The sequence below is a fragment of the Drosophila serrata genome, unplaced genomic scaffold (assembly GCF_035046125.1).
Source record: "Drosophila serrata isolate PLE 108 unplaced genomic scaffold, ASM3504612v1 contig_302, whole genome shotgun sequence".
Classification (NCBI taxonomy): domain Eukaryota; kingdom Metazoa; phylum Arthropoda; class Insecta; order Diptera; family Drosophilidae; genus Drosophila; species Drosophila serrata.
The window spans coordinates 89,785-161,873 of record NW_028257200.1 but is presented as its reverse complement, the minus strand read 5'-3'; the positions used below and the strand labels follow the sequence as shown (position 1 = coordinate 161,873).

Genomic DNA, 72,089 nt, shown 5'->3' with positions numbered 1-72,089 from the left:
GCACAGAAAATATAGACACACACTTACACTCGTGGAGATTATGACAACTTAATAGCCGCAAAATGAAAAAAAAAATCGAAATAACAAATAGAGCAAACACACGCACAAGTACTTAACGAAAATATTAACTCCAAAGGCAACAAAGGCATCTCTCGCCTCTCGACCGCCAAACACAAACTAAAAACTACAAACTTCAAATGATAGACGTCGCTGGTAAACAAAGTGAAACAATTGAAGTTCAAATCACAATGATCATCTTCATCGATCGGGCGATCTTCATCTGGATGCTGCTACTCCTGGATGTTGTTGTTGGATGCTGCTGCTGCTTTGATGATGATGACGTCTCGGTTGCGTTGCGTTGATGACTGGAGAGATCTAAAGAACTCAAACACCTTTCAACCGCACAAGTCGCCACCACCACCAAAACACACACACACACCACGAAAAAGGAGAAAAAAAAACACATTGAGAAGATTTTTGTTAAGCGGAAAATAGACGCACAGAGAGTGGAGCAACCGATCGTTCGACACTTTTTGGTTTTTGAAGTTGAACTGAAGTTTACTTGGCAGCGAACTCGGCAGCAGCGAAGTTGTCGGCAAACATGAAAAGGAGCCAGGCACAACTTCAGGTCTCTCAGGTCCCACTACCCATCCCCCATCTCCATTCCCCATTCCCAAGTCTTTCGCATCCCATGGCAAGCACTGAGAGAAAATTTATGGGTAATATATAAAACTGGAAAAAAGTAAAGAAAGATCTTTTACAACTAAATGAGTAAGGGTTATGAACCGAACATTTTCAGAGCGTGAGAGATACTTAAATTTGTATAGCATTATATGTAAGTTATCTACTTAATTAAATAGCAAATAAAGGTAAGAATAATAATAATAAATATTATATCAAATAATAATATTTATCTATATAATATTATTCTATTATTCCTTATTTATATTTCAAGTCAATATCTTAAAAAACAAAACAAATGTAAATGCATTTTCAGAAACCTCACTGATTTAAGTTAATTGTCATATAAAATAGGTAAGATCGATCCTTAAAATCAATCCTTATTATGATGAAATTGTTCCCCTTTTTTCATCTTTATATATTCTTTATAATTTTCTTTCTGTGTAGCATATACCGACCAGTCTAAAACAACACTTGGCAACGTATCTTTATTTTGCTTTTCAGTATCTGTGTGCGCCTGCCTTGCCCTGGTATGGGTGTCGTTATAGGCCTCAATGGACTTTCAGTGACTCCTTTTCCTCTCTCTTTGCCTTTTTCCCAGACTCTTTGACATTGATCAAAGTGCCTGGTTTTTTGGGTTTTTGGTAGCTCCTAAACGGACAAGTGGTTAAAAATTCCAATACTATGCCCCGCTTAATAGCTGGTAAATATGGAAAATTGGGCGAACAATTTTGGAGAACGATTAAGCGATGCAGGAAAACATATAAGATTAATTCAAGATGTGGTCTTTGGCAACTAAATTTAAGTAAATATGTATATAGGGGATTTGAAGATATATACTCTTTTAAAATATTATTTTTAACGACCTCGAATTCTCCTCTTTTTATAGCCTCCACCCAGAGCATTTCCTCTTCGTTGCCGTCAGTCCTTTTCCGCGATATCTCTAAAAGTAAATATGTAGAATCGTTTGATTGACTCATTTTGGTGAGTTCCTTGTCCACGTTGCAACAATCTCCTCTCGGATACCCCCGTGATGGTCGGTGTAAACAAATCAACGACTTAAACCACTTGTCAACATGCGAGTGGCAAAGTATTTAAACAAAGCGTTGACAAGTGAATGAATGGCCATTGGATTGGTCGACCGGCTGCTGCCTTTTCTGCTTGCTTTTATTTTTATTTATTTTTTATATACGACGGACTCCTCTGGACTGCCTGGTTTTTTGAGCCAGAGTCAAGTCGAGTGCTGTTGCGGCTGGTCAGTTTCATTTACGCGCTCAAATATTTGTCTACGGAATGCCTCGGCGCAAGTGCTGATCTCTTGTGCATACGAGAGTTTCATGGGGAAAGAGAAGCGTTTGATGTGGGCGGCAGCATTGACAATCGATTACCATAGCTACTGGCAAAAAAAAACACAAAAAAATAAACTTAAGAAAAACAAAAATAAATAAATAATAAACACCGAAAAGGTGTTGACATGACGGGGAGTTGGGAACCAATCTCAGTGAGATCTTTTAGGTGTGGCTTCGTGTGTGGGCGTCGCATGCTGTTTTTTGGCACCTTTTTTTGTTACTGAAATGTTTGTGATTTAGCCAATTAGCATATTAGGCGCCGTCACTGGGGAATCGAGTATATATATCCTACAATTCAAAGCACTGAAAGTCTTCTCTTTGACACCATAAGCTTTAGACAAAGTTCCTCCCTTGATATCATAGTGGTCCAAAGTCTTGCTTTTCCATAAACCCTTCCTGCTCCTAATTGAATAAAATTCCTTTATAAATATTTATTTTTTAGAAAACCATTTCCCCTCCTTAGTGCTGGAATTTAAAACATTAGTTTCCCTGCCCGCTGTTTCCCAGGCATGTCCATGTCCAATTGGCGCAACAAAAACGCTGGCTAATAATTCAGGCATATTTACTATAAGTATTTTCTGAGCTCCGGCTTTGTCATTCCTTTAACAAGCCTCCGTCCTTTCTTCCATTTTGCCAGTGCCAGTGGGCAGGGCACGACTTCAACTTTAGCCTTAAGTGCCTTTAACTTGGCTTAACTCTTAGCTCTTGGCCAACAAAGGCGACATCAATCTCGGGGCCTTGGTGACTTTGAGGTGCGCAAATTGCGACAACGTTTAACTTAATTATGGCTCAAATAGGCGTAGCTGGGCTTAAAGGGAATGATCGTTGTTTGGCGCACATGGACATGGTCATGTTCATGTCAAGGATGCCTAAACTGTACTTAATCACAGTGATTGAGCTTGTGAGAAAAGGGAATTGGTTAGGGATCTTAGCTTAGTTTGAAGTTAGGGGTAAATAGTTTGATGTGAGGTAATAGGATCTTGTTAAAAACTTCACTTGAACTTTATGGAAGTTATAAAAAATCCCCAGCTCTTATTAATCAGCTTCCGTACTTTCCCAAAAATTAATCTAGTACACCCATTCTCTTGTTTCTTCTAAATTGATGATGACAAGAACATATTCTGGTGGCACTCTCGTCAGAATTTGTTTGACAGACATCATGGCCTGGCTCTGTCCCTGGCCCTGCTCCTCGTCCTCCTCCTCATCCTCGTCATCTACCTGTTCACTGTCCTCCAACTTGACCCATGTCTGGTCTGGTTCTTTTGTTTCGTCATCCAATTTAATTATGATGCAGTCGACAGACAGAGCGAAGACAGACACATTCGTCAATGTGTCAAGTGAAGTGAGAGGGGAAAGCGACAAATTAACAGAATAAACAAATGGCATGGCATTTAATTAAAAGATTTGCAGCATCCAATGTAGTGTAGTGTTGGATTTGGTAACTAGCTACTTTTCGGGGTTGAGGTTGCGGAAAGAAACTTGAACGTGAAACTTTCTCTAGAGACCAGACATCGAGATGAGACTCTCGTTGATGTCGAGCGAATTGTGTCAGAGACTGTTATTTTATTTATTTTGTGTTGCTCATTTGGCGCTGCTCATAATCAACTCATCTGCATTGGCTTTTTGGCAATTGGCCGAGTTTTGTCTGCTCGTTAGTTGAACATAATTATTGGGTTGTTTTCTAGCCATTTGTTGGGGGTGTGTTTGTTGCTGCTGGCTCATAAAGTGTGCCAATTTCGTATGAGACGATGATGATCATCGTGGTGGTTGCACGGGGCGTATGAGCAATGCTTGTTGATGCAACCACCGACTGTGGAGCCAGCACAGCTTGAGACTAAGTGGCCCAGCCCAGGCACACATCGTCCCTCCCTCGCCCCACAACCCCTATTCGCCTTAACCCATTAATGCCCCGCATGGCATTAATTACCATTTCACATGCTGTGAGTGCCAAAAAAAAAGAAGAGAGATCGAAAGAAAATGGGAAAAGATCAGGAGATCTGTGGGCCACTGAATGAAAACGATTTTCAATGAATGAAATTGTGTAAAAAGCAGGAAGTCGCCAGCAAATGTCAAATGATTTTTCCAACGGAAATGAGCTCATTTAGGGCTTTCAGACGGAAAATACATATATCTGCAGCTGATTGCATTAATTGCAATACGAAAGAGAGATCTTCATCATCACTCGCTGGTTTTAATTAAATTCCAGACACATCAGCACTAAATTTTTGCCTCGATCAACGCATCGGCAATTTGTTGTAAGTTTCTCTGTAATTGGTTGCGCCTCCCTCCCCCCCCGCCCTGCTCGATCTTCTGGAATTTCCATTCATTTAACGGAACATCTTCCCACAAGTGTGGGTACTCTTCATCCATCTCCATCCTCTGGCCCCCATCGATTATGATCTCAATCGCTCACACAATGAGCATTTGATTTAGTGCAATTCGCCTGCAAAATGCACACAAAAATACACACAAACAAAATGAGGGGAGGCTGTGAACCCCCCAAAAATCCCCACAAATCTATCTAATTCCGGAATCATTGTAAAATGCAAATTGCGCAGATCCGCATTTGAGTGCTAATAGTTGGCCCATCCGATGGATTTTGTGCTTTTTGGCAACTGAGAGATTTATGGGGTTTTAATTATGTTAATATTTAGTTGGCGAAATATTGTTTAAATTTTGTTTTGGTATAAGATTGGAGTATGGGATTGTTAAGCATATTTTTTTCATTTTTTCGATTTATGTTTAAACTAAACTTTAATTTAATACAGGGAATACTGTGACATATTTGAGAAAATATAATTTGTAAGCGTAGGAAATGGTATAAAATGCCAAAAAAAAATTCTCTAACTAAAAACATAAATATTTTAGTCTAAATATTTCTACACCTAAACAGAAAATTCTTATTTGCCGAACCAAGGGTGAGTGGAATCACTGAAATAAATGGGTTCAATGAGGTTCCTATTTAATATATGCTTAATTTAAAAGCTATTGGATTGATTTTCTTCCATTAAATATAAGACTGTACAAATTATTACTTTAAAGAATTCGAAGTTAGGTTTCATTAAATTGTGAAATAAATAATACAAAGTCTTTCAAAAGTATATTATAATATCAACACCTCAATCATGTTTATCTTCAAGCGAATATAAGTCTTTAAAAAATATATTTAGATCGATTTGAATTTAGAATTCATTAAATCGTGATATTAAAAAAGACCACAAAGACTTCTCATACAAGATTAGAGAATCCTTAACCCACTTTCTTCCCATATCTTTCATAGATCTTAAGTTATCCTCAGTATCTTAACACCTTTTCCATATACACCTTGTTCGTCAGTCAGTCGGTGTGTCACTCTTCATGGCCTGCTGGTTGTCATCAGTTTGGTTTTCATTTCTTTTATTTTGTTTCATAATTTTTCTTGGTTACATCTCTCTGGCAAATCCCATCGCCCTTGGTCGGCACAGATGAAGCGCAGAAAGTGGCACAGCCAAAGGCAGTATTTTCATTTTATTTTCTTTTTCTCCCTGTGCATCTTTTTGGGTGGTGGCGACATCGTCGTCCGTTGCAGCGTTCGACATCAAAAGGCGGCGGAAAAAAGAACTGACAGCTCTGAACTTGAGTTTTAATTATTTAATTAATTTATTGTGCAAAAAAAAAGAAAAGTGGCAATTGAATTCGATGCAGCATGGAAACACCCAGCCACTCTGCCCCTTTTTATACGATTATTTTTTGTTTTCTGTGCAGGTGTCAACCTTCATTTGCTGATGCGCCCAGTTGCACACAGCTCAGATTAAATTAATGTAGGGGCAGAAAATAAAATATATATGATATGGAAAATGTTAGCCAAGACATCGTCATGCAGTCTACGCCACGCGACGCCCACGCCTCCTCGGCCGCCCTGCAAAATTTCACCTTTCGCTGCCGTTGACAGCCACAATATTTCTACCTTTTGGCAAATCGTATAAAATAGAAATAATAAAAATAAAATGCCAAAGCAGAGAATATTCATTGATGCCACTTTGCTGGCAAATAATTTTGGCAAAGTGCATAGTGAGATAGAGGGAGCACGATTTTTCTTTCTATTTGATGTTTGTCCTCCTCGGTTTGTTTATTTATTTATTCATCTCGTTGGACGCCTTTTCGCCTGTAATTTCGCGCATAAATTGCTCCAAGTGTCATTTGGGCATTTTTTTGGCCACGTTATTTATTTTGGCCACAAAAAAAAGAAAGAAAGGCCCGGGGGAGAGATGGCAAAATTGCCATGTAATTAAATCTAAGCCAAACGTCACATTTTGAAGGTCCATCCGCCGATTCGGTCGCCACGCTCGATTGGCTCTGATTTGGTTTTGCATTTGCATTTTTACCATTTAGATCACTCAGCAGCGTCAGCAGTCTATAGTTATATATATATTTTTTGTAATTTATTTTGGGGCATGCACTTTTTTATTTTCTGTCAGCCTGCCCGCCTCTACCGGAAGCTGTTACGCCAATCTCTCGTAAATTGATGCGATTTGACATGGGCACAGATGGTCTAGTTGGGTCTAGTCTGGTCTAAACCAAAACTGACAAAGACCTCAAAGGCGGGTGGTAATGGGTTTTTTGGCATTGAAATAGAACATAAATTGCATGTTAAGGGGGCCAAATCGAAGCAACTTTGTTGGCCAAGATTGCTACTAGAACAAACTAGAGTATTTAAAATAAGGTATCTTATTTATTTGCTTATGTTAAGTAGCACTACAACATTAAAAGGTTTAAAGATCATGTGATTATCTTTGCAGAAAGCATTGTGAAATTAATAAAATTGCTCTTTAAAGATTAATACAATGAATATAAAATAAAAGGAATCAATTAATTAAATAGCATCTCAATTTTTAGTCTAAGAGATCATCCGATTATCTTTAAAGAAACCTCATTGAAATATAAATATATCTCGAAAATTCAAATTCAAATTTTATATATTAAATAGTAAATAGTAGTTTAAATATGAACTTAATGGAATCAATTAAATAATTACATATTTTTCATTATAGATTGTGACTACGAAGTCTGAATAGGAATTCCAGGAGTTCCAAAAACAGAACTGAAATACTATTTTCAATGATTCTTTTAAGGTATAAACAAATACTAGTCTGTATGTAGCTAATTCAAAAATTATAAACACAAAATAAGTATTTAAAATATGTGTAAAAATAGAAAAATTACTTTTAAAAATCATAAAGTATATCCTAAAATAAATTCAAGCAGTATAACAGCACATAAATAAGCAACACATAAAATTTAGAATAAACATTAGAATTAATTCAATTGATAGATTTCTATCTACATAGATAGAAACATAAATAAATTGTTTGAAAATATTGGTATCAAATCATTTAAACACTTAATAAAAATATCATCTGATTAATATGTATTATTGTTTTGATTATCTTAATAAGATAGCACAATTGCTGAATTACCCCAATACTGCCCTACTTTCGTCTTTCCTTAATCTCTAACTAATTAATATTATATTATAATTATCTCATCATTACTTACCAGCCGAATCCAGTCATTGGCATTGCGAATATTAAAATTGCAATTACCATAAACAAACGCATATCGATTGAAGCCGCCAAATGCAGCGGCAACAAACCAAATTTTGGCCCGTTGAGCTGCTCGAATGTGGTTGTGCGTGGTTGTTTTATATATTTTCCGGAGAGTGAGTGTTGTATATATATATATAAATATATTATTTTTGTAGATGGTTTTTTGTTTTGTTTTGCTTGTTCTTTTTTTGGCAGGTAGTTAAAGTTAAAGCCTTTTTTATTGCGGCCACGATGAGTACACGAGATGCTTATTTGAATATCGTTGACGTGTGTGCGAATTAATCAAGCGGCTCGAGTTGAGTGGATTTTTTGTTGTGATATATGTGATATATATTTCGTCAGCGGGGAAGTTGGCAGAATCCCCGGCGACATGGTCACCAAGCCGATCTCTGAGGTGATCTTCCAGATCTCTCGTGATGGTTATGCCCTTTTTTCTTGCACCTTTTTGTTATTATTATTTTTTTTTTTGCACAGAGTAGTAGGATGCTGCGTGGTGTTCGTACGCACGCGGAGAAAGCTGCCGGCGTACTGAGCCGGGCTTAAAGGGAATGTGGCCCAGGAGTTGCCGCCGTTGTTGTCTCGGCCAGGTATCGAGCGAAGCAAACAAAAAAAAGAAAAGAGTTCCAGGCCAAAAAGTTGAACAGCGAATCAAAAGCCTGGCCAAGGGTGGAGTCCAACTTGGGAATTGTTTTTGTCTGCTTTTTTTTTCCTTGCGTAGAGGGGAGGATATATATTTATAAATATATATGTATATATATATGTGTTGGAGGATATCCAGGGAGTAGCGTAAAAAATGAAATTAAACGCGCGCTTTAATCAGAATCCCAGGACCGAAAGACCCGAAGAAGCGCGCGACTCTGCTTTTTGTCCGCACTTTTTATTTAGGTTTCTTTTGTATTTTTTGTTTCGAGTTTTATTTTACTCCTTTTGCTCTGTTTTTATATGTTTGTTAATTTTGTTCTTTCTTGAGGCTGTGGCTGTGGCTGTGGCGCATCCTTTGCGCCCGTTTTTCCCATGTTCCCAACATTATCCAAAAGAATTCTTCTCGCGTTCGAAACACACACTCGCGCTCTGACTGACCGTTCGTATGGATCTGAGGGATCGCCAACTGATCGCCACGAGAACGTAAACTCGGTGAGCACTAATATATAAAGCGTTGGCTATAACAAAACCGTGGGATTTTCCACCTCCCCCAGCACACTGGCTCACTCGCGAAAAACTCACTCGCGAAAAATGTATTGCGAACGGGCGATCGGGCGGACTCTGGCTCTTGACTGATTTTTTTCTTTTTGGGATCGAAATCGCGAACGGGAACGGAACGGATCGGATCGGATCGGGGAGAGATCTCTCCGCCGATCCCAACGAAATGTATATATATAAAAACAAAACACACACTATGAATGGACGTCGGTTGTCGGTCGGTAGTCGGATCGTTTCTGATTGTGATACGTCGCCGTCGAAAAGTCTCTCCGTGTTGGAAGCGTGAAAATTTATTTCACTCATGCGCGTTCCAACCGCTCAAAAAAAAAAAAAGAAAGATATATACATATATATCTGTGGGGTTCGGGTCGGTTCTGCTCTGCTCTGGTCTGCCCTGCTCTGCCGGGTTCTGATCTTCTTCTAACGCCTCCGTCGCCGTCGCCGTCGCAGTCACAGTCTCAGTCGCAGTCGACGTTGACTTCTCAGCTGGTAGTTTTTGTGTTGATTTTTGAGATATTTTCTAATGTATCTGTAAGATTGTGTTGGATGTGTGTGCCTGTGCCTTACTTTTCAATGGGGTCTGGGAGGGGAGAGGAGGCTATGGGATGGCATAGTGACCGCCATTTGTATGTGAACTGAGTAAAAATTAGTGGGATAAAGTGGTTTTTCTTAAAGAAATAAGGCACTCAACTTAGTTTTCTTATTCTTTTTATCATTTTAGAAGTGATTTAAAAAATATCGATTAAAAATATTTAGTATTTTTAGATAATTTTAAGGTAAATGAAAGAAAAACGCAGACTCTATTTGTAAATTGATTAATTTATTAAAATTTATGGTATATTTATTAATAATTTTTTGTTTGGATTCGTAAAAAATTTAGCTAGGAATCAGTAAAAAACAAAGGCTTAAATATTTAGAACAATCTTTGCAAAAATTGACTAGGATCTTCAAAATCCATATAAAGGCGTTGAAAAGTATGCAATGAAATTTGTGAGGTACTGAATTTAGTGCCATTTCCGGTTTCTTATGACATACAAATTTCATTAGATTGCCACTAGGTAAGGTAACAGCACTCTTATCAAATAATAATTACTTTATTTACATAATAAAATATTTAAAAGTGTAATATAATATAAATAATAGGAAATATCAATTTTTAAAAAGATGTTTGGGTTCCTAAAAATTCTACAGTTATGTGAAACTATTAATATTTTATATTATATGAAATGTTTAACTATTATTATTATTATATACATTATGATCACCTACTTTTCACTCTCACTGTTGACTCCATCACTCTGTTACGGTTCCCTACTCCGCTCGACATCACTCCTCCGGGTTTCCGTTTCGGTGACATTGCTCCTCTCTTATCCAACACCGCCGCACCCCTGGATCTCCGGTCACCCCTGCTCCATAAGTCCCGCCCTGAAATTTCACTCCTCTGCCCCCGCTCTCTGTGTTTTTGGCCGCCGCGAATTGTTTACACGCGACAAACTTGTCATCGTTTTTTTCGTGTACATCTCGGATGATAAAAAAAAGGTTAGCGACTTTGTCTTTGGCATGTTGTGGCCCCTTGTTGGGCTAGGCCACGAGCTCAGGTAACAACAAATATGGGAAATATATATATATTTCATATATGAAAGATGGTCAAAAAAAGAGAAAGAAATCAAGTCGCATGATCATTAAAAATTGTGCCACTTTTGTGCTCGCACGGAACTCGGGTTCTTCAGCTCCACTGTCCAGGCGTCAGAGTTTGCATATCATCTGCAGCTTCAGCTCCGTCTCCAAACACGTAATAACGCTTTGGCTTCGTATCTGGGCGGCTAATCATTTCTCAAATACCGTAAAAACCACATCTCAGCTGATGGCCAAGAGGCTGGAAAAAGCAGCTAAAACCGAAACGGGAGCAGCTACCAAAAGCTTAGTCAAGAGTCAGCACAAATCTTGGCTAATGGCGTGCTAATCTCGTGCTGCTGTTTCTAAAAACCTAATCAGTTGTTCTACTTAAATAATAAAATATAAATCTAAGTAATATGTTTGCCATAAATAATACTGTATAGAAAACTAATTTTAGAAGTAATTACCACACAACAAAATAGTTCATATATTCCCTCTAAATTAATATAATTTACCATTAACTAACAGGGTATGATTTATATGAATTTTCCTTCCTATTTTTTTTAAAGCTCCATTAGCAATAATTTATTTTTAAGCTTGTTTATTTAGAAGATTAATCATCTTCTCGGTGGTTTTTATATATTTTTTTTAAATGTTTGTTAGACTGTCCCGATTAAATCCACTAAGTTTACTTTGAAACTTTCCACGTATTTCACTTCCTCTTTTTATTTTAGTCAGTTAGTGGGTTTGTTCCGGCTAATCTATTTATTTAACAAAAATGCTTGTTAACTATTTTGACAAGTGTTATAAAAACAAGAAATTATGTTGTCTTTTTTTTGAGAAATTTATGATCATCTCAGATTATTTATAAGAGGTTTAATTTAATAGAATTTGCAGGTATAAAAGGAAAAGTAAAGGGAACTAAATTACTTACTTAATAATACTCAAAGGTAAATATCCTACATATAATTTTAATTTATAATTTTGGTGACATATATTATAAAATTTGATATATTATTATTTCAATAATGCGTTGACCTATTTATTTTATGAATTTATTATAACTCCGACTATTTTAAACATTTTTATTCCTTATTCATTATTTCCCCTTGAAACTCTTCAATCCACCCTCCCAAGTTAAGTCGTCAACTTTCAGCTCGATGGTCTCGATTTGTCTGGACAGATGTACAACTCTGCTCAAATATGGGCTAATCGGTGTAGATGCCCCTCAAGATGATGCTTCTGGCTGCTTGGCGCTTTTTTTTGTTTGTTTATACTTCTGAAAGTTATTTTTCTTTTTTGGGCAACTCAAAGATTTCGGCAGCATTTTTTGTGATTGTTCCTTCACTTAATTGCTGCTGGAATCTTGTGGTTTTATGGTTTATGATACAATTGCGCTATAACCACTGTGCAGGAGACTGGGGGCCGTGGCGGGTTGTCAGTCTAAAGTTCACAAGTTGTCAAAATGTTTGCTCTGAAGTCTCAGACCCGGAGCATTTTGTGGCCGGGAGTTATCTGACTCTGTGTTAACACATAACCAACACTGATGGACCAGCTCGAGATCTATTTTCTTTTGAGTTTGACGGAGGCTGATTCAACAAATAAACAAAAGGTGTTCATCACACAAGGAGAAAAGTCCTAAGGAAAAGGTGATTGAAGTAAAAACAAGGAAGAAAACTAACTTTGGAAAATAAAAGTTTATATACATTTGCTATTTGCAATTGAATAATGGGAACCAATCAGAAATCGATCATAACTAAGCTTAAAATATATATGAATTATGTGAATATATATTTATTAAAATTTTTATATAATAATATTTACCAAAAATCAAAATTTAAAATATTCTTTAACAAAATAAACATGATTAAACATTTTTTCCCCTGTGCAGTTGTGGGCAAAATATGTCTATTAAATGAAAATAGACACTGACGAAGCTGCTGAAAAGCTACCCCACACAATATCCCTATACACTTGCTTAAAAAACAATAAAAACAAATTCAGAATGAGAGGAAAAATCAGACGTTCTTCCAAAGCAATGATTAATGGATGCCAAACGATTGTGAAATCTTATAAACAAATTCGAGCCAGAGACAAAGGCTTTAGTAAAGAAAGACCTGCCCCCAAGAAGTAAAGTGCATTTGGCTTCGATCACCTTTTTGAATCAACTGTCAAATCTCTGTGATGTTCACCTGAACTCAGAAATCTCTTTCGAGAAATAGAGATATATAAAGAGAGAGAGAGATGAAAAGGCGCTTCTCTCGCACTATCAATGGGGAATCATAAAAACTTTATGGTTCCCCCTGCAAAGAAAATATAAAGCTGCCTCAGCAGCAGATACAATTCTTTTAAGTGCCCTCCAATAGTAATTACTCTTTAAGCCCAAAGTCAGCTGAAAAATATGCCACTACAGATCCACAAACATCGCTTTTGTATACATATATAGTTCTTTTTTGCCCGATAACCAAACACTTTTGTGGGGGAGGGCGCTACACGGACTGTTTGTGGTATTGTTCAACCGAATGACCGATTCGGAGAACCGATTCTGCCACAAAAAAAATACAAAAAAAAAAAAGATGAACAAAAAGCTCACTCAAAACTGCTTTAAAGACTCCGAAGCAAAGAACAACAAACAAAAACGTCGTGTTATGAGCTATTAACGTAATTGGAAAATGGCATTGGGGAAGGAATTAGAGCGCTCTTTGATGCACTACAATGAAAAACTCGGGCTACTTTGGATTAAAGAAAATAAACAAGACAGGCAGAAATCAAAAACTTGAATTTTATGGAAAAATCACTAATTAAGCTCAACGGAAAAGGGAGGGAGAAATTGAGTCATACTTTGGATAAATAGGAATAGAGGTACTTTAAGGAAGAGAAGAGTATATAGTTTCAAGGAAGATTATTTTTAAACAGTAATTTCAATGACAATTTATTGATACCACTATAAAATATTAAATTTGTGGAGTTTACTATTTTTCTGTATATTTATTTGCTTTATGGCTAATTAAATTATAAATTCATCTTTTCAACCTAAAAATATGCAACATAATTTACTTATTCCCCAAAAAATCTGATCAATTTTGGAAGACAGAACTCTTCTATATATTACCTAATATTTAGTAAAAAATTAATCTCAAACCACTCTCTCTTTCCTTAATTTTATTGATCCGTTTTTTCCTCGCAATTCCGCTCATTTTGAGGTATCTGTGTCTGAGTGTTTTTATTTTTTTTGTTGCCTTGTAATTAAAAACGCATAAAATCGAAACAACAAAGTAGCCCCGCAACAACACCGGCAGCAACAACCAACAAAAACAAAAGCACAAACAGTGAAAAATGTTAATACTCTGGCTGGCATTCATTTTTACGCAATGTTCTCTTCATAATTCAATTGTTTTTATTGTGTGCGCCGACACACACGGCGGTCATAAAATTTTATTAATTTAATTGGTTTTTTTTTTGCTGTTGTACTTCTACCTTCGTCGTAATTAACGTAGAAAGTGCTGAGTGGCCACAGGAAATGCTTCTTCCCTCTTTAAAAAAAAATGATTTAAAAAACAAAAGCAAAACCGCAACAGAAAACAGATTTAGTTTATAAATTATTTTGAGATTTTATTATTATTTATTTACCACTTTTACCACCCATTGTTGCTTAAACAATTAAAAAATACACACACAAAAAGCCCGAAATGAGCCACAAAAATAAAAAATAAGAAAAATAATATATTTCGAGTCAACTGCTTGGCTTTTTTACGAGCGATTCAGTTGATTTACTAGCCAGCCCCCGAAGAAGTATCCAAGTATCCGAGTATCTACGTATCTGTGAGATATTTGAGTATCTGTGCGAGACGGGCGTGTTGAAATGGACAGTCAGCATCAGAAGCGGCCGAGTACTAAAAGAGATTTATGCCCATTTTGTCAGCTGCTCACTCACTGTAGACATTCCGCGCCACTCCGCTTCCCCCAAGTTCAAAACTCTATGAAAATGGATTTCAACATGATCTTTACTGGCCAACATAAATAAGCCCCCCACTATTTATTTTTTGGCCATTTCCATTCGTGGCCATTCCTGGTCACCTACCGAAAAATAAGTGCCAAGACTTAATTAAGCCACATCCCCAGAGGTTCGAACTGGAAGGGGTTTTTCGGGGCTCATCATAAATTGGTCTTAGTGTGGCCGGGATGATGCCAAGCGGTCGGATCAAAAACAAAGAGCAGCCTTGCCAAAGGACCACCGGAGGTCTCTCTCTGGGACCTTAACCCTGCATAATTTTCAGAAAACAGGTTTCCGGCTCCTCGCGATCCGTTGCGGATTAAGCGATTAAGCAAATTAAAACAAATTACGTTTTTGCACCCACCACAGCGACGATGAGCATAAAATTAATAAAAATTTACCTGTCACGGAAAGCGGTTGGCTTAAAAAATTTACCGATCGGTGCGGAATATTAAAGGGTTTTTTAAAATGAGCCACTTACAGGGTGTTACTTAAATGGAAGAGGAATTATTTTGGATACTCTGACGAATTCAAAATTTATTCTTTCAAAATACAGGAGGAATTTGTGGTAAAATTAAAAAGATAAGTTTGCTACACTTCTTAGAATGATTACTTTACAAAATATATCATTAGATTTATTTACTTTATTAACTTCTGTGCAATTTGTTCTTTAATAAATCGAATTTTTCTCTTAAATTCCCTTAATTTAAAATGATTTCTTCTACTGGGTGTTGTGATTCAAAATTCTATTTCCTGATTGTTTTATTCGGCGCCAAATTGTTGCAGTTCGGTTTTGTGTTTTGCCAGTCCATTAATTTTCTTTTGGTCTCGAACCAGAGCTTTTCCTGCCCCCAAACGCACCCACAAATTATGATCGACAAAATGGGCAATTATAATTATTGTTAACGATTTGTTTAGGCAGCATTAGTTTGCCTGTTTAGTTAGTTTGGGTGTGTTAGGCCAATGCCGAAATTTATTTTAATATTTATGCCGTGCCGTAGCTCATTAAAATGCAAATTTATTGGCCCTTGTGGTCTCAGCCTTCTTGGCCAATTGGCCAATTGGATTTCAATTGAAATACACACAAACACAACCCAGCGGAAAAAACTTTGTAGAAATTTATAGCAACTTTGGCGCTTGGCAATTGTTAACCAATCTATTGTATATACATATATACATATCTGCATATAATTAAGTGCGTTTGTATGTATGTTTTTTTCCATTTTTCAAATGATATTGCGTATACGCCATGTGAGTTTATGGCGGACGCGTGTGTTTCGCGTAAGTGAAATACATACGAAAATATTGCTTATACGCAGCGTTGAACGCATGAAATGAGTGTCCAAAGTGATTCAGCCATACACTAATTGAGAATTCCCAAGAAATATGCTCATTCCAGGAGAAAGTCAGGGTTAACAGAAGGTTTCTTTATGATTTACCGGAATTTATTGTTTGGTTTATCTTTTATTCTTCTGGATAAACTTCATCTGACAGTTCTTTTCTCTTTGATTACTTCTCACTAATTTAGCTTGTGAAATTGTGTACTTTTCTTTATTTCGGACTAATTGAGATTGTTAAGGAAGGAATTTTATAGGTATATACAATGAAAACTAATATAATTTCTTTCTTAATTTATATTGAAGAATAAATGGTGTTAAATACTATATATTATAGGTAAATTTAAAAGTAACTATAAACTATTAAAGATTGAAAGATTAACTTTATTTAAGTTATGTGCACAGTATTTATTTCCTTTTCTAAAAATAATTAAACCTGCAATTTTCTCGATGCTTCCATTAAAGTAATGACTTTAAGGCCTAATCTCAGCTTACTTGCCTATTAAAAAAAATTGTTTTCAAGGATCGCGTTTCACATGTCAACCCTTCGTTTACTATGTTTTAGAGATTTTGTTACATCGGTAATTACTCAACAATTTTTAACCTGATTAAGCAGAAGCAGCAGAAGAAAATGCCTCACCTGGTACAAAGGTACAAAAACAAACTGCCTTGGGGCAGCGACATTAACTTGTCGCCGTTCTTGTCTTTTTTATTTTTTATTTATTTATTTTCTCTTATATTGTTGTTTTTGCTTTTTGTTGGCTGTCAATGGCACTCAGTGCTGAATGCAGGGCATGTGCTGCATGCATTTAACTTTAACATGACAAACCGCAAACTCATAATACACAACATCGGCGACAACAAGTTTCCACAACAACCACAAGATAAAAGGGGGTTCAAGTACCTCCGACTCCGACTCCGACTCCAACTCCGACTCCAGCTCCCACTCCTTGAAACCTCAACCTCAACTGGACGATGGACTGCGTCTAGAGAAAAGAAAAAAAACTGTCCCAACTGTCTGAGCGGGCGATTCATAATATCATATTTCACTTCCTTCAGGATATCATAAAACTTGGCGCATTGCGTTGTGGCTCGCTGTGTTGTCAACATTTATTGAAAAGTCGTGCCGATTTTATAGCCATTTTCACTGTACACTGGACACAGGAATATCCCAATCCCAATCCCATCCCAATCCCAATTCCAATCCCGAGACCCGAAGCCAACCCGAAACCCATCCCAAAACGCTGCACAGCACTATGGCGCTCCATCGCACTGACTTAGTTTATTTTGCAGCTATTTATCTCGCTTAGTTGGTACTTTTGGCGTAGATTAAGTGCACTAAATACCACAAAAAAAAAAGAAAGAAACCCGGCTAGAAGAGCCAGAAACGATTTGACTCCCGCCGATCGCCAGACGCGATGCCCAGACGGAGCTGCAGACAAACCAACTCAACGGCGAGGACAAGGAGTTTTGGGCTCGAGATTGGGCCCCAGTTCGCTTTGAACTGTGGCATGAAGTTGCATTCGCTTATTTATGAGTTAATATACATGAATTATGACATCAAAGGCCCCACAGCCAGGCAAAGTTGCTCTCTAGCCAGTCTCCCCAACAGAAATCGAAAATGAAAATGGAAATGAAAATGGACGCCGCCTCATAGGCAAAAGATCATACACCAGGAACAATAACTGTGGGAAGTTGTTATAATTGTGGTAATATTTAAATTTATCTATATATCTACAATTATTTATTTCAGGTTTTGGGGTCATTTCTAATTTTAGATTAAAATGAATCAAAACGCTTCAGATATCATTTGACTGAGCTTTTCCTTATTACTTCGTTGTATTCATTGTACTTCCTTTTAAATTCATAAATTATAAGTATCAAGAATGGAAACTATCTTCAGGAAGCCGAAGTTTTCATACCCCTGCAGTTTGTAATCAAGTTATAGAATCGAATTGCAAATCAATCAGATCAATCAATCATCTTTTAAATCAATATTTATTGCGTTTTTTCTATGACAAATGTTTTCGACAAATCAAAATTAACAAAAAGAACAAACAAAATACCAATTTTGTAAAGAGAAATCTATCATTTAGCATTTACTTGACTTTAAAAGAATACATGTTTATAGGACTTAATAATATATATGTTAAATAGCTCTAAAAACTGAGTCTTGCTTGTTTAATATATATAATATCTAAAGTACTTGCAAAGTTAGGGTTTATTATTTATAATACAAAATATTTTTCCAAGTGCACCTCTCGGCTGGGTTATCTCAGGCAAAAGGTTGGCTCTCTGAAATAAATATATAAAAACAAAAAAAGAAAAAACGTTTGTTTTGACACGCGGCGTTTTGTCTAACGGAGGCGGCTTAATTGAGTTTCATTTGATTCACCGATTCGGCTCTCGGGACTCAATCGCCGGGGCAACGCGGCAAATTAAGAGACCACACGCAAGGTGGTGCTCCGGAAACAAAATATCCATGCTCAAGCTCTCGGCAAATTGAAGGTTGTGTGAAAAATTGTTCCACATACAACAAGACAACACAACACAAAAAAGATACAAGATACGAAATAAAATGGAATATTTTATGACTAAACGTCAGCCAGCAGAGAGACCCGGCAACAATAGCAGAAACCCCTGCGAATAAAAACAACCAACTATTACCAAAAAAGATAAATAAATATATATATATTTGTTTGAGCTTCTGTTGCGGCTTTGCGGTCTGAGTTCGGTTCATCGTTTGTCGGTCTTTTGCCTTTTTTGGCATCGCTCCTCCAACCTCTCCGAGATCTGGAGATGTCGAGATCCCCTCCAGATCCTCATTCCAAGTCCAACTTCATCGCTTGGTGCGTGTGGCATGTTGCCATTTGAGTTTTACATGTGTTTGGCGGCCTTTTTGAATTCCGCTTTGGAAGCGTGCTCAGTCCGCTCTATATTACCTGAACAAAATATTCCCAATTTGGGTGATCCCCCGCCTCCCTGGACACCAATTAGTTACAGCTGAAGCTCAGCTCCCTGGCGATGTGCGGCGGAAGGAAGTATTAGTCAGAGACTCTGAGAGATTCAAGGGCATGTGGAGGGAGAAGGGCTTGTGGGGAGAAACTATAATTCGAAATTCATGAATTCTTGCAAGGGAATCGAGATGAGTCATCTCGCAGTCTGATTTCTGTGACGCATCAGATGAAAAATCATTGGGGGAAGAGATGTTCATTTGTATCTGTAAAATCGATAGTAATTAGGAAACATCAATACAGATAGTATCTTTAGTTCTTTGACATGTTGACATAAATTTAGATCGAAACGGAAACTAGATAAATATCTTGTAGAATTTGAATTGAAATTAGTCACATTTCCCTTTCGACAAATTGTATACTATTTAAGGTACAAAATCTTTATTTTTAGAAGACGTTTTATCAAGAGCTTTTGTTAGACATTTCTTTATCAATCTCTTTCAGTAAGGTACTGTTTCTAAGAGCCTTTAAAAGCCCTTACACTTTACTAGTTGGTTTCCTTCTTCTACAAAGGAAAAGGTTATTAAACCTTTGGAATATCTTGAAATATCAAGTATTGAAGCATTTAAATGGGTACATTGAATCGAAATCTGCGATCTCTCCCAAGAAAACTCCTTTCCTGTCCGAATAATACCTTCCTCTCCGATCGCCATGCCCAATGCATTTGTCAGTGCCAATTTGGTTTGATGGAAGCAACCGCAAGATGTCAACGTTAGGACAAAATGCAATGCGAGGTTTCTGTGGTGCGTCCAGACCAGATTGGGTTACAATAATTTCCCCATAAAAATTTCGAAAACTGTGCGCACGCCGGAACCCTACGTTTTTTTTCTCTCTTTTTATATAATTTTTGAACAAAGATTAGATCTGCCATGCGCAAAAATATTATGATGCGGCCAAACCAAAATCAAAAACCAAAAACCGCAAACAAAACTAAAAAATAAAATGCCAGACAAAAAGCAGAAATCGCTGCGATAAAAGGGGATGGCCGAAAATAAAGCACAACTGAATGCTTGAATGGCTGCCGGGATGGATGGACGGATGGCTACCAATCTGGCTGCTGAATCATAGAAACATAAGCGCGATCATAAGCGATCGCACAGAGATAGCCCATCAAAGTTTCCAAAAAAATATAAACAATAAAAAACAAGTCAGGAAGTTAAACAATAATAGGTCGAAGTGGGAGATACTCTAGAAGGACAGGATTATTATAAAACTCCATATAGTTTTTATTTTAAAGAGAAGAGGTATATGTAGAAGTACTTGTAGAACTTATGTTTATAATTATTTTATACAATATCCTATAGTACTACTACTACTAAAATAATAGGTAATTAAAATATAGAAGTTACATTTTAGAACCTACATTTTTAATTCGAAAATAGTCTTTAATTTCCAATGAAAGCTTCTATTGGTTAGATGATCCTTTAAACATTTTAAACTATAGTTAATATACCATCTATCTTGCCAGTCTTTAAATACATTTTTAAACTTAAACTCCTAACTGTTTCCCAAACAATTAATACCCTTTTCATAAGGGTATAAAGCAAAAGTTCAAGCCAAACCGGCAGTTCGACATTTTTGCTAATTTGTTCAGGGCGACTGCCAGGATGTATTAATGTCGCTCAGCTGTCTGCGGCAGTGTGAGCGACAGAAAATTAAGGGTCTGGTCTTGGTCCTGGTCCTGGACCCAAGCCCTGGCTGGGTAGATCGGCATCGAGGAACCCTAAAAACTGGGTTTCTGCAGCTAGGGCGATCCACTGTCAGCTTAGGCCTCGAACTACACGCGAAATCGGTTGACAAAGCGACTTTTTGGCGAGATGACTTCATTCGCGTTTTGTGTGCGTTTTGTCTGCGACTCGAGGAGGATCGAGCTCCAATCTGTGCCAATTTATCGATCAACACGCTTAAGCGCATTTCGCAATTTCTTGACTTGGCCCGATGTCTTGAGATACTTTTTGAGGCCATTTCATTATTTGCCTGCTCCTGCTCTCCTTCTGGTTGAGCTTGATAAGCTTTATTGATGCGATTAGCGAAATGAGCTTTAGCCTGACAGCCATCAGCCTCGGACTCGGACTCGGACTTGGACTTGGACCGGGAGCAGGAGGAAAGTCATCGCAAAACCGACAACCGACATTTCTCATTAACAGAATCTTAACTCTTCGGTTCTTTTTCGGCTATCGACTCCACGGTCTTGTTGCATTTTGTCAATCGGTGGTTCGAATGAAGTCATTCTGAGCACCGACCTTGACATGAAAGTCGCGCTGAGATATGGCTTTTGCAACAGGAAGTTGTTGACGGGGCGATAATGTGTCCATGTTGGTTTAAAGTGATTTGTCTTGTCATTTTTAATCATGGGGGATTTTGTAGAGGACTTTTTTGTGGTGTGAGTCTTTTAAGATTTGTGTATTTGTAAAGGTTATTTATTTTATTTAAATATTTCTAATGCAAAATACAATTAAGAATAATAACATGATTCTTGAAATGTCTTAAATCATTAGTTTTAATTTCCTTCAATATTTATGGTGCCAAATATGTTAAATTTGGTGTTGAAACACGTTCTTTCAATATACTTCCAGAGGCTATAATTTAATCACTAGATTATCCCTACAAATATCAAGCATACTTCAATTAATTCCCCCCTTAAAGTAACCATAATTTAGTGAAATTAAATCCTCTTAAGCATATTTATTTAAAATTTAATACAGTAAGTTACCTTGTCAATGAATTTGTATAATAAATCTCCCATTTCGGATGGGAATAACCCAGAGAGTAATATATATACCCGCAATCTGCAAAGTGTCACTAATAAACTTTAGGGGCCAGCTCATCACGCAACCAGAAAGCCAGATTACTTAATTCCCAAATTGGCCTTAATTCACGCGCCAAAGTGTGTTAAATTGCCATGGCGAGGGAGCCTCGATCGGAGGATCTGAAAGGCCGAGGCGCTGAGCTTTTGCATATGCGCCCACCCGTGACTGGCCGTGACTACCTGGGAGTTAAATCCGTCCAGGTCCAGGTCCAGGTCCAGGTCCAGTCCCAATCCCAGTACGAGATTCAGATCCAGATCCATCCCATCCCATCCCTTTGGCCGCAGGGCACTTTGGATATCTGCTGCTTCGACTGTCTGTCTGTGTATTTTTGATGACTACTATCGGGTGCAGTCGCTTAGGCTATAAGAAGAGTGCCAGGCGCATCCGGAGGTCTCAACTCCATGCTTGGTCTATAACTTAGAGAAATAATACTATAGATCTATTATTGTATTAATTTTCTTTAAAATAGACTAACACATTTTCATATAAATAAAAATTGTATTAATCAATTATATGTCTTTAAAGCTTTTGTAATAATAATAAGCAGAGCCAAACCCAAAGATATTTCCTAATTTAGGTTTAACATCAATAATAAAAATATTTAAAAAGCTAAACATTTTATGAATTTTTGACAATTTTAAAGATGCTAGTTAAATATTTTATTGATTTTTTTCAATGTTTTCTTCCTTATTTATTAAGATTCATTATATCTTCTGGCAATCGATGCCTATTTGACCTTCATAGTCCCCCAAGAAAAGTTGAAATATGTCTATAATATATTATTAAATTGTTATATTCATATGGTAATTCTTTGTGTAAATCAGAGTTTTTTAAATATCATAACTATCATATTAATATCATATTAATATCAATTCGCAGAGCATTTCTCTGCTAGTTCTTAAAAGGTTAAAAAATCGGCATATTAATTTTTAACATTTAGAAAATTGAAATTTTTGTCAAGTTTTGACAATTTTTGAAAAAAATTTTAGTTTTCTATCGGATATGTCTAGATCAATTTAGCTTATTATTCTGATCAATAATATATATGTATGGTTTATAGGGTTGGAAATGACGCATTCACTTCTTTGAAGGCTTCTGACTGAAATAATTATACCCCGGTATAAGTTAATGCCTTATTTTGTTTTAATTTTAAATTAGTTAATAAATAGCATTTTCTTAACACATAAATTTATAAATGCAATTAGTACCCACCCAGAAAGTAAGCAATTGAACGCCTATTACTAAGCCATATTTCTAAAGAATATCCAACTTATCTCTGAAAACTATTCCGTTTGGTAAATTTAAAATTTTATAAATTGTAAAATAATTATTATTATTTTAAATCCTATCTTTTCCCTAAGTGCACTCGGTGCTATCCCTTTCCCTTGGACCAAGTCGAATGAAGACGTTTCGTGACGATGACTGAGGTCCAGTCTTGTACCTGGCTTCATGCTTATTATTGAACTCAATTTGGCCGGCGCGTGTAATTTGACTTTGCCTTGAATTTGGCATACGGATTCGCTGCGCCTCCAATATTTGCAGAGGCTGGCACTCAGTCCTTCCTCCTGCTCCTCGGACATCCCCCTAGAAAACCAGATCGAGCAACATTGCTGCATGTCGCCGGTCACTTCCTTCCTCCCATCGACAATGATCGACATGTGAGATCGAATAACCAACCGAGCCATCGGGGCTTTGCTGGCAAACACACAGAGGCCCACAACATAATTAATAAATACCATCAACATTGATTAACTCAACTAAGCTAATAAAATCATTTGTCATCTGACTGGAGCTCGGACTAGTTAACCAGCCTGCCTCCATCGCAGCCAGCTCCAGCTCCAGCTCCAGCTGCTCCTCCTTCAATGACTCTGCTCCTCCAGTTTGGCGAGTACATAAAAATCGCGTGACTAATTTTGCAAAATTAAAGCTGCAGCTAAAAAGCAACTGCAGCAACTGCTGCACTCGAGCACAACGGGCCAACGAGCGTGTAAATAGCGAAAAAATTAATCAGCGTTGTGGGTTGCCCAAGGAGTGAGGAGAGATATGAGGAGATGCAGCAGGTTCTCCCAAGGATCCAAGGAAGAAAGCGTGACACGACATAAAAAAAACATATTAATATAAAATCTATAGCAAGACACATTTCAGATAGTATATTAATTATCAAATATGCATAATCCTTTAAGAGTTTACACAGTACCTCAAGCAATATAAATTCTTCAAAAACTTTCTGTGAAATATTCTGGTAACTATCTATGGACATTAGATTCAAATTTTCCCTTAAACAAACCCTATTTTCTATTAATTCCCGTGATAAAACCTCATCACGCTCTCATCTTTATTCCAGAATCAACGACACTGAGAAACGTTGAGATGAAAAATCTCAGAACACGCACTAACAAAGCAACAAATTGAAACTAAATACTTTCGTTGCAAGACCATGGAAATGGAGATCGGGGCCGTAGGATGAGATCCAGATTCGGATGCTGCTTCGGGCCAAAGGCTTCAGGTGCTCTTCAGGAGCTCTAGCTTAGAGATATGTCTGTTTGTCGAACGCTGTTCGTTCCCATTTATTTAACCAGAAATTGTTGCAATCAGTGTGGAGCTGCTTTTAATTGCCTCCCCGGGTGGGTGAAAAGGGGGAAAAGCGTAGTGAAGAGGATCAGCTCGAGGATAGCGATAAAGCGATGTCCAAATGCCAAAGATTCCTGCGAAAGACGTTCCATCGGAGACAAGGAGACGACTTTTGTCTCATGCGGAAATCGCCAACTCTGCTGGTTGGATGTATCTGCACAGCTCTTCCCCCTGTTTTCCACGGAGACACAAAGAGAGAGAGAGAGGAAATGCCTTAAATCAATTAGTTGAGCACTAATTGCCCCAATACCTTGTGGCATAGTTTGCCATTTGCTCAGCACCTGTTCGAGGACTCCCCTGCCGTTGCTCAGCCTCTCTTAATCTCTGCTGAGGAATTCCTGCGGCCTTCTCATTGTTTGTCTTGTGCACTGGGGAAAAAAACAGACTTAAGATATGAATACACATAAAAACAAGAAATGAAGCCGCAGTTTATATACCCTTGCAGATTAAAATTCGATCACTAGGAATTAATACAATTAAAATTATCTATATTTATGTCAAAAAACAATACAGTAATGCCTGCTTTCATTTCATTCACCTTTTTTGAAGTTTTTCCGATCGTTTGCATGGCAGCTATATGATATAGTAGTCCGATTTTCTTAAAATTTAAAAAAAAAATCTAGATAAATATATAATGGCTATTTATTAAATTTGATGAAAATCTGTTGAAAGCTGGAAAAGTTAGAATTTTTTGTTCTTAAAATGGTCCGATCGTTCCTATAGCAGCTATATATATGTATATATATAGTCCACCGATTCGCCCTGCTCCGATTTATATACTAGTCAAATTATATAGTAGAATAACTCAGTAGTTTCAGTCAAATAGCTTGCTCTTAAATTTGTTTCAAAACAAATCTCGCCCATGTGGGCATATGATATGATTCCCAACTGGTTCTAACATCCCTGGAACGAAGTGGCTTCTGCCGGCCACGTCTCAGATATGTGTTGTGTTACAAAAGTTGCAAGTCATTGTTTATTAGTGTTCAAAGTTAGTAACTGCTTATACTTACTTACTGGTCATAGATACTTACTGATTATAGTTACTTAATGTACATTGATACTTCCTGTTCAGAGTTACTTAATGCTCATTGTTAATTACTGCTCATAGTTATTTGCTGATCTTAGTTATTTACTCATCTTAGTTACCTAATGATCGTAGTTAATTACTGATAAAAGTTCTATAAATCGTATATATATGTATATATATAGTCCACCGATTCGCCCTGCTCCGATTTATATACTAGTAAAATTATATAGATGAACAACTCCATAGTTTCCTTCAAATAGCTTGATTTTTAAATAAATTTAAACAAATCTCGCACACGTGGGCATATGATATGATTCCCAACTTGTTCTAACATTTCCGGAACGAAGTGACTGCTGCAGGCCATGTCTCAGATATGTGTTGTTTCAAAAGTTGCAAGTCATTGTTTATTGGTGTTCAAAGTTAGTAACTGATCATACATACATACTTACAGGCCATAGACATTTACTGATCATAGTTACTTTATGTGCATTGATACTTCCTGTTCAGAGTTACTTAATGCTCATTGTTAATTACTGCTCATAGTTAATTGCTGATCTTAGTTATTTACTCATCATAGTTACTTACTGATCGTAGTTAATTACTGATAAAAGTTCTATAAATCGTCAGATCGTTCCTATAGCAGCTATATATATGTATATATAGTCCACCGATTCGCCATGCTCCGATTTATATACTAGTAAAATTATATAGAGCAATAACTCCATAGTTTCCTTCAAATAGCTTGCTCTTAAATTTGTTCCAAAACAAATCTCGCACATGTGGGCATATGATATGATTCTCAACTGGTTCTAACATCCCTGGAACGAAGTGCCTTCTGCCGGCCAAGCCTCAGATATGTGTTGTGTTACAAAAGTTGCAAGTCATTGTTTATTAGTGTTCAAAGTTAGTCACTGCTCATACTTACTTACTGGTCATAGATTCTTACTGATCATAGTTACTTCATGTGCATTGATACTTACTGTTCAGAGTTACTTAATGCTCATTGATAATTACTGCTCATAGTTAATTGCTGATCTTAGTTATTTACTCATCATAGTTACTTACTGATCGTAGTTAATTACTGATAAAAGTTCTATAAATCGTCAGATCGTTCCTATAGCAGCTATATATATGTATATATATAGTCCACCGATTCGCCCTGCTTCGACTTATGTACTAGTAAAATTTTAAAGAAGAACAACTTCAAAGTTTCCTTCAAATAGCTTGATTTTAAATTAAATTTAAGCAAATCTCGCACATGTGGGCATATGATATGATTCTCAACTTGTTCTAACATCCCCGGAACGAAGTGACTGCTGCAGGCCAAGCCTCAGATATATGTTGTGTTACAAAAGTTGCAAGTCATTGTTTATTGGTGTTCAAAGTTAGTAACTGATCATACATACTTACTGGTCATAGATACTTACTGATCATAGTTACTTAGTGGTCATAGATTATTACTGTTAAGAGTTACTTACCGCTCAAAGTTAATTACTGATCATACTAACTTAATGTTCATTGATACTTACTAATATTATACATTTTATTTTCTTTTTATTCACAATAAATTTTCCTCTGTGTTATTTTTTGTCCATACCCATTGGCTATCTTTCTCACAATCAAGGTGCACTGAGAAGATGCCGCCAAGTTTCAACGTCTTCGCGAAAACAGCAAGTGCAAGACAACAACAAAAAATAAAAAAGTGTCTCAAGTGCTGGGGCCAAAAGGAAGTCGCGAGATGGATCGTATTTATATATACAACACACATTTCGATATGCCTGGGTTTTGGTCAAGCCAAAGATCTTTTGTTGCAGCAGATATGTGAAACTTCCTGTAGTCAAGTTGTTGTGAGAGATACGTTGAGTTGAGCTGAGCTGAGAGGGTGTGTCTCCGGCGTAAAAGAGTTCCTTTCATCTTGGGATAATTGGTGGTAAGGATGTCCAGCCTTGCGCTTTATAAGTATTATCAAATCGCCCCCCCCATCAAAATGGGGCAAGGTTTCGAGGGAATTGACTATAAAGGGATGCTCTTTCTTAAACAAATTTTTGAGATTTGTATAAAGAGTCTTCTTAGCAATCATGGATTTCAAAAGGTAATTAATTAAATAGTATTTTAAATAGTAAAGTTGGAACAATAAAGTTACAAAATTACATATAATTATCTCAATAAAATTATTTTAAATTTATTAACCGTCCTTTTTGCTGCTCTAAAACAAATGCAAAGAAAATCATTCTAAGTTTGAACTTAAAGGATTCTTTTTCTTCCCTACTTTGTATACCATATCTTATCGTCCTGGCGTCACCAAAGCCACCACAAAATCCAAATGCCCGTGGGCTTCCTACTTCATTTTCGGCAAAGGGCATCCACACACAAAAACCAACAGGAACCACCGAGGGCTGGCAATGAGGAAAAAGAACAGCAAACAATAAGCCGGGGCAAAGTTAAACAAAGTTGGCGCACCAACTCACTCTCTTTTCGGATCTTGGATCGGGATCGGATGGGTTCATATGGGATCTTATGGGATCTTAGAGGATCGGGTGGGCACAAGGGTCTGGACTAAAGGGTCCGGGCAAACAAAGGAGTGCGTTGATGTCGATGAAGACGGCCACAAAAGCGCCCCGATGCGATGATCGCTTCAGTCGATGATTCTCTTCCTTGGGCTTCCTCTTGCCACGATCCTCAGTTCAAAAAAACACTCGAAGAAATTTGGAAATATTTAGAAATTATTTATATAAAATTAAGCTTGAAATTTAAATGATTTGAGGTGGAAAATATTGGGTTAAAATAGACTAAAAGAATATTAAACAAGACTTTTAAAGAATAACTACATATAATCATAACAACTCTTCTTCTTAGTTTTACTGTTGATATTTAAGTATTAAAAATATATAAAATGGTCTACATTTAATACTTTTCTTTTTATTTTCTTTTTTAATTTTATGTAATTATTTTCCCCAGTGCAGACCTTTAGCCTGAATGATCGTTGGCCCGGGAGGAGGTCGACGGAAAGCTCGGATCCGTTGACTGGGAATTGTAGTGGGCACCCAGGCGCACCCCGCCACACACCTTTCCTCTCTCACCTGGCCGTCCCCCTTTTGTTCGTACTTTATTTTCTTATGGACACATGTGTGTGTATGGTGTGTGTGTGTGTGTGTGTGTGTTTGTGCAAACCTGACGCCCATTCGCGCGCACCTTTGGAATTCGGTGGCCGCGAACGCTGCATAATGGAAGCCAAATGATGGGAAACTTTTTTGTGGCCCCGATCCGGGGCCAGACAGGCATCCCTCTGGGGGATGGGGGAAAGACGCAGAGCAAAAAATACAAAAAAAAAAACAAAAGCAAAACTAATTAGGCATAAAGTGCGTGTAATTATAAAATAAATTACAGTCGAGCACTGACACTCCACATCGGTCTGGTGATTCGATTGACCTTTTTGTAACTCAATTACGATCGTCCGATCGTCTTGGCCAACTTGGCCACCCAACTAGGGAATGGAAGTGAGTGCACAGGAAAAAAATATATCTTAATTTAGCTTATAATAAATATTTAATATCTAAAATTCATAACAGGCGGAAAAGGGTACTAATTACAGGAAGCTGATGCTTATATATCCTGGCAGTTTGAATTTGAATAAATGAATTGAATCGATAAACGGTCATAACATTAATAATAACCTAATAACTTAAAATATTCGCATTTTATCAATTAATAATATTAATATTTATCAATGGTATGGAGAATTCTTCGATAAAATTAAAATTAAAAACTGAAAACTCAGCTGAAAATGGTTTAATTTGATTTCGGAAAGCTTTCCATTGTTAGTTTTTATTAGGGTAATAAATCTGCATACTGAATTAATAATTAATTAATGCATCATAAATTATATATATTTATGTTAAAAAACTATATAGTAATGCCTGCTTTCATTTCATTCACCCTTTTGCATTTTCCACTATTTTCAACGATCGTTTGTATTGCAGCTATATGATATAGTAGTCCGATTTTTATAAAATTTTCCAAAAAATTCTATATAAATATATAATGTCTATATGTTAAATTTGATGAAATTCTGTTAAAAGCTGGAAAAGTTATAATTTTTTGTTCTCAAAATTGTCCGATCGTTCCTATAGCAACTATATATATGTTTATATATAGTCCACCGATTCGCCCTGCTCCGATTTATATACTAGTAAAATTATATAGAGCAATAACTCCATAGTTTCCTTCAAATAGCTTGCTCTTAAATTTGTTTCAAAACAAAACTCGCACATGTGGGCTTATGATATGATTCCCAACTGGTTCTAACATCCCCGGAACGAAGTGACTGCTGCAGGCCAAGTCTCAGAAACGTGTGGTGTTACAAAAGTTGCAAGTCATTATATATTAGTGTTCGAAGTTAGTAAATGATCATACATACATACTTACTGGTCATAGATATTTACTGATAATAGTTACTTCATGTTCATTGATACTTACTGTTCAGAGTTACTTAATGCTCATTGTTAATTACTGCTCATAGTTAATTGCTGATCTTAGTTATTTACTCATCATAGGTACTTACTGATCGTAGTTAATTACTGATCAAAGTTCTATAAATTCTCCGATCGTTCGTATTGCAGCTATATATATGTATATATAGTCCACCGATTCGCCATGCTCCGGTGTATATACTAGTCAAATTATATAGAAGAATAACTCAATAGTTTCAGTCAAATAGCTTGCTCTTAAATTTGTTCCAAAACAAATCTGGCCCATGTGGGCTTATGGTATGATTCTCAACTTGTTCTAACATCCCCGGAATGAAGTGGCTTCTACCGGCCAAGTCTCAGAAATGTGTGGTGTTACAAAAGTTGCAAGTCATTGTTTATTAGTGTTCAAAGTTAGTCACTGCTCGTACTTACTTACTGATCATAGTTACTTTAACTTTGTTTCCTTAAATTATTAATTAATTTCCATATATCCCTAGCATCTTAGAAATTTGTTAAATTACCTTTCTTTAATATTTTTCTATCCTTAAACATCGCAATAATATTTTCCCGTGTACAACAATCGTAGAATGGATGTGAGGTAGTGAGTCCCAGTCCCAATGTCCAGAGCATCTGTCGCGTCTTTAGCCAAAAATGGCAATGTTTACATGCGTGTCGCCTCCAGCGAATGGGACACCCATATCCCATATCCAATAGCTGCATCCAGCGGCTACATCCCAACGCGAACCCATTCCATAAACGCTTCGCAAACACTTTTTGCGTGCTGTTAATTACATGGTCCGGGAGTCGGGTCTAGTCGGTCTCTGAGGGCATTTCCAGTTGCCAGTTTGCTCCTCTGGTGGTCTCATCTCGACACTCGGTTTGCTTGGTCATTGCTTCCTGGTAGAGGCAATCGTAGAACTTGTCGCCCATGTTAACAGGCCCACGGACCCAATGATTGATAGCCATAGGCACTAGGCCAATGTTAGTCCTAGTTAGGACATTGAAATTTTATAGAGAAAACTAATCAGATTAAGGCTTTAAATTACCAAAAATATGAATGGCAAATGCATTTAAAAAGCTGGTATGAAATTATGTTACTACTTTCAGTACACCTTTAAATCTGTGAATTTTGAATACAACTTGTAAGTCAACCTTAACATTTTTAATGTGTTATATTTTAATCTTAAAGAATTTATTTAAGAATTATAGCCCCTTCCATAGTCAAGTCTTATGGTTTAAACACACTTATAGATCACATTATAGTCACCAAAAAATCCTCCAGTAGAGTAATCATTTGAAACTCCCTTCAATGTCATATAAATCACCCAAGATGTTATTCCTTCTTAGAAAACCTTCACCCCAAAGGGAGGTAGGGAAACAGCAAGAACCCCCTGGAGTCTGGACCTGGCTTAAACTTACATTTCTTTACCTAATCCGCCAAATTCTCACGCCTCACCAACAATTGCCACTTAATTAACGCGTACACTCACTTTGCCGCGACTTGTGTCGAAAATTTTCATTGTGAGCCAAAGGGCCAAAACGGTGGCATAAGCTGGGGCAAGGGGCACCGAAGGTGGAGGCTTGAAAGTCTTGTCATGCCAAGAAGTACGCGTGCCGGGAATGCCAAGTCAATGAGATGCCCCCAGCGCGATATATTGCCCATTCCGAGCCGATCTGTTGCAATTTCCAAATCAAACAGCGCGCGAAACGTGTGGCGTCTGCAATTACAACACAAAAGAGGAGCACGGAGCAGTTGTGTGGCCAGCGGAGGAGGAGGAGGAGGGTGGAGGGCAATACATGCTCCAAACATGACGAACAACAACTGTCATTGTCACATCCATCGATCCATCGAACCGGAGAACCATCGGAGAGCCAGCGAACGCTCATGCGCAACAGCAAAACCCATCGATCCGCTGATCGAACCAGCAATCGATTGACGATCGATCGTCCGACGAGAAGGAAGATGACCAACATGGGGATCCCGATCCGCTTTTTGTGCCCTGTTTTTTTTTTATATATATAATTCTTATTTTGTTTTTTGTTTTTGCTTCCTTTATAACTTTTTGCTGTGCCCTTTCTGAGGGGTATCAACTTTTTGCTCAAAAGGTACGAAATGATATTCTAAATTTGTAATATGTTTTTTTTTTATAAGGGAAGTCACTTGTTAGCCTTTAAAATTACTTTTTGAGGTGCCTAAAGGCATGAAAATAATTAGATTGGCTTGTAAATGAAGTGAAATTTATATACAACTTTGATTTTATATATGTAAAAGTATTTTAAATCGTTTAGGTATGTCATAAGTTTCACTAAATTTGAATAGCCTGGTTTTGTATTTATAATTATTAATTGTGTACTCACTAGACATAGGATGAACCCTCTGTTCCTATTAGTAAATTTAAGTTCGAAGAACATTTATTTAAATTACAATACAAGTAATATTAGTTCGCATCTCTAAAAATAAGAAATAGGTTTTCCAGGCGCCTATCCATTTAATAATATATATTAATTAATATGTATGTATATCTTAGGGTATTTTAATAATCGTTCTCCCAAACTCAAATTTCTTTCAACTTCACTTTATTTTTTTTTTTTAAGATTTTGTATGCTGGACAGGCTGTTTATAGTGGACGATGCTGGCGACTTGCAATTCATTAGGCCGCCTGACCATTTTTGGGATGAGCGTGCGCCGCTTTTGGTCTCTCGCCTCGGTGGATGCGGCAATAAGGCAACTTCAACTGCAAAAAAGCCAAGAGCCAAGAGGCAAGAGCATCGACTACCATGCCAACATAATCTTAATCCGCTCGTTAGTTTTATTGATTAGGAGCAGTGTCTCTTTGGGCCAGACAGCGACATCAGACCAAGACAACGACTCATTGGAGACGACAATTGTCGCCTCGGCGTGCCAACTAAATAACAACAATGGCACGTCACTCTCCAACTAGGCGTACTATGTGCCCCTCGGGGTTATGAGATGCGGATGCCCAATAATGCCAATAGACCCAATAGACCCAATAGGTTGGCCAAAGTCCAAAAGACACTGAGGGGAAAACATTGGGATCTATAAAACTAAAACTAAAAGTTTATTTTATTAAAACTAAGAACCAAGAACTAGTAAACTTACAACATTTAAGGGGATTTCTTTACATACTATTTCCTACTTTTAATTTAAATTAATTTAATTTATTATTATTATTTTTATTTATTTTTCCCAGTGACACCTTTAGTGTCAGTTGTGTTATGAGTCTCCAATGAGTGTTTGAGGCCAATAGATTGTGAATCATTTACCAATCATTTGTAAGCTTTTCTCTAATTACGAATGACATAATTGGGGAAATCAGGATGAGTTAGGTTATATAACCTAAAGGGGAAAATGTAGTGTGTAGTCTCTGATGTGATATTTAATTATTGATAGTTGTTTAAGCTTTGAACTGAATAATTTATGGGGTGACTAGCCCATTTTCCAAGTTAAAGTGTTTCCAAGAATTTATTAAAGTGCTGAACGTTGTTAAATATATACATTAAATCAATTTAAAAGCAGATTACGAATTAAATATATAGAGAAGACAAAAGAAAGAACTTCTAGGTGATGATTTATAATACTAATATTTCTTTATAGGATTTAATGCCTATCCCTTAGATATCCTTGAGTCTTTGCCTATGTTCAAGGTCCCCGAATAAGTTAAACGTCTCTCTGGCATTCTGAATCTTCATTTCCTGAACGAAAAATTATTTTCCCACCCGTAATTAAACAAAAAACGCAAAAAATACGCAAAGAAAAGGCGAAACAAAACTGTCAAGCACTGTGGACACATGTAGCACGATCACTTTTTGTTGTGCTTAGCTTAGTCTCCTGGCTCTCCATCTTCATCTGCAGATCAGTAGCTGAAATCAGGATCAATGTAAGCCTGCCTCATCCAGGCTATGGTTTATCTTGCCCTCCGGCTCTCGTCTAGATCTGTCGGATGTCAGGTTGCATAGTTGGTCCAGCAATTGCATGTCGCGATCGTCCGAAGATCTACCTCAGTCTCAGCCTCAGTCCCAGCCTCTGAGCCACATCCTCAATCCTGAGTCGCTAAAACTTGAAAGCCACATTCGATGGCTGTGCCGCTGACAGCGCGGAATTGTCGTTCGCATTGTCAGCTGGAATGGGTTGGGAGAGGGAGGGAGGGAGGTAGTCCCCTGGATCCAGGGATATGGTGGGGTTTATCCACCGACTTTTGCCGACGATATACAAAAGATGCAACTGTCGCCGCTTGTTCCAGCAGTTGTTCCTGCTCGCTGACTCTCTCTCTCTTCTGCTGCTGACAGTTTGCTGCAGCAGCAAAAAAATGCGCTTGGGAAACTGCAACTGCGAGCTGCAGCTTAAATCAAATATTGAAATGCCTCAGAGCAGATCGGCGAATCGACCCTGACCTGCAGGTACTCGATGCATGCCCCTCCTTTGCCCGGCTAATTGCAGCAAATAATTGCCCCTCCGCCAAATACACACAAATAAATTCCACTTGTTTTATTTTTTTGTAATTTTTTACTCATTGTTGTTTTTTGTTTTATTGATTTGTTTTCGATAGCATTCGCATTTTTCTGCTCGCTTTTTTCGTTTTGTTGTTCTCCTTCGTATTACTACTTTACAAAATTGAATGTCTATGAGCTAGTATAAATTAATTAAATATTATATTCATATCGAGCTATATGTATAAACTTAGGCCTAGGACGTATCGTTTAATTAGCCAGCTAAGTGAATTAATTAATTAGTAATACCTACATGGAGGGGGAGGGCGGAGAGAACGCACAACCAAATGCGTTTCACAAAAAAATAATATTTCATATGATTTTTCTCTTTCTTTTGTATGTGCAAAATTTCATAAATTCCAAGCAATGATTTTAACCTAAAACTAATAGTTAATGTTAACTTATTTATGTACACAAAGGTAAAGTTTTTAATTTATTTTTAGCTTGGTAAACATTTTATGGAATTTTCTCAACTACATTCCAAATTGTTTTCCAGCTCTGGGTATTTATCTTAAAGGCTTCTCCCTTCACCAGCTTCGCATATGTTTTGGTCCTGGCCAAAACATTATGGAAACAGGATTCAAGGACTATTCGCAAAGGACAGAGAAGGAGCTGCGCGCTATTTGAATTTGTTCAGTCTTGTTTTTTTCGATTATTAAAAAAAGGATATTTTAAAAACGACAGAAAGGGGCGAGAAGAAGGCAGGGGGACGCGCTACGAAATCTTTAAGCTAAACTATAATTAAACCTTAGTCTAGGGATACAAAAAACGGAGGGAAAGGCTTTGTAATTTACAAAATATTTTGCATCGAGGGAGGGAGTCTCTTACATGACTAAAAACTGGGCAAACACAAGTTGTATTCTCGTTCACTTTTTCTCAAAAACCTTTCATGAAATCTATTCATTAATATTCCTTCTGTAATACTGCTACAAAAAAGTGAGAGTTAAGGGGGACTCGGATGGTATTGAAGGAGACAATTGGTAGTTGTATCTTTAACTAGGCTATAGTCTAGGCTCTTAAGGTGCTAATAACAAAGGCTAAGCGTAGACAAAATACATAACACATACAGGCGGGGAGTGTGGGGCGGGGAAAGGCAATATATAGGTGGAGGAGGGTGGTCTCCTTATAGACACGTGTAGATGACCTTCTTGGTTCGACACAGCTTGCACTTGACCTCGCAGCACCAGTGGAAGGTGCAGGCGCATCTCTCCACCACCACGACCTCATCCCGCCGATAGCCACGCCCGCAGCACATCAGACCACATCCATCGACGCCCAAGGAGGTCTCATTACATTGCCGGCCATGGGTGCCCAGGATGCCATGTCGCAGATTCTTCTCACAGAAGCTGGGCGAAGGCTCCAGGTAGACCAAGTCCTTAGAGCCGGGTGGCTTGTGCTCAGGATTGTGTGGATTCAGTTGGAAGTGATATCTGCAAGGAGAGGAAAATAAAGAAAAGTTTATAAGTAAGCTATCGATAAAGTTCTTAGAATACTCTTTCAGTTTTATCCTTTTAATTAAAGTAAGTTTAATAATATCTTAGTGATCCTTACCTATTATGTTTGCGACCTTGTCGTCGTCCATTTCTGGCCCTCTGACCGCCCTGCGGCAGACTGTTTGGCGATGGCATATTCGGATGATGAATCTTGTTGTTCGGATGACTGTTCTCCAGCAGAATGTCCGGCATGTGATCGTTGAGCATGCGCTCTTCCTCCTCCCCGTAGACCACCGACTGGGGAATGATCAGACCATTGGAGCTCACAGAACTGGAACCGGCGGCATTCGGACTGATCCCTGGCAGGACATTGCTGGCTCGCAGGCTATTGCTCACTTGGACGCGGGTGGCACCATCGAAGCGGGCCTTAAGATTGTCACCGATCACCCGGAAGTTGGCCAGTCGCATCCAGCAGGTCTTCACCGTACAAGAGCCGGACATGCCGTGGCATTTGCACTCCTGACGCATCTCCGCCTGGACGTGCTGCAGATTGAGAAACGGAGAAGAAGAGATTGTTCATTAGTATGACTTTATTAGGCTCCTTGCGAATCGACTCGCCTTGCAATATGTTTTTCACTTAATTATTTTGCTGTTTTTTTTTCAGTCCGGTTGTTTTTGCTGGCTGGGAGATTGGCGGCCCGCCTGCCACGTTGTTGCAGTTATTAAAAATCAATAAATGTTGTTGCAACTTGCTGTGCGCTTGTTGCAAGTTCCTACCCCCTTCCCTCTCTCAAGCTTGCCGCTTGTAATTGTTGTGCGCCGGACCAAAAGTAAGAAATCAACGCAGTTGGGGGGCCTTCAGCCGGAGCAGCCACAGCAGCCAATGATCATCATCATCCTCATCATTGGACCACAAATGATCCCAATGATTATGGAGCTGCGGCCCATAACAAGTAATAAAATAATAACACAGATGGTGGGCCCTGCACTCCGAAGGAGTCGAGTGGAAGGAGACAGCGAGGACTAGGCCTCGGATCCGGTGGGATCGATGGAATCGATCGAATGGATCGAACTCTAGGCTGGATGCTGGCGCAGTGTGCTACTTTCTACGCCCCACTAAAAGCGGACAGCAGGAGGAGGAGGTGCACAGTGGTATTGAAATTAAATAAATTAACTTGGGAAATCGATTGGAAAATGTATAAAGAGTGATCACGAAGGTTTCAATATGAATATCCATATTTTATGGTTTGAATACTTATTCAAAAGATATTTAAACTAAAACGATATACACGAAAGTTACTTATTATTATAATTTAAGATATTTATTTAGTTACTTATACATTTCTCTCAGTTTTGTTTTATATTTTAACTACTGTACTGTTGCCCCCTAAAACTAAACTAAAATCCTCCTATTTTTCTTTGCATGTAGAGGGAAACTGGAAGCTGTCAACGGTTTAATATACGATCGACACAAGAGCAAATGAGTCCCCCCCACATTCTCTATAGAGAAAGATGAAAACCATGGAGGAGAGAGCTTATCTTCCAACTACATAAGCCAATTGGCATTCACTGGCAATTAATTGCGGGGACGGAAATTGTCGTCGCTGGTTTTTATTAGCTCAAAAGTCGTAAATCGCCAGCCAGCTTAAACCGAACATTAGGACTACTTATTACGAGGTGCACTGGGAAAAACACTATGCTTGAATTCGCATAGATTCTTTAGGTCCCATTTAATCCTTATTTATTATAGAAATACAGCTAAACTTACCGCTCGTCCCGCCTCATTGTTGTGCAGATTCATTTTCTCGCGCAGATTGCGACCCCGCTCGCCGGTATCAACAAACTCCCGGGAGAACTTGAAACCGAATCCAATGTTGTCCGAGCAGCCGCCCCATTCCCAATCCCGGACACCAGCCACGCTGCCCGCCTGGTTGGCTTGAGGGGATCTCGACTGGTGGCTATAGTCGCAGGTGCAGGACTCGATGGTGCCCTCGCTGCAGGCCCTGGCAATAGAATGGGTAACCGCGGCACTGGTGATGGCATAAATGAAGCTAGTCTCACGGCATCCTGTAAGAAAAACAAAAAGAAAGGGATTTAGTTAACTTTTATAGACAAAAATATTTAAAAAACGAGAAGAAGAGTAAACATTTTTAATGGTTTAATTCGATTCAAGCAACTACTTATCATTACAAAGTTTATTCACTGTGCAGTCATTATTTCTCGCCTTCTGGGTGTTCCACTTGGCACTGCTTGGCTGGACCAAGACAAGATCTCAATCTTGGCCAAGTCAAGTGATGGCCAGAGAGACGTGGGCAAGAGTTGAAGATTCTTTTTTTTCTTTCGTTATGAGTAATGGCACTTGTCTTCCAAAGTCTGGTCAATTATGACACTTCAAGTTATCAATGCCACAGGGCCACCAAGGAAAAAGAGATGAGCGCACCAAAACCTGACACAGATTAAACGCTCAACTATAAATTCCAACTTAACACTTTGGGGCCATCGCTACGAAGTCCATTCGAGTGGACAGTTTCCTCCTTGTCCGCTTCACTTTTATTATTATTTTTTGTATTTTTTGATTGTATATTTTTAGTAACTGCCTCCGTTTCTGTTTCGGTTGCTGCTCCGAGAGCGAGACCATCGCAGATAAAGAACAATGAAAATTGAATTTACATGTTGCAGATAATTTTTCAAGTGGTTTCGCCTCAGTTCATAGCTCACAAGATATGATATATATATATGTGTATATAGGGATGGTCTACGGTCAGGTAGCTGGAAATTCTTGGGTATTTCGAATGAGTAAGCGACTCACTGGGAATGGATGGACTGTCAACTTTGTTTGGTACTTTTAGGGTTTAGTTTCAAAGAGTGTAAAGTACTTGAGATCTTGAGAAATTATATTTATAATAAAGATTTAACAGTCTCTAAGATAACTTTATTGAGTCTTCTTAGAGTATTGTTTAATTAAATTTCTTAAACTTCAGTCACTTTAACATCATCGTATTTTTAGAAAACTCCCTTTTATAGTTCTCTTTATTTTATTTTTATTTTTGTACAAGTGCTGATTGATGTATCTTTGATTGACTAGTCTCCACTTGACGATTGACACATTCTCGCTTGCTCTAATATCAACGAATCAACAACTTCCGCTTGGTGTTAAAAAATTTTGCCGCTTTTGATTTCGATTTCCTGGAATTCGACCAAGAAATGATTTGTTTCTTTCGGTTTTTTTCTCATCTATTTTTTGTGGAAACTATGGCACAGAGTGAGCCTTCAATTCCCGGTTAATGTTTGTTTGTTTGCTGTTGGTGGTTTCGGTTTTCCTTAAATAATTTCACGTATGTAACGAAATTTAAGGCGCACACACAGGTAAATTGTGTGTAAATATGTGCAAGATGTTTGGGCCGCGATAAGGCGGCGGCGCATGCGCAAACGCTTTGGGAAATTACTCTGAGTATCTGAGGCGTGACACAGTCATCATATATTGGTGACTTTGTTATTTTTTCTGGTGATTAGCTTAGCAAGAATTCGCGTTACTTTTTTTCTGTTTTGGGGAGGCAATTTGGTGTTTGCATTTCGTACTCTCCTTTTGTGGTTTCTTTGGATAAATAGCGAACAAAAGGCTATAAATAAGAACGAGCTGGGGCTGGTGCACCCTGAGCAATTAAGCAAAGAAATGCCAAATGAGCGGGGAGTGGCCAAAATGGAGCAACGAGGAAAGTAAAATAAAATTTCCGCATGTAATGCGATACCTTCTTTATTTTTTATATATGTACATATATGCCTTGTATAATTGCCCAAAAACGGATTTCCGTTGTGTGTGGGCGTGGCTCGAACTGATTGAAATTGAGATCAGGGGAGGGGAATCAGAAGCAGGATCAGTGCAGGATCAGGATACTGAAAAAGGGACTAAGCTGCTTAGTGACAGCACAGCAGTTCCCGGAATAGTTTAGACCTCTTGATATAAAACCCACAGGGACAGCCACCCGGAGCGGCTTCGTCACGAACCGATGATTGCCAAAAAAAATGTAAAGGAGATGAAGATCCCTGACAGAAACCCAACGAGAATTCACTAATAGAGACAGCCTGTTAAAGCGTGTGGCGTGGCAAATTGACAAGGTGTCACCAATTAGAAAACAAGTTAGGGAAGCCTAACCCGGCAGCAAGAAATACAAATGAAATGCAGCCCAGACAGGCGATGAATTATGCCCCGCTGGCAGGGTTCCTTAAGAAGTTTTAAAGCCACTGGCTCTGAGTTTTAGAACCCCGAACCCCAAGTGTTAATGGTTCGCTCTAGGTGTTAATTAGGGCCAAGGGCAAAAAAAGGGAGAGATGGAAGAGCATTAAAAAAATTTGATTGTGGAAAGCGATGAAAGTGCTACGATAAAAAGCTGTCACCGGGGCAATAATTTCCCTTTTCTTTTAAGTAATCCATAAAATGTCAAGAGCTCATAAAAAGGATGTTGCCGGCACAGAGTCAAAATAACTTGATAAGGTCAAGAGCCTGGCTATAAAAGTCAGCTGCCGTTGACAGACGGTCCAAGGAGAAGCCACGCGACGCCGACCACGCCCCCTATCAGAGACCAAAGACCTAAGATATATACATATATATAGGAGGTCGAGTTTATATAGCAACTACCTGGCAGGATCTCAGGAAGCAGGACAAAAACGGTAGCTAATAAAACGGCAGGCGAGGGCGGGAGTCTGAATAGAATGGGATGGATTTCCAGCTAAAAACGCGCCAGGACAAAAACTGCGCATGCGCGACTTTTGTTTACATTTATATAACAGAGAGAGAAACTGCTGGTTTCGAACCATTCTCCTGGGATTTTTCGCTGGCGCAGCAGGCGAACGAACGAACGACTAGTCCCAGAAGACAGACAACTGGGCTTGATTGATTTGAATGGCTGAGTGAGTGACAACAGTTGATTCTGTCCTGTCCCGGACTGAGTCACTCCTGGTCCTGGTCCTGGTGCTGGTGCTGCCAACTTGTGCTCATTAGCATAAACACGCTGAAACGCAAGTGGAGCAAGTGCAGCGATCACAGAGACAGCTCTTTGTTTTCGCCGGAGCGGGGAAAGTGGGCCCCCTTCGAAAGGGTAGCCACCAGACTACATATGTAGATATATATAAAATATATATACATATTACCAAGTGCTCAGATCGTATTACAATAACAAACAAGCGCCACACACATATTGCAGTGTGGAAGAGGTCCAGGGGAGTGACATTTCATAACATAAATAAAGTGGAAACTAAAGGGAAAAAGAAACTGGATTCATGTCGGTTGGCCTGAGTTGGTTATGCAAGCAATTTGTGTTGTCAGATTGTAGTTTCTAGTAGTTAGTAAATTGAAAAACGAAGGCGTTGACAACCATTGATGGACAGATCATATTTCCCCATGGTAAAGAGTGTTTTAAGTGGGCTGCAAGGATCGCAGCAAGAGCTAATGATGCCCCAAGACCTTTTCTATAGTAGATATTATCTTCAACTCACCTCGATCCACAATTTTTCCAAATAGATTTTTGCCTCGCGAAAAGTTTCTCGTTGAGCAATTCCAGCGACGATTCCGGAACTGATGCTGGCACTCGCTTATGGCCAAATTGGCGCCCTTAACCAAGGCTCCCAATACACCTGGATTATCCCGGACCAGGCGTCGCTGTTTTCTTCTCAGTGTAGAGTGGATGGCCGGATCCATATACATGATGGGTGTAATATTATTGGGTTCGCCGACCTTGGCAATGCCCCTGAAAGAAAACGAACCAGAAAAACCGAAAGTTAATAGGGCAATCTTTGTTGAGAATGGATGTCATAGCTATTTAATGCCTGACTGGTTATTTTGCGCCTAATTATGAGAACGAAATAAAAAAAAAACCAGCTGAAACATTTTCATAGCATCTACAGCACTTTGTTCCCTACATATTTTCCAGGGTTTTGTGTGTCTTTCCACTTGACTTGAGACCGAGTTGTTTTTCTTTCGGCTTTCGGCGTGTGTGCAGTATTATTTTTTGTAGGTTTTCCATTTTGCGGCTTTTCTGTGTCGTTCATAATATTTTCCAACATTTGTTGTTGCTGGGCGGTACACGTCAATTGCCGGCGTTACTCAGGCATAAACCACATACACCTATTAAGTACACTCACATGGAGATAGACAAATATTTGCAGACACCTGTCGGCTAACGCTTTGCTCCGCTCTGACCTGTCATAATTTATTTTCTTGTTTCAACTGCTTGTTGATATTTATAATATTTTTTCCACGCTTCATTAGCCGATATATTTTATTTAAGCATATATAACAAGCAATAAATAAACACAATTAAATGTTTATTGACGGGCCTCGGAGAATGCAAATGAATTGCCAATTCAATTGAATGCTAATTCCGATGGGAACAGAACATTATTCGCCGCCCAAAAACAATTGCGCAATGGCACACACAAAATCAATAATAAAAAGTACGTAAATTAAGCAGAAACAATGAAAAAACAAAAACTTGATTGAATGTGTAACATCTGCCATAATCAAGAGGCAAGGGGAATACGCGGGGTCCAGTGATTGCCAATCGATTTTAATTCCCAGGCGGATTAAATCGATGCCCCAAACTGAGATTTATGCGACGGCAATCCGGAGTCGCGGCAGCAATTTGTGTCGATCGGTATGTTCGTGTGTGCCTGCCTTTGTGTTTTTATGTATTTTGCGTTGATTTTTTATTGTTGCGACTGAAATTTATGCCGTTATAAAAAGTTATTAAGGCTTAGCTGAAGTTTTGCACATGATAAAAGTCAAACAAACAACTCATCAAAAGCCAAAGAATCTCTGCGAGTAATGGGTAATAATAGTATTAACAAATACCAGTTAGTTGCCCAATAGTTGGCCTTAAACTTTTATCGTTTATGTTTGAAATTTGATTAAGGTTTTGTTAGATTTCGACTTTGCATCAAGTTGGGAAAAGGGAGTAAAGTAGAATTTTTAATTTTAATAGTTTCTTTTAAAAACTTAACAACTTTTAAGTTGTAATTAATTTTTAAATAGTTTTTAATATTTTTTAATAAATTTATGATTAAGAATTATAAAGTAACATTTCGATTTTAATTTTAAAACAACTTGATCTCCTTATAATATTTAAAATTAATTAATTTTGTTTATTTAAGTGTTGTATTTTTTAATATTTTATAATTCAAGATAGTTTCCTTTATTTTTTAGAATAAATTTTACTTTTAAATTTGATTTAAATAATTTTTTCCACGATTTTAATCGATGAACTTTCATTTGGAAAAACAAAAGACTTAGGCAACGAACTCGATTTGCCTGCAGCTGCTACTAGGCTTGTTTTTTTTTTTGCTCTCTTCCCCAGATCGGCGGTAGATCCCAAAAACTGGACTTCCCCTCTCTCTTGCTTTATTGCCCCCCTTTTATCCATTCACCCAAAACTCCATTCATATCTCAAAGTGTGTCACGCATACCGACAAAGTTTTTATCCCAAGTAAAAGTTGAATGCGCGCTTAGAATTTTTAATTGCTTTCATCAGGCGAAGCGAAAGAAGAAGATGCGAAGAAGCTCCGAGTTGTTTTTATTTCTTTAAGTTTTTTCTGTATTATTTTTTAGTGTGTGCATTTTGTGTGTGGCTTCCGCATTTGGTGCGTGACGCACAAGACCTTTAACTTATTTTGTGTTTGCTTTTATTATGTGTTTGCGGCTGTGGGAAATGTTTCCCGAAAACTTTCGGCGCGTGCCTTGTTGTTGTTCTGGCCCAATGTTTTCTGGCTTTAACATATATTTCTCTTTGACTGATGTTTACTGTTTTTATTGTCGCTTGGCCGCTAATTGGCCACTGCAATTGAGCGTTTAATGGAAAATATTGGAAAGAGGGAGACTTACCACCACATGGAGCCCCGGCCTCTGCCGGATTTCTGTTTGCCTTCGACGGCGGTGAAGCCGCTGCACAGGGCCATCAGGCAGATCACGAATATATAGCTGATATCCATTATTATTCGAAATACACAACACTCTCACACTGACACTGTGGATATTGCCTCTGCTTTTTATATTTTATTATTATTTTTTTACTTCTTTGAGTTGTTTGTTTGCAAATGGTTAGGGAATATTTAATTTTATCGAGCAATTTCGCGTTCAATTAGCACACTATAAATGAGGCATAATCATCATTAGCATGCGTTTGCCGATATAGCTGCTCATATTTGTGCGATTTATTTCGATGGCTCGATCGATCGATCGGATCACACGGCAATCATGGGACACATGGAACTTGTGAGTTTTCCGCTTAACAAATATTATTTTTACAGAGTCGAAAGAACACTACTTGATCGACTCGGTCTAGTTTTGCGGATAGATGGAGATCGGTGGTATAGATCGGTGTAGATCGCGACGCTTCCAGCGGAGGAGTGAATGATTGTTGCCGGGTTCAGTGCCAATGCTTAACTGAAACACACGGTGCGTTCTTTCGTCCGACTCTGCGTTTGTCAGCAGCGATCCGAGATACCCGAGATCCCCGATTCCCCGATCCGATCGCCTCGTCAGCCTTCGGTTGACACACGATTGCCGCCGTTTGCTGCTTGGTGTGCATGTGTGTGCATGTTTGTGCATGTGTGTGCTAGAGTGGGGCGGAGCTATGCCGGAGCTAGCATTCCCCGGCCATGCGCCAGAAGAGTCCCACTATCTGTCTTTACTTCTCTCACAGCGATCGATCGTGTCTCTTCTCTGGCTTCGTGCTCTCTTTCACTCGTATATATGTGCGCTTCTATTTTTACAAGTGTGTGTTTGTGTGGTATATAGCCAACGTCGTCCAATAAGAAATGGCGGAAATGGAAAAACTCTGCTCGGCATTTTCGGTGTAATAATCGATGATTGTATTGCCGGATTATTTGCGCAATCGATCGAAAATTTCGTAATAGCGAGCGGTTGGTCTGTTGACTTCACTTAATTATATTTATTTGTGGCAATTTTTATGCTATTTTTTTAAGGGTACTTATGGGCTTGGTTTTCATGGGGTTTTTGACACGCTTACTGTGAGGGAGTTTTACAAAGGTCTTTAAGCATTATTTTCGGTTGTTGGGAATCGTTTATAAGTGGTAACATTTAAGTTTTATACGTCCACGTTTTAAACTTGGTAATGGGTTTTAAAAGCACAAATTACAAGCTTGTTTAATGGTAAAAATATAAAAATTTAATAACACTTTAAGTTGAATAATATATTTGTAGATTTGTAAACAATTTATTTGAGATTCTACATAAATTGTATGTATTTCATTCAATGATACAAGATAAATATGTATTATCTTGTATATTTTGTAATCCTAAATCTATAATATACTATATTTTGTAAGTTTTAAATCATTTCGTATACAAAAAGTATGAATAAATATTCAATATTTTATTATTTAAACATATTGTTAAAAAATATATTATCTGGAAGTCAAATATATTTAGGAATTTCTTGATTTATTTTTCATTTATTCCATTCCCTTGGCATTCGTATATGCTGCAGTATATACTACATCTATTGAGAACAAGTTTTCTGCCGCCTTTTCGGAGTAGATTTTTCGGAGTAATCTGCTGCTTATATACATGGCTCGAATGCAGTTAGCTCACTCACACTCACACTCCCTTGAATGCGCGCACACACACACTATCACACTGGGAGCTGACTTTATGTCTTACCTTTTCTTCCACTAATTGGACATCGTGTGTGCGCCTCGAAAAGAGCAGGTATGGTATCCCCCACCCTCCCGGGCACCCAAGTCATCCGCAGCTTGGAAAGACTCCTCTTTTCCAACCCAATCTTTCGGCCATTTTCAATAAAATACACATTTATAAGGTACTTAGATTGTGTTAAAGTTTAAATTGTATTATATTTTATTATTAAATATATGTATTATTAAATTAAAGTGTAAAAATCCCTGAAATTTTTGTGTGTTTTTATATTGAGTTTTAAAAAAGTAACACAAGAAACAGGAAGCTGAATATCCTGTTTAATTTCTATAAAACTTAGCAAGAATTTTACTTCATAAATTATGATTAATTCTATCTTTCTTGCTTGCCTAAAAATGTAGTAAACAAAAAACAGGAAGATCGCTTTGCAAGCCAACAAAATGGCGAATGGCGGAACTCTTTCCTTTCCGTTTTCGGTTTAGGCCAAAAATCCCATGGCAAATATTAGCACAGTCTGGGCCCTGGAAAAGTGTTGGGCTAAGGAAGGGTGGTGCTGACGGAGGAGGAGTTGCAGGAAACTACTGTGCCTGTGTCTGTATTTGTTTGCTTAGGCCCCGGGGCCTGAAAAATTAGCGCGTTCTTATTAATTTTATTACCGCGGAAAATCCAAATGATGAGACACACACACGCACTCCCAGGCATTCACGGCGAGTGAGTAAGAACAGAAGGCTGGAGTGTAAATAAATCATAAAATCGGAAACCTCTCCCTCATACGCTGATGTAGGTAGAGCGCTCATCTCCCTCGGTCCCGAGGCTGTAAAAATAACCCAAAATATCGGCAGACCTACTAAAGTCTGATGGGTCTATTCATTAACTAATGGCTGAAAGCGAGAGTGGTGGTAATTTCTTTATGATTCGTAATCATCGAACGCAATTAAGAATGTATATCAGTCTCTAAGTGAAGGGGAACCTATACAATATGTTTGTGAAATATATAGAAATTTTTGTAATGATATATGATTTTTATTTAGATAATAATCGAGTAAATTGGAGATACATTTTTATACCTCTACAGGGTATCATAATTTAGTCAGAAGCTTGTAATGTAGTGAAGAAGTCATTTCCGACCCCATAAATCATATATATCCTGATCAGCATTAAAAGCTGAATCGATCTAGCTATGTTCGGTAGAAAAATTTCCAATTTTTTCGTTTTCTTTTCAAAAATCGACAAAAATTTTAATTTTCTAAAATTTTAAATTGACTACGCAGAATTCTTAACCTTATATAAACTAGCACAAGAATGATTTCCGAATTAAAATTAATCTATGGTGCTACGGATACCCTGCAAGGATCCCTTTCTTGTTAAATATTATAATATAATAAAGCATGTTAAGTGACTTACATTTCTATAGCTGTTCTGTGCCTATAATAAACTACTTCCAGAAAGAATTTATGGTTTTTATGTAATCCCTTACAAATAGTTAGCACTTCACTAAACCTAAATTATCCTGATTACCCTTTTATTATACATATACCAAGCTCAACTATTTCTCTATTACTCAAAGCAATTGTTACTCTCGCTGTCAGTGTTAGGTTCCTATTTTGGGTTAGCCACCACAAAACAGGTCGTAACAAATTCGAGGCTAACCGAGGACCGACCTTCAATGCGATATGGCTAATCCATCAAAATAATACTCGTATCTATGCGTAAAACAACGCCACAACAATTCTAAACAAACCAAAAACCGAGTCCAAGTCCACAAAACCCCCGAGAGACTCGGCCTTGAAGAAATGTGTGTGTGTCCTTGGAACAACTTCCAAGGCCAACGGTTTGGTCAACCAACAAGGAGCCGGGGTTTCTCGAGGAGTTTCCCAAACTCAGGTGATTAGAAAACAAGTCGAAAAGTCAAACTTTTGTTGGAAGGAGGAGGCACTGTTCCTGGGTTCTTTGCACCCTTTAATTTTTTCCCGCCTGAAGGGGAGTTGTGCCACTAAAAGTGTAAAATCTCGTCTCATAATTGCAAATAATCGCCCGGCGACGAAGCGCGTCTAAAACGCTGGAGGCGGAGGGCGTTTTCCCGTACCTGGCATGATCCTGACGTGATCCCAACTTCCCTGCTAATCGCTCACAATCGGAATTTATATGGTCGGCAATCATTTGGCATCATTTGCAACTTTGCGTCTGTCCCAGGACTCCCTTTTGGCCCTCACTCTACGTATGGGCTATGTAGATGTCAAGCGTTTCCGAATTAGCCACGCTGTGTCCTGTCAGCAGAATTGGTAGAATCAGCAGCAGCAGCATCGGCAGCGGCAGCTACGACCACTGGCCAGGGGTCATAGGTCGGCGGCGATCGCCGCATGACTTTTCCATGCCCGTTTTTGTCCCTCGCAGGGTGTGAAAATTGCTTCCAAATAAAAATTTGCAACACTGTCCATTTTATGGGCCTCCTGTTTTTCAAACACCTAATGTGCCGTGCAAAAATGCTACGCTTCGACTTGGAACTCGGAAATTTTTGGGATACGGAATACGGGGGTTCCATGCACCAGGCTCTAGGTTCTGCATAGGTCCCGTGATCATCGCAGCGATCATGGGCAGCTCGCGATCACATCCTCTCCTGATCCTCAGCTGAGCGTGTCGTGTCTTTGTTGATCGAAAACAGTCGGGGCACTTGCTGTGTGTCTGCATGTTTTATTGCACTCGATTTTACGCTTAAATCCTGAGCATAGATCAGGCCAGATGATCGGCCAGAGATCGATATTGATCGAGACATAATGGGCATGACGCGAAACGATTAACCCGGCGCAAAAAGGTTGCAAGTGTTTTCATAGAGGATCAACTTCAGGAGGAGTGATCCTCTTTTGGTGCTCTCTTTTTTTATATTTACCAAGGATTGATCCTGATCTATTATTTTAGTAGTTTGTATGGTATCAGAGAAGGATTATCAACACCATCAGGGTATAGATAGTGGTGTTTTAAGGAATTTGGAATGTTTGTCTAAGGATAAATATTTAAGATGTTTGGGGTTATTTTGAAGCAGTATATTTTATACGTTTTTTTTAATTTAAAATTACCTACAGAGTAGCTTATATTTAGTAGAAATTTAAACACATTTAAACCTTCTTCTCTCTGAACATAAATTATGGCGCAAATCTTCTGAACTAATTCAAGATCAGCCTCGCAGATCACACGATCTTGCATCTCGAAGCACAGATAATTCACGCTTCCCAGCTGCAGCCTGGAAATTGCCCAAACACTCTTGGCCATAACAACCACCAATGGCCAGCTCCAGACTCAATTCCAGCCTCAGATCTAGAGTTTGCGTGCCTTCCACTCCCACTCTACTGATGCTACGATTCTGATTCTGATGCCTTGGCCTGCCATTGATGACTCCACATAATTTGCTCTTGCCCACTTCCAAGAAGTGGCAAGGAAAGGCACAAGATCTTTGGGCATGGGTGAGATTTGAAAATAAGCCATAATCAACGCCATCACCATCATCATCATCATCATCATCGGCAGAACACGGAGGCAGAAGGGGCAGCCAGGCATCGATGATGGTGGTCGGTCTTTGGACGTCAGCCAATAAGGTAAGAGGTTCAGTTCCTCTCACCTGGCAACAAAAACAACAGTTACCACTAACCAACTGTTGGTTCTCTTACCGCTCAAGGCGTTAATATATATATATATATATAGTTTTTTTCTGGTAAGGCCGCTTTAAGTTCCCATTCCATGGCAAACTCCATTCCATCGGCTCGTTGCGTGTCTTTCTCTTTCGCTGGGAGGTCCATTTTGTTGTTAACTTCACTCCACTATACTAAACAATAAATTTTGTTGCCTGTGTGTTGGCTGTTCGACATGGTTCACGCACTTTAGGCCAAAATATGCCACTAATAACTACCGAAAATGGTCGTCGGGCCACGAAAGAAACTCGAAAAAGTTGAGAAAAATGGGCGTTTAGTTACGCTTTGATGACAGTGTAGAATTTCGGGGGTCCGACAATTTATATTTCCCGTTTCCCCTTGCAAGCGAGAAAAAAAGGAAAAGGTTTTTGGATATGAGTTTGTGTTACCAAACACAACATTTTAGGCACCGAGAGAAAATATTAGAAACTTAAACCTGAACTATATACAAGATATTTGTAGAACGAATAAAAGAGCATATAGTTAACAATTGAAACACTTAAGAATACATCAGACAGGAAGACGTAATTCTGAAATCTACAACAATTAATCTAATAGAAAATAATTAGGGATATATAAAATTATTTTGCTCTAGATAAATGGTTCAGCTTGTGAATCATTACTTAATAAACCATTACAATTATTATCATAAATATTCTCTTCTCTAGAAATTCTCTTTGCTTCAGTGTATTACCCAACCGTTTTAATTTTTTTGGCTCTTAAGTGCTTATAAAATTATATTTTGAAATTATACGTTAGCCTGGTCGGGCTCCCTTTTTATTGTTGGCCCGGTCTAAACATAGGTGTTAAAGTTCTGCTTATCGCGAGTTAATAACAATTAAAAACCCAGCCGGTGGAATGCATAATGCATTATCATCTCCGTCCACGCCGGCGGTCTCTCCGTGTTATCAAGTCTGCAGCCGGGTGTCCGGTATTCCGGAAGTGCGATCCGGCGAGCAGCCATCGAGGAAATATGGCGGGACAAGAGATAGAAGAGAGGAAGGAGAAGGAGGAGGAGGAGGAGGAGGAACCGCTGGAGCGTATGGTGGTGGCATGTGCAAAATATGCCCAGTTATGGTGGTGCCACTCTGATACTTACTTACTTTCGGTGGTGCAGGAAGCCATTTTAGTGCTGACATTTTGGTAACAAGATCGGTAATGGAATGGTAATGGTTAATATCAGGGAAAGGGATTAAGACAGGTTTTTAGTTGGGAAAATAAAAAATGAATTGGTGGGAAACTATAAGGTCACATCCTGCATAACTATTTCATAAAATATGTGTAACTATTTCGTAATAAACTTGTTATTTTGCTGTATAAGCAATCAATCAAAGTAGTATTTACTTATTTGTATCTTTAAAAGTAAAAATTATGGTGTCCAAAGATTTTCAATGGTATTTATCATTTAAATAAAAATATGGAATTAAAGAATATCAATTTATATACACAGTTATTATTAATTCAACTAATAAAAAGTATTTTAAATTTGGTATTTTAAGGTTCATATTTTAATGGAGATACATTACATTCATTATTTTATCGTGTTCTTCATAGAGAAATTACTTTAATCTTTGTATTATTGCTCAATAAATTACTTGTACAAATAATGTTATGTTAGATTATAAATATGCATCTATGGATGTTAAACAATAATTGTATATATAAAATTATTGTTGAATTTCCTCCTTATTAAATTCTACTTATACTTTATACTTTATGACAACCTCTTTTTCTGGGCTTTAACCTACGAATTAATTGAGAAAACCCCCCACCCCAAAATGTGTCAACTTGGCAACACTTTGGTTAAGACACACACACACGCCCATGTCATTTATTTACCACTCGTTTGATGGCCACAACTCTTGGGCGTGTCTGGGAGCCATCAACAATCAGCGATGCCTTTTTATTTCGCCAGGTTGACTCGTATTGGCGCCATTTTGGTGGCAATTAATTTGAATTTTTCCTGGCGTTAATTGCACAATGACAAAGCTGTCGTCGCCTGAAGCCGTCAGTAGCCACCGCCTCGTCTTCATTATTTGCCGTTTAAACAGCAGTCGAAGACGACAAGTTGCTACCACTTTGACTTCTGCCTTTTTCTACTTCTTTTTTTTTTTTTTCTTTTTTTGTGACGCCCCACAAAAGCACACACAAAAAAGCCAAGTGATCTTAGTAGCAGCATCCGAAACACAATCCAAAAAAAGGAGACAAAAATATATATACAAAGTGAAGACAAAAACACTAAATAGCAAACAACAAAAACAACGAAAAAAAAAACAAGTTGGCCAAAAGCCACTCAGCCACTTGGCTTGAGTTGGTCGCAGTGACTAGCGACCGTGTTTGCCTATTTGTTTATGGCCTTAAGCCGCCTCGACTGCCGCCTGTCAATAACTGTGGGAAAAGCCAACAAAACTTGATGCGCACCGCCGTTTCCAATGAAGGTATAAGAAGGTATGAGGGAAATCGAGATCACTAAAGATCGGTGGCGTTAAATGATAGTCCCGACTGGGATCCTGCACTTATGGTAATTGCGGAAAAAATTACAAGAGATCCTTGGTTATGGGTTTTTAAGAGGGATATCAAGCGGTTATCTAAAGAGATTATTAAAAAAAATAAACCAATTAAGTTAATTTCAAATAGATTTTAGATGCTCTAAGGTAGGATTAAATAGTCTAATAATTATAGAATAAAATAATAATATTTTGGGTTGTCTCATTATTGAATTAGTTTTAATAAAGGCTTGTTGAGAACATATAATCTGTGAGCTTTACACAAATGGTAACAGAAACCCACTCTAGAATTGCATTAAAAATATTTTTAAAATTATAATTGCTTTATAGAAATTACTTCCAATATATCATATAATCTCTACCTTCTTTCCCTTCTCCAAACCCTTGATATATTTCACACGAGATCCCCTAGAATGACCACCCAAAATGTTATACTTGATTTCCTGGAAATTTACACTTTGTGTTCGCCCCACATGACTAATTAATATGTGGCCGTTTTTGGCACAATTGTTTGGCTACCGATCGCTTGGAGGTGGATTTCCAGGAAGATTTCAAACACACACACACACACAAATAATTAAGTTGTTTAAGGGTTCATTATTTTTCACGGCTTTTGTCGGCCGACTGACCTTTTGTTGCCGCGGCACAAGTCACACGTAGATGGATGCCCGGGATGAAAAGGATACGCACCGAGGATATTGGGCAACAGCTGGCCACTTAAAATCGATTTCGAGGATTCAACTTTATCACTCGGCCATGGCGAATGGGGGCTGGGATTGGGACTTATCGAGTGAGAGAGATTCCTATTCAATAGCTCTACATAGCTGGAAGACAGAGCGATGTCGTACGTGGGCCGGAGATTGTCGGCATTGGGTCAAAGGGCAGCTGGAGGCGTCACCGGGTCGCGACGCTGTGTTGGCGCCAAAAGGAATGCCCGGAATTGGATTCGCACTTCATAAAATGCATAATCTAATTGCGGGGCCCCACACGAAAAAGAAATCTAGGGAAATTCGGGAAGTTCAATTATTAAGTAGTGGCAGGAAATCCAGCGACATCAAGGCGGCGGCGCCAAGCCCACACTTGATTCTCTCCTCCATTGATCTCCACAGTCTGACGCAATAATTAAGTCATTTAAATTATTAGATGACAGCCACCAAAAGTGGAAACAAAACACAGGCACACAAGGCACACCAGGCACACAACAAAATAACGAAATAAAAGAAGAAACTCAGCCGCCGACGATTACTATTTTTGGTACGAGTATTTTTCCTCCGGTCTCGCCAAATCCTCGAGAGAGTCGTTCTTTTTTTGTTTATTTTGAATTGATTCAGGTTTTTCACACATTGCACCGGCGTTTTTTCCAATTCCCAAACGCTGGCAACTGCGGCGGCGCGACATCTTGGAAGAAATTTTGGTCAGCAGTTAATAAGTTTCCACATTTTATGCAAGTGTCCCTCGATCGCTCGCTCACTCTTATTTGTGTTTTCCTTTTGTCGTCATTGAGTAGTTTTGGGAAATTTACACGCTTAAGTGTGTTTTCCGAAAGAAAATTGGGAGAATAACAGGAGACTTACTCACGTACACGTGCCGCCGTTGATCAAGGACTTTTTGGATTGTTTTTCTAGGGTGCATTGACTTTTGCCTGCTAAACACGTATGTCCGTGTGTCCAAAAATATTCCTTAAGTAGGTCTCTCGACTTTTCACTAAGCCGCTGTTTGGTTATTTAGTCCCTGTTTTTCCCCACTCGGATTGGTCCTTTAAGTGGCCGTGTCGTGTGGTCCAGGGAAACTCTATTTCTCTCAATGGAAATTAACTAAGATTTCGGTTTCATGTGACAGGAAGGCAATTAGAGAGATTGAGGGGAAACAAAGGACAGCTGTTAGTTGCTAAATAAACAAGACATAAAATTGAAAGAAATTTTTTAAATTTAATATAGAATATTTATTGAAAAATTGCGTATTTGTATATATATACTTGAAATTTTTACTAGAGCTCTTGTTTTTCAAGTGTGGTTTGTACTCTTGTACTCTTAAATATTATACATTATTTTGTAGACAGATTATTATTTTTTAGTTATTTCTGACAATAGCTTAAGCCTAGTTCATTTTCTAGGTCTCTTCCCATTCATTATTTTCAAAAATAGCTCAACCTGCCAATACTGATCACTAAGTGATCTCCAATTGATGGCAGGATCCTGTTCAGCTAATGCTAATCCCTCTCGAACGAAGAGTTTCATTTCCCATGACAAGAGTCAACACAAAGTGAAACCTTAACTGAAAACATTCCCAGGCTTCGGGAAGATTGTGTGTGTGCTGGAAATTCCCCAGGACCAATCTCTGGTGCATTTCCACCTTTCTTTGTCCAGAGAGTTATATCTGCTCAATGAAAGTTGCATTCGCTTGTGGGTTTTTCCCCCAACCGATTGTCGGCACTTTCTCCCTTAGGCAACTTACTGTTCATATAAAGATTAAATTTTGGGTGGCATTCTTCGTAGGAAAGATAAGGCCAAAAGGGAATCGGAATCGGAATCGGTGCCCCTTTTTAGCCACAACGACCTCACCCATTGACCAAAAAAACTCGCTCCCCGAAAATGGTAAAAAATACAGATGAAGACATAAAGCGTGGCTAATCGAACATTTCGAGCACAGGCGGTTTGAGTCAAGTCCAAGGCAGATTCACACCGGCGATAAGCGGCCTAACCAATATCTACAGGTGATAATTATATAATTTGTGACGGATGGACAAGCACATAAAAATGTTTCACTACAGAATATATATATATACATATATTTTTTTATAGTCACTCTTCGCCTTCTCTGTTTGCCGTCGAGTGCCTTTTGTCTTTTCGCCTCTATTTTCTTTGTTTGCTGACGATGGCATGAGTTAGGAGGTGTGGCGGCACATACACCCAGAAATAAAAGTGGAACAGAATAGTAAAAAGGTATAGGAACTTAGGTTCAAGGAAGACCACCTAGTATATGAAAATATACTTAAATTATAAATCAAATTTTATAGCAAGTTTTCTATTAAATAAATATAAATAAAAAGTATATACACTTGTAAAGCTTTTAGATATGACACTAAAATCTTTTTTAAATAGAATAAGCTTTGACTTTAATTACCCATATTGAAACTCTAATTTTCTCCATCTCATAGTTAGTTTTTCCGAGTGCATCACAGCCGTGTTTGGCCTCTGGGAAAGTGTCTGGCAAGGGAGTGAAAACTGTAGCACTGGGTGGGCCGTGGGAGTTTCTGCCGTGAGCTCACACACATAACATAGAGAGATACACTTTAGGGTATCATATTCCAGGCAGTAAGAATTCTCTGGACTTTTCAGCAATCTTTCCGCCGTGGCTCGCCTTTTGTTCGTGCTTAATTGTCGTTGCGGGGAATTGTTTTGAGAATTGGCGGTTTGGGTCTTGGCGGATTCCGTAAATTTCGCATTCGTTCCAAGACGGCAGAGCTATGGGGCTATTCGTCATTCGCTTGTCCGTCATCGTCATCGTCATCCTCATAATGATCATCGGACAGAGCGATCATGATCTTGTTTGATTTTTTTGCGATTTAGCAAAAATTACTTTTTTGCCACAGACGCAGACGCAGTCGCAAAAGAGGACCAAACTCTTCTGGCTCTCGCTGCGTTCTTTTCACAGCATTTCACAGTTTTTGCTGCCAATATTAATTTCGCAAACGTTTTAAATGGCTAAGACGGAGAGCCCCCATAACTTTAAATATGCCATGTGAAGCACCAAAGAGTCAAGGGAGATGGAAAAAAGTCCAATCTCGGAACAAAAATCCTTTTTCCAGTGACAGTTTCAAAGTAGCAGCAGCAAAAAAACAGCCACAGAAATGTTGAGTAAAAAATGCTGTCCGTTTTTTTGCTGCAACTCCGGCTTTTTGGCATTTTTCTGTACGCATTTCATTTGCAATGGATTTTTTTGTGAGTGCTCCCTTTTTTTCGACATCTCAGCTCCGGGAGCGTGCAATTCTCCGGAGACATTTTTGTGCTCGACGAGACAAAAAACTAGATCGAAACCGGGATTGGAGATTTATCTCTTTCGTTAAGGATTTCTGCGGCAGTTTTGCATTGCAGATCCCTAGTCCGTCATTATCTTCCTGCCCAGATCCCGAACTGTCAGTCAGTTGGAGAGTCTGTCGATCGGCGGTGTCCATTCCGCGATTTCTGCTCCTTCGATCCTTTTGGGCAGTCAACTCTCGTCATGGCATCGTGGCAAATGTTTAACATTTGTACGCCTGTTTTTTATTTATTAATTTCTTATTGCCTTTTTTCCCAGATTTTTTTGTTGTTGTTTGTTTTCTCTTTTTTACTTTAAGCCGGGGGCAAAAAAAAAGCGTTTCTTTTGTTTCTCGCTCGGCCATTTTTTTTGGCAATAATAAAGAAATATTTTTAATAAGCTTTCATTCATTTTTAAGGAGGGTTAAACATTCTGTAGCGACATTCACCTTTTCCCTCGGTTCGTCGAGATTTGATTCATCTAATGGATTTTTGGTAGCTGCTCAAAATGGACCCATGGGATCTGATCGAGCAATGTGTACAAAATCTGTAAATTCAATCAAATTGCAATTAGATGGATGAGTAAGATGTGCCAAGAAATTGAAGAGATGAAATCTTGCGGTTAGCTTTGGGTATTTGTGAAATTTCATGCAAAGTAATTTTGGAAAATAAAATTTTTGAAAGAATAAAATTTATGATTAAATATATTGCAAATAATTTTAAAGTATTTAATATACCGCTTATATAAAAAGTTGAAAATGAGCGTTATGCCTATCGATTTTAAATATTCGCATTTTATAAATCGGTTTTGAAAAATATTTTTATATGACAATTATTTTGGCCAAATCAAAAAACCATAACTAAGCTAAAAATGCATTAATTTCAATTCAGAAACCGGTGGTTTGTTTATTTTTAGCAGGTTGATAAAACTGCATACTCCATTTAAAATGTGAATTTTTGGCCGATTTTTGCAAATTTTAATGATGTAACCCCTTTCCTTTTTTGCAAAAAATGGGAAATTTTAGAAAAAAAATTTTTTAACCCGGATACAGCTAGAAAGATTCGCCTGTTGATGCTGATCAAGAATATATATGATTTATAGGGTCGGAAATGACTCCTTCACTTCCTTTTAAGCTTCTGGCTGAAGGTGCAATACCAGTTTTTATCGATTTAAGTATTTTTTTATAAGCAAATATTTTCGACAAACCAAAATTTAAAAAATTCATAACTAAGCCAAAATAGCATTAATTTAAATTCGGAAAGCGTTGGTATGTTAATTTTTACCAGGTTAATAAAACTGCCAATAGTTTGTAGGGTCGGAAAAGACTCCTTCACTTTCTTTTAAGCTTCTGACTGAAGGTCCAATTACGTGTTTTAATCGGAATTAACTATATTTTTAAATGAAAATTTTACGACAAAATCAAAATTTAAAAATCTCATAACTAAGCTAAAAATGCATTAATTTCAATTCGGAAAGCGGTGGAATGTTTATTTTTAGCAGTTTGATAAAACTGCATACTCCATTTAAAATGTGAATTTTTGGCCGATTTTTGCAAATTTTAATGATGTAACCCCTTTCCTTTTTTGCAAAAAATGGGAAATTTTAGAAAAAAAATTTGTTAACCCGGATAAAGCTAGAAAGATTCGCCTGTTGATGCTGATCAAGAATATATATGATTTATAGGGTCGGAAATGACTCCTTCACTTCCTTTTAAGCTTCTGACTGAAGGTGCAATACCAGTTTTAAGTATTTTTTTATAAGCAAATATTTTCGACAAACCAAAATTTAAAAAATTCATAACTAAGCCAAAATAGCATTAATTTTAATTCGGAAAGCGTTGGTATGTTAATTTTTACCAGGTTAATAAAACTGCCAATAGTTTGTAGGGTCGGAAAAGACTCCTTCACTTTCTTTTAAGCTTCTGACTGAAGGTCCAATTACGTGTTTTAATCGGAATTAACTATATTTTTAAATGAAAATTTTACGACATAATCAAAATTTAAAAATCTCATAACTAAGCTAAAAATGCATTAATTTCCATTCGGAAAGCGGTGGAATGTTTATTTTTAGCAGGTTGATAAAACTGCATACTCCATTTAAAATGTGAATTTTTGGCCGATTTTTGCAAATTTTAATGATGTAACCCCTTTCCTTTTTTGCAAAAAATGGGAAATTTTAGAAAAAAAATTTTTTAACCCGGATACAGCTAGAAAGATTCGCCTGTTGATGCTGATCAAGAATATATATGATTTATAGGGTCGGAAATGACTCCTTCACTTCCTTTTAAGCTTCTGGCTGAAGGTGCAATACCAGTTTTTAATCGATTTAAGTATTTTTTTATAAGCAAATATTTTCGACAAACCAAAATTTAAAAAATTCATAACTAAGCCAAAATAGCATTAATTTAAATTCGGAAAGCGTTGGTATGTTAATTTTTACCAGGTTAATAAAACTGCCAATAGTTTGTAGGGTCGGAAAAGACTCCTTCACTTTCTTTTAAGCTTCTGACTGAAGGTCCAATTACGTGTTTTAATCGGAATTAACTATATTTTTAAATGAAAATTTTACGACATAATCAAAATTTAAAAATCTCATAACTAAGCTAAAAATGCATTAATTTCCATTCGGAAAGCGGTGGAATGTTTATTTTTAGCAGGTTGATAAAACTGCATACTCCATTTAAAATGTGAATTTTTGGCCGATTTTTGCAAATTTTAATGATGTAACCCCTTTCCTTTTTTGCAAAAAATGGGAAATTTTAGAAAAAAAATTTTGTAACCCAGATAAAGCTAGAAAGATTCGCCTGTTGATGCTGATCAAGAATATATATGATTTATAGGGTCGGAAATGACTCCTTCACTTCCTTTTAAGCTTCTGGCTGAAGGTGCAATACCAGTTTTTAATCGATTTAAGTATTTTTTTATAAGCAAATATTTTCGACAAACCAAAATTTAAAAAATTCATAACTAAGCCAAAATAGCATTAATTTAAATTCGGAAAGCGTTGGTATGTTAATTTTTACCAGGTTAATAAAACTGCCAATGGTTTGTAGGGTCGGAAAAGACTCCTTCACTTTCTTTTAAGCTTCTGACTGAAGGTCCAATTACGTGTTTTAATCGGAATTAACTATATTTTTAAATGAAAATTTTACGACATAATCAAAATTTAAAAATCTCATAACTAAGTTAAAAATGCATTAATTTCCATTCGGAAAGCGGTGGAATGTTTATTTTTAGCAGGTTGATAAAACTGCATACTCCATTTAAAATGTGAATTTTTGGCCGATTTTTGCAAATTTTAATGATGTAACCCCTTTCCTTTTTTGCAAAAAATGGGAAATTTTAGAAAAAAAATTTTTTAACCCGGATACAGCTAGAAAGATTCGCCTGTTGATGCTGATCAAGAATATATATGATTTATAGGGTCGGAAATGACTCCTTCACTTCCTTTTAAGCTTCTGGCTGAAGGTGCAATACCAGTTTTAATGTATTTTTTTATAAGCAAATATTTTCGACAAACCAAAATTTAAAAAATTCATAACTAAGCCAAAATAGCATTAATTTAAATTCGGAAAGCGTTGGTATGTTAATTTTTACCAGGTTAATAAAACTGCCAATGGTTTGTAGGGTCGGAAAAGACTCCTTCACTTTCTTTTAAGCTTCTGACTGAAGGTCCAATTACGTGTTTTAATCGGAATTAACTATATTTTTAAATGAAAATTTTACGACATAATCAAAATTTAAAAATCTCATAACTAAGCTAAAAATGCATTAATTTCCATTCGGAAAGCGGTGGAATGTTTATTTTTAGCAGGTTGATAAAACTGCATACTCCATTTAAAATGTGAATTTTTGGCCGATTTTTGCAAATTTTAATGATGTAACCCCTTTCCTTTTTTGCAAAAAATGGGAAATTTTAGAAAAAAAATTTTTTAACCCGGATACAGCTAGAAAGATTCGCCTGTTGATGCTGATCAAGAATATATATGATTTATAGGGTCGGAAATGACTCCTTCACTTCCTTTTAAGCTTCTGGCTGAAGGTGCAATACCAGTTTTAATTAGTATTTTTTTATAAGCAAATATTTTCGACAAACCAAAATTTAAAAAATTCATAACTAAGCCAAAATAGCATTAATTTAAATTCGGAAAGCGTTGGTATGTTAATTTTTACCAGGTTAATAAAACTGCCAATGGTTTGTAGGGTCGGAAAAGACTCCTTCACTTTCTTTTAAGCTTCTGACTGAAGGTCCAATTACGTGTTTTAATCGGAATTAACTATATTTTTAAATGAAAATTTTACGACATAATCAAAATTTAAAAATCTCATAACTAAGCTAAAAATGCATTAATTTCCATTCGGAAAGCGGTGGAATGTTTATTTTTAGCAGGTTGATAAAACTGCATACTCCATTTAAAATGTGAATTTTTGGCCGATTTTTGCAAATTTTAATGATGTAACCCCTTTCCTTTTTTGCAAAAAATGGGAAATTTTAGAAAAAAAATTTTTTAACCCGGATACAGCTAGAAAGATTCGCCTGTTGATGCTGATCAAGAATATATATGATTTATAGGGTCGGAAATGACTCCTTCACTTCCTTTTAAGCTTCTGGCTGAAGGTGCAATACCAGTTTTAAGTATTTTTTTATAAGCAAATATTTTCGACAAACCAAAATTTAAAAAATTCATAACTAAGCCAAAATAGCATTAATTTAAATTCGGAAAGCGTTGGTATGTTAATTTTTACCAGGTTAATAAAACTGCCAATGGTTTGTAGGGTCGGAAAAGACTCCTTCACTTTCTTTTAAGCTTCTGACTGAAGGTCCAATTACGTGTTTTAATCGGAATTAACTATATTTTTAAATGAAAATTTTACGACATAATCAAAATTTAAAAATCTCATAACTAAGTTAAAAATGCATTAATTTCCATTCGGAAAGCGGTGGAATGTTTATTTTTAGCAGGTTGATAAAACTGCATACTCCATTTAAAATGTGAATTTTTGGCCGATTTTTGCAAATTTTAATGATGTAACCCCTTTCCTTTTTTGCAAAAAATGGGAAATTTTAGAAAAAAAATTTTTTAACCCGGATACAGCTAGAAAGATTCGCCTGTTGATGCTGATCAAGAATATATATGATTTATAGGGTCGGAAATGACTCCTTCACTTCCTTTTAAGCTTCTGGCTGAAGGTGCAATACCAGTTTTAAGTATTTTTTTATAAGCAAATATTTTCGACAAACCAAAATTTAAAAAATTCATAACTAAGCCAAAATAGCATTAATTTAAATTCGGAAAGCGTTGGTATGTTAATTTTTACCAGGTTAATAAAACTGCCAATGGTTTGTAGGGTCGGAAAAGACTCCTTCACTTTCTTTTAAGCTTCTGACTGAAGGTCCAATTACGTGTTTTAATCGGAATTAACTATATTTTTAAATGAAAATTTTACGACATAATCAAAATTTAAAAATCTCATAACTAAGCTAAAAATGCATTAATTTCCATTCGGAAAGCGGTGGAATGTTTATTTTTAGCAGGTTGATAAAACTGCATACTCCATTTAAAATGTGAATTTTTGGCCGATTTTTGCAAATTTTAATGATGTAACCCCTTTCCTTTTTTGCAAAAAATGGGAAATTTTAGAAAAAAAATTTTTTAACCCGGATACAGCTAGAAAGATTCGCCTGTTGATGCTGATCAAGAATATATATGATTTATAGGGTCGGAAATGACTCCTTCACTTCCTTTTAAGCTTCTGGCTGAAGGTGCAATACCAGTTTTTAATCGATTTAAGTATTTTTTTATAAGCAAATATTTTCGACAAACCAAAATTTAAAAAATTCATAACTAAGCCAAAATAGCATTAATTTAAATTCGGAAAGCGTTGGTATGTTAATTTTTACCAGGTTAATAAAACTGCCAATGGTTTGTAGGGTCGGAAAAGACTCCTTCACTTTCTTTTAAGCTTCTGACTGAAGGTCCAATTACGTGTTTTAATCGGAATTAACTATATTTTTAAATGAAAATTTTACGACATAATCAAAATTTAAAAATCTCATAACTAAGCTAAAAATGCATTAATTTCCATTCGGAAAGCGGTGGAATGTTTATTTTTAGCAGGTTGATAAAACTGCATACTCCATTTAAAATGTGAATTTTTGGCCGATTTTTGCAAATTTTAATGATGTAACCCCTTTCCTTTTTTGCAAAAAATGGGAAATTTTAGAAAAAAAATTTTTTAACCCGGATACAGCTAGAAAGATTCGCCTGTTGATGCTGATCAAGAATATATATGATTTATAGGGTCGGAAATGACTCCTTCACTTCCTTTTAAGCTTCTGGCTGAAGGTGCAATACCAGTTTTTCATAAGTATTTTTTTATAAGCAAATATTTTCGACAAACCAAAATTTAAAAAATTCATAACTAAGCCAAAATAGCATTAATTTAAATTCGGAAAGCGTTGGTATGTTAATTTTTACCAGGTTAATAAAACTGCCAATGGTTTGTAGGGTCGGAAAAGACTCCTTCACTTTCTTTTAAGCTTCTGACTGAAGGTCCAATTACGTGTTTTAATCGGAATTAACTATATTTTTAAATGAAAATTTTACGACATAATCAAAATTTAAAAATCTCATAACTAAGCTAAAAATGCATTAATTTCCATTCGGAAAGCGGTGGAATGTTTATTTTTAGCAGGTTGATAAAACTGCATACTCCATTTAAAATGTGAATTTTTGGCCGATTTTTGCAAATTTTAATGATGTAACCCCTTTCCTTTTTTGCAAAAAATGGGAAATTTTAGAAAAAAAATTTTGTAACCCGGATAAAGCTAGAAAGATTCGCCTGTTGATGCTGATCAAGAATATATATGATTTATAGGGTCGGAAATGACTCCTTCACTTCCTTTTAAGCTTCTGGCTGAAGGTGCAATACCAGTTTTTAATCGATTTAAGTATTTTTTATAACCAAAATTTAAAAAATTCATAACTAAGCCAAAATAGCATTAATTTAAATTCGGAAAGCGTTGGTATGTTAATTTTGACCAGGTTAATAAAACTGCCAATAGTTTGTAGGGTCGGAAAAGACTCCTTCACTTTCTTTTAAGCTTCTGACTGAAGGTCCAATTACGTGTTTTAATCGGAATTAACTATATTTTTAAATGAAAATTTTACGACATAATCAAAATTTAAAAATCTCATAACTAAGCTAAAAATGCATTAATTTCCATTCGGAAAGCGGTGGAATGTTTATTTTTAGCAGGTTGATAAAACTGCATACTCCATTTAAAATGTGAATTTTTGGCCGATTTTTGCAAATTTTAATGATGTAACCCCTTTCCTTTTTTGCAAAAAATGGGAAATTTTAGAAAAAAAATTTGTTTAACCCGGATACAGCTAGAAAGATTCGCCTGTTGATGCTGATCAAGAATATATATGATTTATAGGGTCGGAAATGACTCCTTCACTTCCTTTTAAGCTTCTGGCTGAAGGTGCAATACCAGTTTTTAATCGATTTAAGTATTTTTTTATAAGCAAATATTTTCGACAAACCAAAATTTAAAAAATTCATAACTAAGCCAAAATAGCATTAATTTAAATTCGGAAAGCGTTGGTATGTTAATTTTTACCAGGTTAATAAAACTGCCAATGGTTTGTAGGGTCGGAAAAGACTCCTTCACTTTCTTTTAAGCTTCTGACTGAAGGTCCAATTACGTGTTTTAATCGGAATTAACTATATTTTTAAATGAAAATTTTACGACATAATCAAAATTTAAAAATCTCATAACTAAGCTAAAAATGCATTAATTTCCATTCGGAAAGCGGTGGAATGTTTATTTTTAGCAGGTTGATAAAACTGCATACTCCATTTAAAATGTGAATTTTTGGCCGATTTTTGCAAATTTTAATGATGTAACCCCTTTCCTTTTTTGCAAAAAATGGGAAATTTTAGAAAAAAAATTTTGTAACCCAGATAAAGCTAGAAAGATTCGCCTGTTGATGCTGATCAAGAATATATATGATTTATAGGGTCGGAAATGACTCCTTCACTTCCTTTTAAGCTTCTGACTGAAGGTGCAATACCAGTTTTGAATCGATTTAAGTATTTTTTTATAAGCAAATATTTTCGACAAACCAAAATTTAAAAAATTCATAACTAAGCCAAAATAGCATTAATTTAAATTCGGAAAGCGTTGGTATGTTAATTTTTACCAGGTTAATAAAACTGCCAATGGTTTGTAGGGTCGGAAAAGACTCCTTCACTTTCTTTTAAGCTTCTGACTGAAGGTCCAATTACGTGTTTTAATCGGAATTAACTATATTTTTAAATGAAAATTTTACGACAAAATCAAAATTTAAAAATCTCATAACTAAGCTAAAAATGCATTAATTTCCATTCGGAAAGCGGTGGAATGTTTATTTTTAGCAGGTTGATAAAACTGCATACTCCATTTAAAATGTGAATTTTTGGCCGATTTTTGCAAATTTTAATGATGTAACCCCTTTCATTTTTTGCAAAAAATGGGAAATTTTAGAAAAAAAATTTTTTAACCCGGATAAAGCTAGAAAGATTCGCCTGTTGATGCTGATCAAGAATATATATGATTTATAGGGTCGGAAATGACTCCTTCACTTCCTTTTAAGCTTCTGGCTGAAGGTGCAATACCAGTTTTAAATCGATTTACGTATTTTTTTATAAGCAAATATTTTCGACAAACCAAAATTTAAAAAAATTCATAACTAAGCCAAAATAGCATTAATTTTAATTAGGAAAGCGTTGGTATGTTAATTTTTACCAGGTTAATAAAACTGCCAATGGTTTGTAGGGTCGGAAAAGACTCCTTCACTTTCTTTTAAGCTTCTGACTGAAGGTCCAATTACGTGTTTTAATCGGAATTAACTATATTTTTAAATGAAAATTTTACGACAAAATCAAAATTTAAAAATCTCATAACTAAGCTAAAAATGCATTAATTTCCATTCGGAAAGCGGTGGAATGTTTATTTTTAGCAGGTTGATAAAACTGCATACTCCATTTAAAATGTGAATTTTTGGCCGATTTTTGCAAATTTTAATGATGTAACCCCTTTCCTTTTTTGCAAAAAATGGGAAATTTTAGAAAAAAAATTTGTTAACCCGGATAAAGCTAGAAAGATTCGCCTGTTGATGCTGATCAAGAATATATATGATTTATAGGGTCGGAAATGACTCCTTCACTTCCTTTTAAGCTTCTGACTGAAGGTGCAATACCAGTTTTAAATCGATTTACGTATTTTTTTATAAGCAAATATTTTCGACAGACCAAAATTTAAAAAAATTCATAACTAAGCCAAAATAGCATTAATTTTAATTAGGAAAGCGTTGGTATGTTAATTTTTACCAGGTTAATAAAACTGCCAATAGTTTGTAGGGTCGGAAAAGACTCCTTCACTTTCTTTTAAGCTTCTGACTGAAGGTCCAATTACGTGTTTTAATCGGAATTAACTATATTTTTAAATGAAAATTTTACGACAAAATCAAAATTTAAAAATCTCATAACTAAGCTAAAAATGCATTAATTTCCATTCGGAAAGCGGTGGAATGTTTATTTTTAGCAGGTTGATAAAACTGCATACTCCATTTAAAATGTGAATTTTTGGCCGATTTTTGCAAATTTTAATGATGTAACCCCTTTCCTTTTTTGCAAAAAATGGGAAATTTTAGAAAAAAAATTTTGTAACCCGGATAAAGCTAGAAAGATTCGCCTGTTGATGCTGATCAAGAATATATATGATTTATAGGGTCGGAAATGACTCCTTCACTTCCTTTTAAGCTTCTGGCTGAAGGTGCAATACCAGTTTTAATCGATTTACGTATTTTTTTATAAGCAAATATTTTCGACAGACCAAAATTTAAAAAATTCATAACTAAGCCAAAATAGCATTAATTTTAATTAGGAAAGCGTTGGTATGTTAATTTTTACCAGGTTAATAAAACTGCCAATAGTTTGTAGGGTCGGAAATGACTCCTTCACTTTCTTTTAAGCTTCTGACTGAAGGTCCAATTACGTGTTTTAATCGGAATTAACTATATTTTTAAATGAAAATTTTACGACAAAATCAAAATTTAAAAATCTCATAACTAAGTTAAAAATGCATTAATTTCCATTCGGAAAGCGGTGGAATGTTTATTTTTAGCAGGTTGATAAAACTGCATACTCCATTTAAAATGTCAATTTTTGGCCGATTTTTGCAAATTTTAATGATGTAACCCCTTTCATTTTTTGCAAAAAATGGGAAATTTTAGAAAAAAAATTTTTTAACCCGGATAAAGCTAGAAAGATTCGCCTGTTGATGCTGATCAAGAATATATATGATTTATAGGGTCGGAAATGACTCCTTCACTTCCTTTTAAGCTTCTGAATGAAGGTGCAATACCAGTTTTAATCGATTTAAGTATTTTTTTATAAGCAAATATTTTCGACAAACCAAAATTTAAAAAATTCATAACTAAGCCAAAATAGCATTAATTTTAATTCGGAAAGCGTTGGTATGTTAATTTTTACCAGGTTAATAAAACTGCCAATGGTTTGTAGGGTCGGAAATGACTCCTTCACTTTCTTTTAAGCTTCTGACTGAAGGTCCAATTACGTGTTTTAATCGGAATTAACTATATTTTTAAATGAAAATTTTACGACATAATCAAAATTTAAAAATCTCATAACTAAGCTAAAAATGCATTAATTTCCATTCGGAAAGCGGTGGAATGTTTATTTTTAGCAGTTTGATAAAACTGCATACTCCATTTAAAATGTGAATTTTTGGCCGATTTTTGCAAATTTTAATGATGTAACCCCTTTAATTTTTTGCAAAAAATGGAAAATTTTAGAAAAAAAATTTTTTAACCCGGATAAAGCTAGAAAGAATCGCCAAAATTTAAAAAATTCATAACTAAGCCAAAATAGCATTAATTTTAATTCGGAAAGCGTTGGTATGTTAATTTTGACCAGGTTAATAAAACTGCCTATGGTTTGTAGGGTCGGAAATGACTCCTTCACTTTCTTTTAAGCTTCTGACTGAAGGTCCAATTACGTGTTTTAATCGGAATTAACTATATTTTTAAATGAAAATTTTACGACAAAATCAAAATTTAAAAATCTTGTAACTAAGCTAAAAATGCATTAATTTCAATTCGGAAAGCGGTGAAATGTTTATTTTTAGCAGTTTGATAAAACTGCATACTCCATTTAAAATGTGAATTTTTGGCCGATTTTTGCAAATTTTAATGATGTCATTTTTTGCAAAAAATGGGAAATTTTAGAAAAAAAATTTGTTAACCCGGATAAAGCTAGAAAGATTCGCCTGTTGATGCTGATCAAGAATATATATGATTTATAGGGTCGGAAATGACTCCTTCACTTCCTTTTAAGCTTCTGAATGAAGGTGCAATACCAGTTTTTAATCGATTTAAGTATTTTTTTATAAGCAAATATTTTCGACAAACCAAAATTTAAAAAATTCATAACTAAGCCAAAATAGCATTAATTTTAATTCGGAAAGCGTTGGTATGTTAATTTTGACCAGGTTAATAAAACTGCCTATGGTTTGTAGGGTCGGAAATGACTCCTTCACTTTCTTTTAAGCTTCTGACTGAAGGTCCAATTACGTGTTTTAATCGGAATTAACTATATTTTTAAATGAAAATTTTACGACAAAATCAAAATTTAAAAATCTCATAACTAAGCTAAAAATGCATTAATTTCAATTCGGAAAGCGGTGGAATGTTTATTTTTAGCAGTTTGATAAAACTGCATACTCCATTTAAAATGTGAATTTTTGGCCGATTTTTGCAAATTTTAATGATGTAACCCCTTTCATTTTTTGCAAAAAATGGGAAATTTTAGAAAAAAAATTTTTTAACCCGGATAAAGCTAGAAAGATTCGCCTGTTGATGCTGATCAAGAATATATATGATTTATAGGGTCGGAAATGACTCCTTCACTTCCTTTTAAGCTTCTGAATGAAGGTGCAATACCAGTTTTTAATCGATTTAAGTATTTTTTTATAAGCAAATATTTTTGACAAACCAAAATTTAAAAAATTCATAACTAAGCCAAAATAGCATTAATTTTAATTCGGAAAGCGTTGGTATGTTAATTTTTACCAGGTTAATAAAACTGCCTATGGTTTGTAGGGTCGGAAATGACTCCTTCACTTTCTTTTAAGCTTCTGACTGAAGGTCCAATTACGTGTTTTAATCGGAATTAACTATATTTTTAAATGAAAATTTTACGACAAAATCAAAATTTAAAAATCTCATAACTAAGCTAAAAATGCATTAATTTCCATTCGGAAAGCGGTGGAATGTTTATTTTTAGCAGGTTGATAAAACTGCATACTCCATTTAAAATGTGAATTTTTGGCCGATTTTTGCAAATTTTAATGATGTAACCCCTTTCCTTTTTTGCAAAAAATGGGAAATTTTAGAAAAAAAATTTTTTAACCCGGATAAAGCTAGAAAGATTCGCCTGTTGATGCTGATCAAGAATATATATGATTTATAGGGTCGGAAATGACTCCTTCACTTCCTTTTAAGCTTCTGAATGAAGGTGCAATACCAGTTTTTAATCGATTTAAGTATTTTTTATAACCAAAATTTAAAAAATTCATAACTAAGCCAAAATAGCATTAATTTTAATTCGGAAAGCGTTGGTATGTTAATTTTGACCAGGTTAATAAAACTGCCAATAGTTTGTAGGGTCGGAAAAGACTCCTTCACTTTCTTTTAAGCTTCTGACTGAAGGTCCAATTACGTGTTTTAATCGGAATTAACTATATTTTTAAATGAAAATTTTACGACAAAATCAAAATTTAAAAATCTTATAACTAAGCTAAAAATGCATTAATTTCCATTCGGAAAGCGGTGGAATGTTTAATTTTAGCAGGTTGATAAAACTGCATACTCCATTTAAAATGTGAATTTTTGGACGATTTTTGCAAATTTTAATGATGTAACCCCTTTCCTTTTTTGCAAAAAATGGGAAATTTTAGAAAAAAAAATTTTTAACCCGGATAAAGCTAGAAAGATTCGCCTGTTGATGCTGATCAAGAATATATATGATTTATAGGGTCGGAAATGACTCCTTCACTTCCTTTTAAGCTTCTGAATGAAGGTGCAATACCAGTTTTTAATCGATTTAAGTATTTTTTTATAACCAAAATTTAAAAAATTCATAACTAAGCCAAAATAGCATTAATTTTAATTCGGAAAGCGTTGGTATGTTAATTTTGACCAGGTTAATAAAACTGCCTATGGTTTGTAGGGTCGGAAATGACTCCTTCACTTTCTTTTAAGCTTCTGACTGAAGGTCCAATTACGTGTTTTAATCGGAATTAACTATATTTTTAAATGAAAATTTTACGACAAAATCAAAATTTAAAAATCTCATAACTAAGCTAAAAATGCATTAATTTCAATTCGGAAAGCGGTGGAATGTTTATTTTTAGCAGTTTGATAAAACTGCATACTCCATTTAAAATGTGAAATTTTGGCCGATTTTTGCAAATTTTAATGATGTCATTTTTTGCAAAAAATGGGAAATTTTAGAAAAAAAATTTGTTAACCCGGATAAAGCTAGAAAGATTCGCCTGTTGATGTTGATCAAGAATATATATGATTTATAGGGTCGGAAATGACTCCTTTACTTCCTTTTAAGCTTCTGAATGAAGGTGCAGTACCAGTTTTTAATCGATTTAAGTATTTTTTTATAAGCAAATATTTTTGACAAACCAAAATTTAAAAAATTCATAACTAAGCCAAAATAGCATTAATTTTAATTCGGAAAGCGTTGGTATGTTAATTTTGACCAGGTTAATAAAACTGCCTATGGTTTGTAGGGTCGGAAATGACTCCTTCACTTTCTTTTAAGCTTCTGACTGAAGGTCCAATTACGTGTTTTAATCGGAATTAACTATATTTTTAAATGAAAATTTTACGACAAAATCAAAATTTAAAAATCTCATAACTAAGCTAAAAATGCATTAATTTCAATTCGGAAAGCGGTGGAATGTTTATTTTTAGCAGTTTGATAAAACTGCATACTCCATTTAAAATGTGAATTTTTGGCCGATTTTTGCAAATTTTAATGATGTCATTTTTTGCAAAAAATGGGAAATTTTAGAAAAAAAATTTGTTAACCCGGATAAAGCTAGAAAGATTCGCCTGTTGATGCTGATCAAGAATATATATGATTTATAGGGTCGGAAATAACTCCTTCACTTCCTTTTAAGCTTCTGAATGAAGGTGCAGTACCAGTTTTTAATCGATTTAAGTATTTTTTTATAAGCAAATATTTTCGACAAACCAAAATTTAAAAAATTCATAACTAAGCCAATATAGCATTAATTTTAATTCGGAAAGCGTTGGTATGTTAATTTTGACCAGGTTAATAAAACTGCCTATGGTTTGTAGGGTCGGAAATGACTCCTTAACTTTCTTTTAAGCTTCTGACTGAAGGTCCAATTACGTGTTTTAATCGGAATTACCTATATTTTTAAATGACAATTTTACGACAAAATCAAAATTTAAAATTCTCATAACTAAGCTAAAAATGCATTAATTTCGATTCGGAAAGCGGTGGAATGTTTATTTTTAGCAGTTTGATAAAACTGCATACTCCATTTAAAATGTGAATTTTTGGCCGATTTTTGCAACTTTTAATGATGTAACCCCTTTCATTTTTTGCAAAAAATGGGAAATTTTAGAAAAAAAATTTTTTAACCCGGATAAAGCTAGAAAGATTCGCCTGTTGATGCTGATCAAGAATATATATGATTTATAGGGTCGGAAATGACTCCTTCACTTCCTTTTAAGCTTCTGAATGAAGGTGCAGTACCAGTTTTTAATCGATTTAAGTATTTTTTTATAAGCAAATATTTTTGACAAACCAAAATTTAAAAAATTCATAACTAAGCCAAAATAGCATTAATTTTAATTCGGAAAGCGTTGGTATGTTAATTTTGACCAGGTTAATAAAACTGCCTATGGTTTGTAGGGTCGGAAATGACTCCTTCACTTTCTTTTAAGCTTCTGACTGAAGGTCCAATTACGTGTTTTAATCGGAATTACCTATATTTTTAAATGAAAATTTTACGACAAAATCAAAATTTAAAAATCTCATAAGTAAGCTAAAAATGCATTAATTTCAATTCGGAAAGCGGTGGAATGTTTATTTTTAGCAGTTTGATAAAACTGCATACTCCATTTAAAATGTGAATTTTTGGCCGATTTTTGCAAATTTTAATGATGTAACCCCTTTAATTTTTTGCAAAAAATGGAAAATTTTAGAAAAAAAATTTTTTAACCCGGATAAAGCTAGAAAGAATCGCCAAAATTTAAAAAATTCATAACTAAGCCAAAATAGCATTAATTTTAATTCGGAAAGCGTTGGTATGTTAATTTTGACCAGGTAAATAAAACTGCCTATGGTTTGTAGGGTCGGAAATGACTCCTTCACTTTCTTTTAAGCTTCTGACTGAAGGTCCAATTACGTGTTTTAATCGGAATTACCTATATTTTTAAATGAAAATTTTACGACAAAATCAAAATTTAAAAATCTTGTAACTAAGCTAAAAATGCATTAATTTCAATTCGGAAAGCGGTGAAATGTTTATTTTTAGCAGTTTGATAAAACTGCATACTCCATTTAAAATGTGAATTTTTGGCCGATTTTTGCAAATTTTAATGATGCAACCCCTTTCATTTTTTGCAAAAAATCAGAAATTTTAGAAAAAAAAATTTTTAACCCGGATAAAGCTAGAAAGATTCGCCTGTTGATGCTGATCAAGAATATATATGATTTATAGGGTCGGAAATGACTCATTCACTTCCTTTTAAGCTTCTGAATGAAGGTGCAGTACCAGTTTTTAATCGATTTAAGTATTTTTTTATAAGCAAATATTTTCGACAAACCAAAATTTAAAAAATTCATAACTAAGCCAAAACAGCATTAATTTTAATTCGGAAAGCGTTGGTATGTTATTTTGACCAGGTTAATAAAACTGCCTATAGTTTGTAGGGTCGGAAATGACTCCTTTACTTTCTTTTAAGCTTCTGACTGAAGGTCCAATTACGTGTTTTAATCGGAATTACCTATATTTTTAAATGAAAATTTTACGACAAAATCAAAATTTAAAAATCTCATAACTAAGCTAAAAATGCATTAATTTCAATTCGGAAAGCGGTGAAATGTTTATTTTTAGCAGTTTGACAAAACTGCATACTCCATTTAAAATGTGAATTTTTGGCCGATTTTTGCAAATTTTAATGATGTAACCCCTTTCATTTTTTGCAAAAAATTGGAAATTTTAGAAAAAAAATTTGTTAACCCGGATAAAGCTAGAAAGATTCGCCTGTTGATGCTGATCAAGAATATATATGATTTATAGGGTCGGAAATGACTCCTTCACTTCCTTTTAAGCTTCTGAATGAAGGTGCAGTACCAGTTTTTAATCGATTTAAGTATTTTTTTATAAGCAAATATTTTCGACAAACCAAAATTTAAAAAATTCATAACTAAGCCAAAATA

At 36.3% G+C, this 72,089-nt stretch overlaps 2 protein-coding genes and 1 long non-coding RNA gene across 3 annotated transcripts in view; all 3 read right to left on the bottom strand.

Annotated features, from left to right (window-relative positions):
- Wnt6 (Wnt oncogene analog 6) overlaps positions 1-9,053 on the bottom strand; it is a 13,632-nt gene extending 4,579 nt beyond the window's left edge. The window contains exon 1 of the mRNA XM_020950749.2: positions 7,566-9,053. Within this exon, the coding sequence (XP_020806408.2) occupies positions 7,566-7,627 (62 nt within the window). The 5' untranslated portion in view covers positions 7,628-9,053. The remainder of the gene's footprint in view (positions 1-7,565) is intronic.
- A 14,825-nt stretch (positions 9,054-23,878) lies between these two features.
- Positions 23,879-24,772, bottom strand: LOC147643006 (uncharacterized). Its single transcript, XR_015272679.1, has 3 exons — positions 24,656-24,772; positions 24,469-24,586; positions 23,879-24,389 (listed from the first exon to the last, which is right to left on the bottom strand). It is a non-coding gene; the product is annotated as an uncharacterized LOC147643006 (long non-coding RNA).
- A 9,447-nt stretch (positions 24,773-34,219) lies between these two features.
- wg (Wnt family member 1 wingless) lies at positions 34,220-44,093 on the bottom strand. The gene is made up of 5 exons (XM_020950765.2): positions 43,530-44,093; positions 41,150-41,400; positions 37,425-37,723; positions 35,775-36,199; positions 34,220-35,653 (listed from the first exon to the last, which is right to left on the bottom strand). Exons 1-5 carry the CDS (start codon positions 43,634-43,636, stop codon positions 35,347-35,349), a joined length of 1,389 nt encoding a protein of 462 aa, XP_020806424.1. The 5' UTR covers positions 43,637-44,093; the 3' UTR covers positions 34,220-35,346.
- Positions 44,094-72,089: the final 27,996 nt, after the last annotated feature.

Excerpts from the sequence above, each read along its gene's own strand:
- wg (XM_020950765.2), bottom strand. The coding sequence starts at position 43,636 with ATGGATATCAGCTATATATTCGTGATCTGCCTGATGGCCCTGTGCAGC. Across the intron at positions 37,724-41,149 it reads TGGAAAAATTGTGGATCGAG|GATGCCGTGAGACTAGCTTC; the intron begins GTGAGTTGAAGA and ends TTTTTCTTACAG. Across the intron at positions 35,654-35,774 it reads CAAGGTCGCAAACATAATAG|ATATCACTTCCAACTGAATC; the intron begins GTAAGGATCACT and ends CTCTCCTTGCAG.